The 69,704-nt window shown below is 47.8% G+C and overlaps 4 protein-coding genes and 2 non-coding genes across 8 annotated transcripts in view; 3 read left to right on the top strand and 3 right to left on the bottom strand.

Annotated features, from left to right (window-relative positions):
• Positions 1 to 11,293: 11,293 nt before the first annotated feature.
• Positions 11,294 to 19,045, top strand: LOC127208368 (L-amino-acid oxidase-like). The gene is made up of 6 exons (XM_051167792.1): positions 11,294 to 11,759; positions 12,672 to 12,784; positions 13,531 to 13,732; positions 14,887 to 14,955; positions 16,711 to 16,847; positions 18,161 to 19,045. The coding sequence occupies exons 1-6, from the start codon at positions 11,394 to 11,396 to the stop codon at positions 18,990 to 18,992; spliced, it is 1,719 nt and encodes a 572-aa protein (XP_051023749.1). The 5' UTR covers positions 11,294 to 11,393; the 3' UTR covers positions 18,993 to 19,045.
• A 17,428-nt stretch (positions 19,046 to 36,473) lies between these two features.
• Positions 36,474 to 36,545, bottom strand: Trnae-cuc (transfer RNA glutamic acid (anticodon CUC)). Its single transcript has one exon. It is a non-coding gene; the product is annotated as a tRNA-Glu (tRNA).
• Positions 36,546 to 36,759: 214 nt separating this feature from the next.
• On the bottom strand, positions 36,760 to 36,868 carry Trnal-caa (transfer RNA leucine (anticodon CAA)). The gene is made up of 2 exons: positions 36,831 to 36,868; positions 36,760 to 36,805 (listed from the first exon to the last, which is right to left on the bottom strand). It is a non-coding gene; the product is annotated as a tRNA-Leu (tRNA).
• A 4,461-nt stretch (positions 36,869 to 41,329) lies between these two features.
• Positions 41,330 to 48,877, top strand: Znf692 (zinc finger protein 692). Of its 2 annotated transcripts, none has more exons than XM_051167724.1 (12): positions 41,330 to 41,510; positions 41,841 to 42,032; positions 42,257 to 42,288; positions 42,826 to 43,089; positions 43,609 to 43,657; positions 43,749 to 43,889; positions 44,177 to 44,395; positions 44,482 to 44,559; positions 44,645 to 44,723; positions 45,708 to 45,822; positions 48,157 to 48,256; positions 48,367 to 48,877. In XM_051167724.1, exons 2-12 carry the CDS (start codon positions 41,857 to 41,859, stop codon positions 48,731 to 48,733), a joined length of 1,620 nt encoding a protein of 539 aa, XP_051023681.1. In that variant the 5' UTR covers positions 41,330 to 41,510; positions 41,841 to 41,856; the 3' UTR covers positions 48,734 to 48,877. The 2 variants fall into 2 exon arrangements, with proteins under 2 accessions (XP_051023681.1, XP_051023680.1); XM_051167723.1 differs by having other exon boundaries at positions 41,844 to 42,032.
• Positions 48,878 to 50,326: 1,449 nt separating this feature from the next.
• Positions 50,327 to 57,807, bottom strand: Znf672 (zinc finger protein 672). Of its 2 annotated transcripts, none has more exons than XM_051167516.1 (3): positions 57,484 to 57,807; positions 53,976 to 54,216; positions 50,327 to 51,904 (listed from the first exon to the last, which is right to left on the bottom strand). In XM_051167516.1, the coding sequence occupies exon 3, from the start codon at positions 51,743 to 51,745 to the stop codon at positions 50,339 to 50,341; it is 1,407 nt and encodes a 468-aa protein (XP_051023473.1). In that variant the 5' UTR covers positions 51,746 to 51,904; positions 53,976 to 54,216; positions 57,484 to 57,807; the 3' UTR covers positions 50,327 to 50,338. The 2 variants fall into 2 exon arrangements, with proteins under 2 accessions (XP_051023473.1, XP_051023474.1); XM_051167517.1 differs by lacking the exon at positions 57,484 to 57,807 and adding an exon at positions 55,395 to 55,722.
• A 9,496-nt stretch (positions 57,808 to 67,303) lies between these two features.
• Sh3bp5l (SH3 binding domain protein 5 like) overlaps positions 67,304 to 69,704 on the top strand; it is a 14,654-nt gene continuing 12,253 nt past the window's right edge. The window contains exon 1 of the mRNA XM_051167638.1: positions 67,304 to 67,934. Within this exon, the coding sequence (XP_051023595.1) occupies positions 67,761 to 67,934 (174 nt within the window). The 5' untranslated portion in view covers positions 67,304 to 67,760. The remainder of the gene's footprint in view (positions 67,935 to 69,704) is intronic.

Below are 69,704 nucleotides of genomic sequence, written 5' to 3' on the forward strand. Positions count from 1 at the left end.
GGGCACAGGTGACTCCCACTTGGTCTGTGGAGTGGGTGCAGAGGCAGACACAGGAGGTGCGAAAGGAGAAAGGCATGCTGCAAGGGCAGGGCCAGTGCAGGCCCCCAGCTCTTTGAGGCAGAGCATCTAGCCGCAGTTCCTCACCCTGCTTTTGTGCTTCCTGTACTCTTACGGGTTCTACTTGAAGTGAACAGACTCCAGCCTTGAGAATAATACCACGAGGACAGCCATCCCTCCTCCATACCAGAATTGCAGAGGAATCATTACTCCGGCTGTCAGACTCCCCAATCAAAGAATAAACAGAAGCTGGGCATGGTAGTGCACAGCTGTAATCCCAGCACTTGGGAGGCCAAGACAAGAGGACCACCATAAATTTGAGGCTAGTCTGATTTGCATAGGGAATGCCAGGCCAGGTTACACAGACTAGTTTATGTAGATCCTTTCTCTCTAAAACATGGAGCAGGAGTGTGGCTGGAGAGATGCTCGGAGTTACACATTTGCTGCCCTTTACCAGGATCTGAGCTTGGTTCCCAGCTTCCACAGCAGGCAGCTCACAAATGTCTGTAACTCCAGCTCCAGAGGATCTGACACCCTCCTCTGGCCTCTCTGGGCACCCATACACATGTAGCGTATATGCAAAGAGATGGAAACAGAGACAGATGGGCACCAAGACAGACTGCAGGACAAGCCTCAGAATAGACCACAGGACAGAGCCCAGGATAGAGCCTTAGGACAAATCTCTAGGTTAGACTTTCAGGACATGCCCTCAGGATCGACCCCCTCCCCTCACCACAGGGGCTCACACAGACCCTCCAAGACAGACTCCTGGGAGCACACATGCTGGGACTTTTATGATTAAGATTAAATGCTAAGATAATAAGACAGCATATCTCAGATATTAGATTATATAAGGTTTATTAAATGGACATGGGGGAGAAGGAAAAGGGGAGAGGTACCCCAGAGAGAGAGACAGATAGAGACAGAGATAGAAGAAGAGAGAGAGGCGATAAGGGAGTAAGAAGAGAGAGCCATGAGGAGGGTCTGTCCTTTTATATGGCTCTGGGCGGGGCCACGCTCCGTGGCAGGTAGGCAATGACATCACAGGTAGGCAATGACATCACAGGTGGGCAATGACATCACAGGTAGGCAATGACATCACAGGTAGACAATGACATCACAGGTAGGCAAATTGAAGCAGAATTCTAACATTCCTCCCTTTTCCTATAATTAAAAATGAGAAATGCTGGATTGTTTTTATATAAGGGAAGTTAAAGTATATACATGCAGGTAAGGGGGAAAAGAGAGAAAAAAAGCAATAGCAACAAAATGTCGAGATTATATGGTGAAGAAGAAAGAAAAGCTCTTTCCTGAAAGTTTAGGGTAGAGGGCAGGGTATGTCAGCAGACTGAAGCAGAGTCCTAACAGGGATAACCACCTCCTGCAAGACCAGAGACCCATGCCAATCTTCCAAGCACACACCAGGGCCTTTCAGGCATCTCGTTGTACTGGTGGTCAGAGGCTAGTCTAGGAATTTCCAGGTTCTTGGCATCTTATTCAGAAAACTGAAATAAACATACACACACACACACACACACACACACACACACACACTAGCAAAAGTGGTGCGGACTTTATTCAAAGCAGGCCAGAAGAGTGTGCCTTGAGAGAGCGGTGTGCCACATGAATAAGGGTACTCAAGGGCCCTAGTTGCTCTTTGAGGCGTTTCTTTTAAGAGGTTCAGGAGAAGGGGTATTTCAGTTGCTAGGAGGTGTCATGTGGGTGGTTCTGTTTTGATTGACAGGCTTGGGTTATGTAAACCTTTGCTCACTATGCATGTTCTTTCCCACAATGCATCTGATTTTAATCATATTTGTGCCCAACTGTGCCTAGGTGTACAATAATTAATAGGGCATTCTCTCCGAAGGCTCACTAGGGGAACACAGTTTGCCTTGTTGTACATGTTACCCAAAACTGTTTCTAGTAGGGCTCAGCCCATCTCTCTTGGCTTCAGGATATATTTGAATGGAAATCATCACGGGCTGGGAAAGGAGAGAAATTCTTTTTTATTGCTTAAAACAGGAATACATGCAGCCTGGTGCAGGTGGACTATTCCTTATTTGCGCCAATCTCATGTTGGCCAAACTCTGCATCCTCAGGGCAGCATAGCCCCCTTCTATACATGGAACCTAGGACAAAAGCCCACAGCCGATGTGGTGGTCTCCTTCATGGTATATGTGATGAAAATACCCTCATCCCTGGCCCAAAGATGATCCCTTGCCCTAAAATACATCTTGGTTCACACTAGAAGAAGCATCCCAGCTCACACTAGAAGCATCTTAACCCCTCCTGACATTCTGCTCAATTTTATTTTATTGTCTTGTTGCATGTGCACACACTCAGGTGTGTGCATGTGTTTGTGTGTGTCCATGCACACACTTCCTTTTTAGAGCTAGAATCTCTCTTACTACAATCTGTTCTCGAACTTGCCATGTGGCTGAGGCTGGCCTTGAACTTCTGATCCTCCAGCTTCCACCTCCGTCCTAGTTAAGGTTTCTATGGCTGTGATAAGCACTATAACCATACATAACTGGGGGAAGAAAGGGTTTATTTCAGCCTACCACTTTTAGGACCATCACTAAGGAAAGTGGTAGGCCCCAAAGCAACTCCAATTCCCCAAACCCCCTTTTAGGACCATCACTAAGGAAAGTGGTAGGCCCCAAAGCAACTCCAATTTCCCAACCTCCCCCCCCCCTCCCAAAGGCTGTCCGAATACCCAGAAATGAGCTCAGCCTGGCCTACAGGAGGACCTCTGGCAGTTAGACAAAAGCCAACATTCCTTGGGGAAGTTGTGAAACTGGCTCCCCATACCAAAAGGAGTCTTTTGTCTTACTTTTGGCAGAAGGGGCATAGGGCTACCTGTGGTGCCTATTAGCACATCAAAGCACACTCTGGCCTCCAGGCTCCCTCAGGACAGCAAGTACCTGTTACACGTTTCAAAACCCATGCCAGCATCCTAACACTTTTCACCTCCTCTTCTCTAAATTCCCTCCAGCTCTCGGCTTCCCTCCCCTCGAGGACTCATTCTCCTAAGATCCCTCCTAGTCCTGCTATGTGCCCCTCCCCCACCTCTGTTTGTTTTGCTTCTGTTTTGCGTTATGTTTTCTCTATCACCTGCTACCCTTCCCTCTCTCACAGCCCTGGCCAGCTCCAGTCTGCTGGCCACGTTCAGTGAGCAGAGAGAGTTAACTCTCTCTGGATTCTTCCAGATGCCTCTGGTTGTTCTTTCTCTTATATCTACAATAAACAAACAAACAAACAAACAAACAAACAAACAAAAAAACCAAACCAAACAAAAAAAGCCTTCCCGTTATTTTAATGATTAAAAAATAAGACACCAGGCAACAGATATTATATTGAGAGGCTTTATTATATGAGCACAGGGAGAGCAGGGGAGTGGGAGAGGGGTACCCAGAGGGAGACAGAGAGACAGAGAGATAGGGGAATAGGGACAGCAAGAGAGGAAACAAGTAAGAGGGAGGAAGAGAATAGGAGGCAAGAAAGGTAAGAGAGGGGCGAGATGGCATGTCCTTTTATGTACTGAGCAGGGTCACACCCAGTGGCAGTTAGGCAATGACATCACAGGTAGACAGACTGGGGCAGAATCCTAACGCATTAACCACACCACATAGTAGTCGTGTCATATAGAAAGTCAGCGCGGGAACCTGGAGCTGAGGCAGATCCTATGGGAGAGTGCTGCTTACAGGCTTGCTTCCCATGGCTCGCTCGGTCTGCTTTCTCACAACTTAAGAGCACCTGCACGTGCCTCTTACACAATCATCAATTAAGAAAATGCTCCCCCTCAAGCTTGCCTACAGACCAATCTGATGGACCCCCCCGCCCCGCAAGCTTGCCTACAGACCAATCTGATGGACCATCCACCCCCCCCCCCCCCCCGCAACCTTGCCTACAGATCAATCTGATAGACCATCCCTCCTCCCCCGCCCTCCCGCAAGCTTGGCTACAGACCAATCTGATAGACCATCCCCCCACAAGCTTGCCTACAGACCAACCTGATGGACATCCACCACCACCACCACCACCCCGCAAGCTTGCCTACACACCAATCTGATGGACACCCCCTCTCCCCACAAGCTTGCCTACAGACCAATCTGATGGACCCATGTTCTCAAATGAGGTTCCTTCTTCTATGGTGACCTTAGCATGTCTCAAGTTCACATAAAAACTTGACAATGCACCTCCCAGGTGCTAGGATCCTGCCCTCCCCCAACATTATGAACCTAGGAAAAGTGTGAGTGTGTGTGTGTGTGTGTGTGTGTGTGTGCGCGCGCGTACGTGTGCGCTTAGGTGTAGAGGCCAGAGTAGGCTGTTGATTTTTCTGATCTACCAAGTTCCATTTTATTTCCTTGAAACAGTGTTTCTCACAGAATCTGGACCTAGAATCCAGCCTCAGTGAGTCACTTTCTGAAACCTGGGGTCACAGATGTGTGTAGCCATGTCTAGCTTTTCATGAGTGTGCTCTGGATTTGTACCCAGGTCCTCACGCTTACATGGCAAGTGCTCTTACACTCTGAGTTGTCTCCTCAGTCCCAGAAAAAAGAAACAACACTTTAAGCCAAGCATATGCACTCCTGTCCCAGGAGCCAAGGACAGGAGGTCAGCCTTGGCTACAGAGTGAGTTTGGAGCCAGCCTGAACTACATGAGACACTGTCCCAAACATTTTTAGAAATGCGATTTTAATGTTAGCATGAGGTTCACTTTTCTGATTTAGAACTGGCTTTTGAAATTAAAAAAAATTTTTTTTTTAATTTTTTTACAATTATTTTATTTTTGTACATGTACATTTATATTATTACACATAGATACAATAGATTACCTATGGCAAGAAGAACCATGACACAATCAGGAATTATGTAAATGCTTTTGAACTTTTTACAGAACCTATGCCACCCTGCATAGACGTCTAACTTGGTGATGCACTCATGTGGCCACTGCTCAAGTGACATTGTAGAGAATTTCTAGTAGGCCCAGGAAGGTCGCTTGTGTCTTTCCAGAGATCAACCCTGTGATCACTTCTTCTCTTGTTAGGACATAGTCACTCTTAGCCCAGCTGGCCTGGAACTTGGTGTGAACCTACTGAACACACTGACCTCAAACCCATGGAGAGCCTCCAGCGTCAGCCTCTGGAACTCAGGGGTGACAGGCGTGAGCCTCCAGTGATCACTTTATCTCCACTGCTCAATCCTGTCCCTTTTAAACATTATGCAAATGAGGAGTCACTATAGATGCCTCACCTAACTTTCTGGTCCATGGTCACCCTAAGAAGCCGCCTGCTGCATCCTCATCTATCTGACTGGTACTGTCTGTCTCTGATGATCCCCTCCTGTTGTAGATCCATCTGACTAATGAGTATGAGATATAGTTAAGTTGGGGCACCATGAGATGGGATTCGAGGTGATGTTCTTGCTGGATGGGGTCACACTTAAGGAGCTCCACGCCCCCCCCCTTTGCCCCCGCCACCACCACCACTCTAGATTTCAGAGGGACGGAGTAAGGCTGTGCCTGGCGGCAGATGCCTGCACCTGTTGGACCTGCTCTCTTCGCCCACCCCTGCTTTCCACCAGGTCCAGGCTTGCTTCTTCAGCAGGTGCACCAGCCCTTAGACGGGCTCCCGCCACCACTCGCTACACAGCTCTCCATCCCACAAAGGGAGGCACAGGGGAGGGTGGCAGCTCTCAGAAGGGCTATAGGAAAATTAGGCTCAAGTCCTGGAAACTAAAGGTGTTTCAGAGAGCAGCACGCACCAGGGGCTCACCGAGCAGGAAGCGAGCACACCTCTGGAATTTCTTTCGTTCTGTGCCCTGAGCGCTGGAGGGAGGAGGAAGAGGTGGTGCTTTCAGTAAGAGAAGATCTAAGAAAAGGGGAAAGACGATGGAGAGTCTGGGGACAGTTTGGGATACACAGTGAGTGCCAGGCTAGCCTGGGCTACATGGTATCACTACCATCTCATAAAAGAAAAAGAGAAGAGGAGATAAAGGGGAAAGAGGAATGGGAGGAGGAGAGAGAGACAGAGACAGAGAGACAGAGACAGAGACAGAGAGACAGAGACAAAGACAAGAGACATTAAGCCCCTCAGGGCAGATGTTGGAAGCAGTAGGGAATGGGAGTGAGGAAAGGATAGATGCTGAGGTGAAAGACTCTAAGGAAGCAGCGCTAAGTGTGCACACACACACACACACACACACACACACACACACACACACACACACACGAGAAAGAGAGAGAGAGACAGAGAGAGACAGAGACAGAGACTTAGCTTAGGAGGGTTCAAATCTCTCCTAAGATTTCTGGCCAAGAACCTGTGGAAAGTTCATGAAGCCCTTAGTGAGAGGCAAGGGGAATGGAGCGTGGGTGTGGACAGCGCATGTTTGTGCATGGTCCCCCGGGACCTGAGCTCTCTTCTCCAAGCCCCCCTGCCCTCCTCCAGTTGTCCCCGGCCCCCCACCCACCCACCCCCTGGGCCTCCAACAGCTGAGTTGTGATTGGAGTGTCAAGACAGGGGAAGCTCTGAGGTGGGGGAGAGGCATGTCCTGACTGGCCACCCTTAGGTAGACTCAAGGACCCAGAGCCAGCTGGTCCCTGGAGACCTGAGATCCATGCTGGGCATCTGTGAGAACCCGAGAGAGCCTGCTAGGCCAGGACTCTGTCCTTGTCATCGCCGCAGCCCAGCTCTAGATCTATGGTGACTCTGGTTCCAAACCAATAACAGAAATGAAATCACCTGACAGGTGTACTTTGAAGTAGACAAAGGGAGAGGGTTGGTTTTTTTTGTTTTTTGTTTTTTTTTCCATTTGTTTGTTGTTTTGTTTTCGTTTCTTAGGACGGGGCCTCATGTGTCTGCTGATGGGCTCAAAACTGTAGCCGAGGACGTTGAATCCTTGCTGCTCCTACGTCCACCTTCCAAGTGCTGGGATTACAGGTGTCCACCACCATGCCCAGCTCTCTTTTTTTTTCTTTTTAATTACACATAATGATCACACACATTCGCGGAGCACAGCGTGATAATTTAGGACATAATATAGTGTGTAATCATAGGGCAGAGGCAGTGTTTTCATCCATTTACACAATTATTACTGTTCGATATCTTTTCAAATTCCCCTCTTCTTGCTCTTTGCAAAATATTCAAGGGAGTCAGGCATGGTGGGTGGTACAAGCCTGTGGTCCTATCCCTTGGGAGGCTGAGGCAGGGGGATGGAGAGGTCAAGGCTAGTCCATGATACAGAGTAGGACCCTATCTCAGAGTTAAACAAAGGCTAGGCACAGTGGGCTCAGGCCCCTACATGCAGCATTTGGGAGGCAGAGGTGGGAGGGATAGGATTTCACGGCCAGCTTTGGCTACTCTGAGAGTGAGGCTAGCGTGAGCTATCTGAGCTCCTGTCTCAGTAAACAAACACAGATGTGTTGATTAAGTTGTCTGTTGGTTACCTTATTATAGAACTTTTAGAACATTAGAACCTTGTCTTTCTTTCTTTCTCTTTTATTTGGTATTTCTTTAAAAATCACACACACACAAACACATATACATATAATGTATTTGTTTGCATATATGTCTGTGTACTATATGTGTCTGATACATGCAGTCCAGGAGAGGGTATTGGACCCTCTGGAACATGGATGGTGGTGAGCCCCACGTGGGTGCTGGGAACTGAAGCTAGGTTCTCTGCAAAAGCAGCCTGTGCTCTAACCAATAAGCCACCTCTCCAGCCCCTCCTTGGTAGGTTTTTGTTGTTAGTTTTATGAGACAGGGGTTCTAGTCCTGGCTGTCTTGGAATTCCCTCTGTAGACCAGGCTAGCCTCAAATTCTGAGATCGGCCTGCCTCTGACTCCTGAGTGCTGGGATTAAGTGTGTCTACCAACATGCTTGGTCTTTGATAGATTTTTTTTTTCCAGAGAGGGTTTTTCTGTGTAGCCTTGGCTGTCCTGGAACCTGCTCTGTAAACCAGGCTGGCCTCAAACTAAGAGATCCATCTACTTTTACCTCTAGAGTGCTGGAATTAAACTTGTGCCACCACATACCTTAGTTTTTTTTTTTTAGACAGGGTTTACCGTGTAGCCTTGGCCAGGCTGGCCAGGCTGGCCTCGAACTCACAACGATTCACCTGCCTCTGCCTCCCAAATGCTGGGATTAAAGTGTTTTTTTTTTTTTTTAATGTAGTAAATTCCAGGCCAGCCTGAGCTGCTTTGAGGAAGGCCTTATCTCAAAGAAAGAAACAGATTCAGAATGTGAGATTTCCATGTCCTGTTCCTCACTTGGAGATTGTATTCATTCCTCAAATAAAGTCATTGCCCACAGCTGAGCACGGTGGCATGTGCTTGTAATCGCAGCACTTGAGGAGGCAGAGGCAGAGACAGAGGCAGGCAGAACTCTGTGGGTTTGAACCCAGCCTGGTCTACAGAGTGAGTCTAGGACAGCAAAGGCTATATACAGAGAAACCCTATCTCAAAAAACAAAACAAAACAAACAAACAAAAGCCATCACATACATGCCCACAGTGTTTCTGTGGCCACATGAAGCTTAGAGTCCATGCAGGATGGACAGGCAAACATGGCGCCTGACTCCAGCAGACACCCAGGCTTCTCAGTGGTCACTCCACCCCAGACACAGGCCACAGTCACTCTTTAAAGCAAAGGGTGGGTGGAGGGACGCTAGGAATGTGGACCTGTTGTTAGCTTCACCTTGTATAGTAAATGCCTGTGGCCACCTGGCCTACCACAGGCTTCCTGGCTCTGTTTTTCTGTCTTGTTTTGTTTTTTCCCCCTGCATGTAGCTGGGGACTGTGGGTTTGGATAGCTCCTGAAGCTCAAAGACGCTTTGTTCTCTTCTGCTCTGCTCTGTCGTCACCCTGTTGGCTTGGCTCTCCAGGGCAGAGCAATTGGCAGGAAAAGAAGAACATTCCAGTGCAGACTTCCTCCACTCAGGGAAAAACAGCTTGAGGTGGTTGTGTTTCCTAGAGGGCCCAGGTTTTTAAAAGGGATTGTTGGTCGTTTCAAGCACCATTTTCCAGCAATACAGCAACACAGTTAAGGTGGCGGGTACATACCCTATGCCTGTGTGAAAGTATCATATTGAATCACGCTCATATGCACAATGAATAAATGCAAATAAGTGCATCACAGGGGAGCAACGAGGGAGAACCCAATACTTCTGGTTTCAAAGCCAATTAGAATCCACTTCCTTAGTACTAGTCCCACTCCTCGAGGAAAGAAGAGATGGTGAATGTAAGATATGGAAAAAAAGACTGGATTCTGGTGATGATGGTGGTGATGATGACGACAACGATGATGATGATGATGATGATGATGATGTGTGTGTGTGTGTGTGTATGTGTGTGTGTGTGTGTGTGTGTGTGTGTGTGTGTGTGTGTGTGTTTTCATTCCTCAGAATTAATTAGAAAGCCAGATGCCCAGGTTCACAGTGGGAGTCTGGAGACTAGGGTAGGCCCTGAGGAAAGCAGACAGAAGCAGATTATCAGGGTGGGTCGAAGGATGAGCGAGGACAAGTCTAGACAAAACCCTCACCCTGGCCCCAGGCCTGGTGTCTGTGATGATTGCAGAGGCTGGAGGAAAACCTCTGTCCATGTGTCCTTCCCTCCGTCTACCCACCTTTACCCGTCATCTGTCTGTCCATCCTCCACACTGCGTGAACGCCTAGGAGCCAAGTTCAGTGTAGATGGGACCGATTTCTGATTCCAGCCAGATAAGACAGGTTGAGCGATCACCTAACATACCAAGTATGAATATAGAACAGGAACACAGGGACACGGTGGTGGGCAGAGTGCGAGTGAGAGAGCAACCAGTCATACACGGGTGACAATCCCTCGACTTCCATTTTCTGTAATGCTCCTGTAATGTTTCAGCGGTAAACTATGCTCTCGGAGAAAGGCACCCAATGGATCTTTCCTTCACCAACATGGGGAGAGATGCAGATGAGTAACGCGCATTAGCCAGCTCAAACTGTGTAAGAAAATACCATAGAGTACATGGGTGCATGTCCCAACAAAGGTATTACTTGTGGGTTTGGGCTCTTCAAGGTCTCTCATCACGTCCTCATGGGCACTGCCTTTCTGTGTGGGCATCTCTGATGTTTCTCTCAGTGTTCACATTGCCTCTTCCTTTTTTATTAATATAATATTGTTATTATTTACTTTCTTGAGGATCTCATACAAGGTAGCTTGATTATATACACCCCAGCTGCTCTCCCCATTCTTCTCTCTACCCCTATTTTTCATCTTTCTGTTTTTTGTTTTTTCAGAAGAGACCATCTCAAAGTAGATGTTGCGGTCCTTTGACACTTACAGTCTTTCCACCCCATCCTCCTCAACGCTCCTTGACCCTGAGCTGTAGGGATTTTATTGGAGATGTCTCTGTTGGGGCTGGGTACACAACAGTCTGCTGTTCTCTGCATTTTGATCAGCTGTAGCTTTCTGTCATGGTCCCTGTCCCTCCTTCGTTGGGGGTGAGGGGTGGGGGATGACAACGACTCGTGCGCGAGGGCATTCGGATACAGATCGGAGTTATATCGGGTTAGGGAAGAAGTCGTAGTTCTTTTCTCAGGCCCATGGCCCCACATGCTTCCTCTTCTTATTCAGGCTATGACACTGGAAGAGAAACCTGCTTCACAGCTTCATTTTAACTCAGTCACCCTTTCAAAGGCCACCGTCCCTAAATAGAGTTGCAGTGTAACATCCTGTGGCTTAAAGCCTCAACATCTGAGTTTGGGGTGGGGGAGGGAAGACTCAATTTGTCCCATAACACGTACAATAGCTTTGAAAACGAGAACTCAACTGCCACAAAACACATGCTCTTTGATGGGCTCCTCCGAGGGGGGAAGGTGTGGCCTGCCTTTCCCACAGCTGAGCTAGAACTGATAGAAGCAGCACGTCTGAAGAGAAGTGCAGAGGCACAGGCTCACTGCAGGGCAAACTCTTAACTTCAAGGAGCCACGCCCATCTCTGAGAGGCAACTCTGTGATGTTCCTCTGGAGCTTGGGAACTTGGTGACACACACCTCAGGCGCTATTGCTTTGTTCCATAGGATTCAGGCTCCCAATCTTTTGTCTTCCACAGAGGTGCTTAGGTAAGGAGCTTCTCCCTGCAGATGCTCTGTCCACCTTCAGTGGCCGTGGGAATGCTGAAACCCAATGTGGTGGGTGGGTCTACCTCACCTGTGTACAAGGCAGTCCACTGACTGAGGGGAAGGAAGGCACCTCGGGCAGACATGCAGCCTGTGTCATTCCCTGAGTGAGAGAGGCTTTGGCACCTGGGGGGCATTTGTGGGCCAGCAGGAAGAGTGGCAGGTAAGCTTGGGAGGACCCATGACTAAGGCACTTTTTGGCAGGGGAGTGTCTAGTACATTACGTCATAGGTCCAGTGATAAATATTCTTCAGATCAAGGCTTATGGCCAGTCCTCCTTCATCCCCAGCCATTCTCCCTAACTGCCATGTCCGCAGCTATGTTCTCGGGCTGGCTGGCTCTCATCCTCTTGTCTGTGCTGAGCTTGGACACCCAGGCCTTCAGCAGCAAGCTTGTCAAGTGCTTCGAGGACCCCCAGTATGGAGAGCTGCTACAGCTGGCTCGAAATGGACTGGGACAGACGGCAGAGAGGAAACAGGTGGTGGTGATTGGGGCAGGCATGGCTGGGCTCACCACCGCCAAGATCTTGCAGGATGCTGGCCACCAGGTATGTGATGGGGCTGGGAGACTTCTCTTGTGGGAAGATCAGATTCTCAACAGGGAGGCAGAAAACCAAGCTGTGGACATCCCTGGGGGAAGCTGGAGCCGAAATGAAGCTCTAGGGCTTTAGGGTAGCTGGGGTAGAATATTGTTTTTTGTTTTTTGTTTTAAATTATCTGTATTATCTATAGACCCAGCTAGCAATCAATTAAGACACCGACACTTGTTATATTTTAAAATAGCCTTAGTTAACCTGGGGCAGGGCGGATATCAATCCTTTAAATTACCTCCCATAGTGGGGCAGGCATGGGATCCCTGTTTTAATCCCATGCCATCTGTTTCTAATAACCTCTATCAAGCTACCTCCCGTCCATAATCCCAAATACTTGCTCATGTTCTTCATCTGGGCTGGATTCTCCATCCATGCCGCTGGCCATGTGCTTCTCCTCCATCTAACCCATGGCGGCCTTCCTCTCCTCTCCTCAGGTCTCTCTCCTTTTTTCTCATGGCAGTCTCTCTCTGTCTCTGTGTCTGTCTGTCTGTCTGTCTGTCTGTCTGTCTGTCTCTCTTCTTTCCAGGATTCCTCTCTCTCTTAGCCCCACCTATCTCCTTTGCCTTGCCCAGCTGGGATGGCTTTTTATTAAGCAAAAGGTGGGTCACACAGGCAGCAAGTAGCAATCAGCATCAAAACACATCAGACCACCCCCCAACGGGTAGGAGAGTAGGTAAACCTACTTACTAACCAAGAGCAAATTTCAGAAAGAGGCAGGAAGAAACTAGGGCTGTAGCTCAGTGATAGGGTGAGGGGAGGGAGGGCTGGATGCAGGACTAGGGAGGGTAGTAAACCTGGGTCGGCCACAGAGGAGAAGGAGGCCGTATGGAGGGTATGTGACAAGTCATTAAAGACCTATCTTTCCAGGTGACTGTCCTGGAGGCCTCTGGGCGTGTAGGTGGCAGAATCGAGACCCACCGAGTTCCAGGAGCACAGTGGTACATAGAGCTGGGTGCCATGAGGATCCCTATCAACCACAGGTACTCCTGAGAACAGTCGTGCGTGCGTGCGTGCGTGGCAAAGGAGGAAGGCCAGGATGAGGGCTGTCACACCAAGCAGCCAATGCAGGCAGCACTGGATGGAGCTCTTTCCTGGCAGTCCAGGGGTCAGAATCTGGCTAAACTCATTTCCCATCCCCAGGGCAGCCTGGGATCCTCTCCCAGCCTCAGTGTTTAATCCACGTAAGAAGATAACTGTACTAGGTTTGACTGTGAGGGAGGCTGGGCTGAGGATCCCAGAAGATACGCGGTCCAAGATAAACCGCTTGGAAAGTCAAAAGCAGCCTATTGAGTTTGCAAATGATAGGAGCCCTTCCAATAGGACCTTTCTGCATGGGTGAGAGGTTTGGGGAATGTAGCTAAAAGGTTCAGGAGTAGTGAATATAGTCACCAGACAGTATGGCTCCAAGGAAACACTCCAAGGACAGCCCTCACTGTGCCTGCAGGAACTGGATTGTTCACACTTGAAAATATGAAGGTCAGAGATTCCACACCAAATTGTAGAGATCTCAGTCAGCATAAAAGTTCGCTAGCAGGAAGGGACTCTGGTCCCCTCTTGGCCTCATGGCTTCCAGTCTTGCATTATAACCAGGATGCCTCACATCCCTTTTGTGGAGGAAGGCCAGGGGTGGTCTTGGTCGATCTAAAAGAGGCAGGAAGTAAAAGCTCAGGAAGCAGGAGGGGCTGTTGTCTCTCAGAGCTGGAAAAATTTCTGACTCCCTTCGCAGGCTTTCCCACGAGTTCGTCAGGAAATTTGGGCTGAGGCTAAAGGAATTCTGCCCGTGCAACAACCAGACCTGGGTAGTGGTCAATGGAGTTCGGCAGCGCTCAGGGGAAGTGCAGACTAACCCTGGCCTGCTGGGTTACTCAGTAAGAGCCGATGAGGTGGGGAAGACAGCAGAACAGCTCTTTGACAAGTCGCTGAGGAAGGTAAGAGCAGGAAGCAGGGTCTTTCCTCAGGGACACCTTGCCTGATGCCACTCACCCCCCTCACGTGCCTCCAGATTCCCCAGGGAGGAGCTTTGTGTGAACCTCACAACCATGAGGGAAGGAAGTCGACACCAGGTTGGCCATTACTGGCCTTGCCTCCTTCTTGTCCCGTGTCAGCCACTGGCTCCACAGGCAGTGTACTTCTCAGACCCCTGACATCTGTGCATGGACAGACATGTACAGAGCAGCTGCCAAGAAATCATCAAGGTGGGACCAGGTTCCCTGTGAAGAGAGACTTACAAGCCAGACTCTGGGTTTAGATATGTTGTGTGCCACACACAATCCGCGCCCTCCCACCCCCACCTCCCACACACACACACACACACACACACACACACACACACACGCAAAATACTTGCTGGCTCCCTTCTCTCATCTCCATATTCCCAGAGCCTCTTGCTCCCAGGTAGCTGTGACAGGATGTGTTAAAGTGACAAACTGGTGGTAGGTTCAGGACCAGTGCTCAAACTACAGCTGTGTCATGATTGACAGTTTGTCGAGGAAGAACAGTGAACACTCTGTCTGGGCTGCCTGCCCACCTTTTCTACCTGGCCCAGAAGTGACAATCAATGCCTTTGTCACCTCTGACCCATGGCCTGGAACGACCTCAGTATGACAAATGAGCTCACTGGGAATAGAACAAGAGGGTTTTGCCTAGGTGTCCTTTAGTGCTGTCCTGCTGTGGCTCACTCGGGGTGAGTGTGGCCAGCCCCTCTCAGCAGCTCCCTAGGGCCCTCTGTCACCTCCATGCTGCACAGTTGCTTAGAAGTCCGCAGAAATGTCAAGGAGATAGACTCCCCAATATAGAGGAACCTCAAGACTGACAGGGGAGCCGGGACACTTACCTTTGTATACTTGGGGTCTACTCAAGGAGAAGTGAGATTTACATCATCCCAGACTTAGTACACAGTCCTGGAACCCAGGATTCGTAGAAAGTGTCACACGCACGCGCGCGTGCACACACACACACACACACACACACACACACACACACTGTTGGATAAGCATGAAGCGTGTGGGTGGATGGGGCAGGGTTGACAGTCTATGTGAGCTGACCCTCACCCCATGTCCTCCCTGTCTTCCGCCCTCCGGAGATTGTGGAAGAACTGAAGAATAGCAGCTGCCTTGAGGTCCTGGAGAAGTATGACTCCTTCTCCACCAAGGTCAGTCCTGAGACTTGATGTGCCATTATGGTCTGAAACCCCCTCAGTGGGACTTAGCGTGCTGCCCTGTACTTGGCTGGCTTCACTGTCTGCCTGGATAGAGCGAAAGCTCCAGGAGGGCATGAAGGGAGAGAGGGAGAGGGAGGGAAGGAAGGACGGATGGTAGGAACTCTACAGAGAGTGGGCTTGCTCTCTCAGGGGAGTTGTCCATAATGCGGCAGAATCAAAGGCAGGCGGAGATGTGGGAGGCCTGCTACCAGTGTGTGTTGCTTAACACAGGGGCTAATGTCTCAATGTACCCTTAGATGCAAAAATGGAAATGTTTACTTACCTGAACAGCAATGTCACTTGTCTGCATGCTCGCTGAGGACCACTGTGATACGTAGGTCACCACTGATGAAAACATCTTTCATAACACTTGACTATGGCGAAAAACAGGAAAGGCTGGGGTTGTGGGTATAGCCCACTGGCGTAAGAGAGCTGATCTGTCATGTGGGAGGCCCTGACTTCAATCTCCACCACTGCAGATACACAAAGCACAAGGAAGGTTCTGATGTGGCCCGAGGAGAGGTTGTTGGCTCGTGGGTGTTGGAGCCAACTCACCCGCTGGCCTGGCGAGGGGAGGATAGTCCGTATTCGCTGGCTGATCCTGAGATAGAGGCTGATAGTCACTTTTGTGTCCTGACCATTCTAAGCAGGTTGTGGTTTGCCTCCGTGGCCTGCTTGCTTCAGATGTTGTGTGGCTCAAAGCCTGTTGTCATGTGTGGTCTGACCACCACATACTCAGGGCCTTGGTGTGAAAAAGAGAGAGAAGGAGATTAGGTAATAAAGACAAATCAGAGACCAACAGGATCTGCATCTGCTGTAATATGGCCCTCAGACTCAGGGCAGAGATAACCTCCAGGGACCTTGCTGTTGATGGGCCAGTATGTCTTTGGGCACCCAGTTGTTGCTGTTCCTAGGGTCGTGTGGCCTTGAGGCTTTATCTCTGGTTTAGCCAAGTATATTGAATACAGGTATCCCCCCCTTGCCCCCCCACCCCACAATCCCCCTCCCCAGCCACCTCCGCCCCACAATCCGCTGGTATCTGGACATCCTAGCAGGTTCTTTCCGTGCCTGGCCTCCAGCCCTGCCTGTGCTGGTGACAGGGACCAAGCCAGCCCTGTGCAAACAAGATGATCACTCACTCTAAATGGTGAAGCCATCCAGACAGATTTGTCACGCCCATGCTGGCTTTATCTGAGACAAGCAGAGCACAGCACAGGACACAATCAGGGCAACAGGTGCACAGGAGCCAGCCCTGAGATCACTTGCTGATAACGTGGCTGGGTCAGCAGGTGATGATGGAGCAAGAGTTGGAGATCAGGGCAGGATAAGAAGATTTTGGTCCTCAGATTCTTCCAAGAAGCCAGGATGGGTCCACATGGATGGACATGGAGGCCAGGCCTCAGTTTTCCCATCCACCAAGCGGGGATCCTTGCCATTGTATTAGAGGACTGCATGAATGAAAGGCTGAGAAGAGAGGCTGCAGGCTGAAAACTATACCCATTATTTGATAATTTCCATGTATGGGGGATCATGGGGATCATGTCTGGACACATGTGCAAGGCATCCTTGGGATGCAAGGGGAGTGCACCTGTCCTTCTGCCCTGTCCAGGTCTATCCCTTGCTGTCCTGGGTAGAGAGCAATGGCTCACATGTTAGAGCCCTGTAAGTGCTCATCTGTTTGCCTTCTTTCCTCCGGCATGAGGACAGGAGTACCTGATCAAAGTGGGGAACCTGAGCCGAGGGGCCGTGCAGATGATCGGTGACTTGCTGAACACGGACTCTGGCTACTATGAGGCCTTTACAGAGACCCTGCGTGGCATCATCTCCTTCTTCCAAGATCCCAGGTGAGAAGCAGGGTGACTAGTGACTGATGAGGATGGTAGTGAAAGGAGGGACTAAGGAACCAAGGGAGCTCCCCACAGCCCCCCAAATCGGAAGCCAGGTATGGTGCTGTGAACCTTTAATCTCACTCAGGAGACAGAGGCAGGAGGATCTCTGTGAGTTTAACACTAGTCTCAAAAAAAGAAAGAAAAAGAAAAAAAAGAAAAAAAGAGGAAGAAGGAAAAAGCAGGGGTGGGTGGATGAGGGTGCTAAACGCCTAGAGTAAAACGTGGAGGCGAGCCTTCTGATATGCTGCCTACCTTGGGATCCACTCTGAGAACCTCTGACTAAGAGTCTACCAGAGTGTGTCACTGTGAACCTTGTCTGTTCTGTGGGGGGCTGTGGCCTCAGCCCTGCTTCATAGGACACTAGTCATCTTTCAGCCGAGGAAGACTTATCAGGGATGCAAACCCCAAGACTCCAGTCAGCACTGGTCACTGGCCGTGTGATCTGTAGCTCTAGATAAAGGGCGCCAGGCAAGGTGGTGCACACCCGTAATGCCAGCGCTCAGGAGTTGGAGGCAGGAGGACCTGAAATTCCAGGCCCAGCTTATCTCAAAAACAAAACAAAACAAAAACAACAACAACAAAAACCGCACACACACACACAACAAAAAGATAAAGATAAACTGGTTTTGTAACAAAACAAAACGAAACAAAAACTAGGCTACGGGACAGCTGAATTGAAGCCTGGGGCATCAATTGACTTAGACACTCTTCTTATCAGTTTAAACCTAAGCCTTTCGGAAGCGTGGGAGGGGAGGAAGTTTTAGGACAGACTAAATAGTGTTTAAGCTACTTTTTATGAAGGGGCTGTAAGAAGCCTGGGCCAGGGCTGGGGATCTGGCTTGCTTGCTAGACTGCTTGTGTAGCCTGCTTGAAGGCCCGGCTTCCATCCCCAGCACCACATAAAACTGGAAAAATGCCAATAAACCCAGCACCTGGTGGGTACAGGGAGGAGGATCAGAAGTTCAATTCTGGGTCTTTGCCAGCTTAGCACCAGGCCTCCTGGGTGGCAATAGGAGGTAAATAACCCAGAGGATGGGTATGTGTGCGAGCTCCGAGCAGATGCATTTTTCTGATTGGTCACCCCAAAGCAGTGCCTTTTTCAAGTTCCATGGAGCTAACAGACACTCTGTTTATCCTTGGTTCATTGACAACTGCTCGTCCCTCTAATACAGAGCTGGGGCATGCCTGTGAAGGGACTGAGCCATTGTCCAGTTCCAACAGCCTACCCATCAACCCACTCATCTCTCTCTCTTCTGGTTCACTCTCAGGTTTGATGAGATCATTGGGGGCTTTGACCAGCTCCCCCAGGCCCTGCACAACTCACTCCTCCCAGGGACTGTCTGGTTCCACTCACCAGCAGAGGAAGTAGAGATGTCTGGAGACTGTGTCCATGTCACCTACAGGACCCCTGACCCTCTGCAACCCAGAGCGCGGCTGACTGCAGATTTTGTAGTGGTGGCCATCACCGCTAAGGCTGCCCGGCTCCTCCGATTCCAGCCACCTCTCTCTCTCAACAAGCAGGATGCTCTGCGCTCTGTCCACTACAACAGTGCCACCAAAGTGATCCTGGCCTGCACACAGCGTTTCTGGGAACAAGATGGCATCTTCAGTGGCAAATCTAGCACTGATCGTCCTTCCCGCTTCATCTATTATCCCAACCACATCTTCCCCAATGGCGTGGGGGTGGTCCTAGCATCTTACACCCTGGATGATGACTCCTTGTTCTTCACAGCCCTGGACCACACTCGGGTAATGGACATTGTTCTGGATGACCTAGCCGCTATCCACAATCGCCACACAGAAGAACTCCGTGCCCTCTGTCCCTACTTCACAGTCAAGAACTGGAGCCAGGACCCCTATTCCATGGGTGGCTTCGCTTACTTCACCCCCTACCAATATGTGGACTATGCCCAGGAACTCAGACAGCCAGAAGGGCTGGTCTTCTTCGCAGGTGAGCACACGGATCTGCCCCATGGCTGGATTGACACTGCTGTCAAGTCAGGCCTCAGGGTGGCAAAGGACATTCAGGAGGCTGTGGACTTGGCTTTGACAAGGAACTCCAGAAATGCGAAAGGACACTTCTCCAAAAGTGAGCTGTAGACAACCACATGGACCCCAGGAACCAGGGGAATTCCAAAGAAGCTTGTCCATCCGGAGGCGACGCAAAAGCTACTCTCACCCATCTTCGCCTTTGCTCAGAGCTTTGATGTGGGACCCATGACTGGAGCCCCAAGGCAGCAGAGTGCCCATGACCTTGGGTCTATGACAGTAGCTCAGCAAGAACACGTGGCATGGAGATAAAAAAAAAAAAACAAAAACAAAAACAATAAAGCAGTTGTTGAATTTAACTATTACTGTTTTATTTTTATTTACATACTTTTAAATTAAATTTTATTTATTCAGTGTGTGTGTGTGTGTGCGCGCGTGAGTGCGTGTGCATGTGTGTGTGTGCGTGTGCGCGCGCGCGTGTGTGTGTGTGTGTGTGTGTGAGATGGAGGTCAGAGCATGATGTTGGAGAATCGCGTCTCTCCTTCTACCATGTGGGTCTCTGGGATTGAGCTCAGACTCCTGGGTTGGTCACAGGCATCTTTACCCTCTGAGCCATTTGGCCAGTCCAAGTGTCTCATCACATTCTAGTGTCATCTAAATAATTCTAGAGTCAAAGTCCTAAGGGCAGGTGGACCTCTGCCTTTCTTGGGCTTCTTCTTTTATTCTTTTATCTGAGTCTAGGCCTAGCTCTCTGCCCTACTTTTCTATTGCTATGAAGACAGCCTGACCGAGGCAGTTTACAGAAAAAAAAAATCATTTATTGGTGACTTACAGTTTGAGGGTGAGCCAATGACCATTGTGGTAGAGAGCAGGGCACCAGGAGTGGCACTGGAGCAGTATCTGAGAGCTTACATCCTTATCTGAAAGTAGGAGGGACAGGGAAAGCTAACTGAGGGTGCCTTGGGCTTTTGAAACCTCAGAATCCACCCCCCCCCCAGTGACACCCCTCCTCCAACAAGGCCACACCTCCTAGCCCTTTCCAAACAGTTCCACCAACAGGGGATGGAGAGTTCAAACATATGAGCCTATGAGGGTTGTTCTCATTCAAACCACGCCCCTCCTCTTCTCCAGTTCTCTGCCTTCCATGACTGAATTTTTTTTTTTTTTCAAGACAGGTTTTCTCTGTGTAGCCTTGGCCATCCTGGACTCACTTTGTAGACCAGGCTGGCCTCGAACTCACAGCGATCCGCCTGCCTCTGCCTCCCGAGTGCTGGGATTAAAGGCGTGCGCCACCACGCCCGGCCCATGACTGAATTTTAAGGGAAGTTGAGATGTTGCTTACTTGAAGCAACTGTGGCCAGCAACATGTCCCATGCTTTTCTGTGCTGTTCCAATAGCCTCAGTGGACATATTCTAATAGTGTTGTCTCTGGGATTTTCGTGGTCAAAACTTGGGCCCTGGAAACCCAATAAGACAGGCTTATCCACCCATCCTCAATATACCAGTTAAGGAAACAAATAATAGGGCCAGCAAGATGCCTCAACAGGCAAAGGCACTTAACCATAAAGCCTGAAGGCTTCCGTTCAATCGCCAGGTCCCAAGTGGTGGGAGAAAACTGACTTACAAATTGTCCCCTGACCTCTGCACATGACCTTGGAACATGCATCACACACATACACACATACACCATACACACACATCACACACACTACACATATATTACACACACATAACACACACATCACACACACATCACACACATTATACACACATCTCACACACTGTATACACACACATATACATGCACATGCGCACACACACACAAACACACACACATCACACATACCTGTAACTCCAGGTTTGGAGGATCCAATCCATTCTTGGCCTCCACAGGCATTGCATACAGGTATTGCTTGTATATACATACATGTAGGCAAATACTCGAATACGTAACAAATATCTTTAAAAAGAGAGTAAGCCAAGTATGGTAGTGCATACCATTAACTCCAACACTCAGGAAGGAGAGACAGGAATCTGTGAGTTTGAAGCCAGCCTGGTCTACACAGAGATTCCAGGCCTGCCAGGGCTACAGAGTAAGATCTATCCTGGAGAATAATAATAGTCTAAAGCAGAAAAAGGAGATTAATTCCATGTAGTCACACTGGCAAGAATAGTCAGTCCATCTTCTGACGTAAGCTTAAATAGAAGGCACCAGGTTTTAGTAACTAACCAATCCTGGTCAAGGTGTGGTCCTGCCCACCTTGACCCATCAATGTCTCACCTCCAGTTTCTTCTGCTAGGTGGTCTGAAAGTTGTGGGAACCGAGTGAAGTCTCTCCTTGGGAGACAAGCTTCCTCTCTGCCTGGTGCCAGGCTTTAACTTTTCCCTCTACCAGTAGGAGAGTTTTAGAGCAATTCCAATTCCTTGGGGGTCTGTTGTCTTAATAGGGCAATGGTCAAAGGGAGAGCACAAGGGTCCTTCTCTGCAGAATGCCTCATTCTTAGCAGGACCGTCTAGCTGTCACTCCAGATCGTTCCTTGGCTCTGTCTTGTTCTTTCTACTCATATGATAATGAGTGGTTCGTGACAGAGCCCTGTGACAATGAGCAGGTCAAGTGTTTGATGAGTACAGTGTCTCAGTAGGCATGGGCTGTATTCTGAGTTCTGTGCCTTGCCCTTCCCTGTCCCCAGACTTACGTGTTCTGGCAGAGTTGATGCTGATGCTGCCCTTTAATCAGAGAGATAACAAGATGAAGGGCATAGAGATGCGTCGGATCTAGAGAGACCCATCATTTGCCAGTGACTTGGTCTGAATTTTTTCCCTGAAGGGAACTCTTGGGGTGTATGAGCTAATCACCTTAAGGGTCACAGGAAGAGATGAGGTGGCTACACAGTGAGGTGACAGTTCAAAATCAAAGGCAACGAGGTGAGATAAGGCTGGGTGGTAGTAATGCACTCCTTTAATCCAGGCACTTGAGAGGCAGAGACAGGTGGGTCTCTCTGAGTTTGAGGCCAGGAGAGTGAGTTCTGTAGTATGTTTTTTTCAGAGATTAAGGCATGAGAGAGAGAGAGAGAGAGAGAGAGAGAGAGAGAGAGAGAGAGAGAGAGAGCGCTGTAAGAAACATTACTAGCTCTTCCTGTCTTCATTTTATCCCTTCAGGTTGTTTATCAAACCACCCTGACCAAAAAAACGGTCAGGGCCTTACCTCCATGCACACCCGGGAATCATTCGGAAAGACACTTGAACTGACTCATCCACCTCCTTATATTTTCTCTCTCCTTGCAGAGAGCAGAGCTGCGTCCTCCCACTTCAGAAGTTGGGTCAAAAAATGGCATAGGAAAGAAAGGGTGTACTTAGCTCATGCCTTCGGGCAACAGGACATCACCGTGGGAGAGTCTAAGCAGGAATTTCAGCAGCTAGTCACAGTTAGAAGCAGATCGGCCTGTAGAGATGGCTCAGTGGTTAAGAGCATGTGCTCCTCGGTCATGAGCATCAGGGTGTGCTTCCCAGGAGTCACACAAGGTAGCTCATATATTCATGAAAACACATACACAGATACATATACACTCACACCAAAACAAAACAACATGAGGCTGGAGACGTGGTTGCCCTGGCAAAGGACCCATGTTCTGTTCTCAGCATCCACACGGGAGCTCACAACCATCTGTAACTCCAGCTCCACAGAGCCAATGCCTTCTTCTGCCTCTGAGGGCAGGAGGCACGCACATGGTGGACATACCTACCTACCTATACTATCTACCTACATATATACATATGTAAATGCAAGCAAAACATTCATACAAATAAAATAAACCTAAAAATTAAAAAAAAAAAAAACACGTCACATCAACTCCAGTAATTCTGTGTGACAAGTTCCACAGACTGAGGCATTAACTTCGAAGGAAGGAGGTCTCCATGAACCGGTTGTGGAACTCTTGGCTGGAGAAAAAATACTGAGCCGTAATCTTCATGGCAATTCATCTATTCTACTCCTCTTCTTATCCGCAAGATGTTCCTGAAAGCCTAGGCTGAGATTTTTAGTGAGAAATTGGATGAGAGACCATCCCTTGAGATGGAGTCACTAGCCATAACTCAGCTCCGGGAGAACCAGCACTTCACTTTATAAATCATTTATAAAATTACAAAATAGTATCATGATTGATAAAAACTTTCCCAACAACAAAATGTCATACGGTTATATGTGTGTTGTCAGAAGTGGGCTCTCGTTTATGGTTAAGAGAGCCTTAAATAAAAAATTAAAATAGTTTAAATCACACCTAGACAATTCACAGAAATATAGATTAGATACTACTGACCATAAGAGTTTTTAACCTGCCCTTGGAATTTTGCCATCCACCTTGGATAATTTTGTCCTTTCCTGTACCAAATAACAATGATGTTATCTGTCCTATCCGTGATTGCTTCAGTACACACGTCTTCTGTGTTCTATTCGTGATTGCTTCGCTGAACACAGCTTGTAAGAGTTGTAATACTTGTTTCATTATGTATAAAAATCCTTGCTTGAGAGCTGCAAAATTCACTCAGATTCAAACTACCTCTGCTTTGTTTCTGTTTGTCACTCCTGAATCCTTACCCACCTAGTCTTCAAGGACCCTCATCCCAGAGACCCCATACCTGGCTGGGGTGGTCCATGGCAGGTGCTGCCCAATGTGGGGCCCGAAGCAGGTAAGCTTTCTCTCCTCTTTTCCTAAAAAACACTTTTTCAGATAAGGATAGGACCTTGTTAGGGTGCTGCAGACTCCTCAGTAGAGAAACATCGAGTTAAGACAGCAAGAAGGTAAGAATCGTGGGGCATTCACAGTCCAAGAACAGAGGTAGAAGTGTTAAAACCTCAAAGAAGAGTTTGGCAGAATTTTTTGACTTTGTGTTACAGCTTGCATGGGAAAATGCCAATACTCTCTGCCAGTAACTCATTAGACCAATCAGAAAAACAGGGACTGTGCAAGATTACATCAAATCGTGTGTGGATGCCTCACCAGGAGTGGTCCAGGTGATGGCCTATGCTGCAGCAATGCAAGGGCAACATTTTTGCTCGTATGTTCAGAACTTAAAAGGAGGAAAAAACCAGAAAGTTTCACGTCTTTCTTGAGGTCAACAAGGACACATGAGCTGCGATTATAAAAAGGGAGAACAGGCTTCAAAAAATGAAAGAAAGTAAAACCAACCTCCAGGGCTGTGTTCTCGGTGTAGGAAGAGAAAGCACCGGAGAGATGAATATAAATCAAAATCGCAGAAGGATGGAACCCCTGAGAAAGATGAAGAGATGAAAAACGGGGTGAGGGGCAAGCCCTCTGCCCCAAAATAAAAAGAAGACAAAAAAAAAAAAAAAAAGACAAAAGAAGGCAAAAGTACACTAAATCCTCTGGTCCCTGGGTTTAACATCTTAAATTTACCTAGAACAACCCCAGAAAGTGCAAGATTAGATCTTACAATAGATAAAGATTATTTACTTTCTCTTTATGAAAGGGAAGAATTAGTAAATACAGAATTTAAAGGGCCACTACCATCTGACACCTTTGGTCTTAAAATAGGGAGAAGTTCAAATTATGAAAAAAAAAAAAACACAAAAACTTTGAAGTATTTCCTAGAGTAATTGATTCAGACTTCCAAAGAAAAGTAAGAATTATGATTAGGCTATTACAAAACCAATACAATTATATAAAAAAAATCAATGAGTAACTCAGATATTACTACTCCTTTATAGATAACTCTCCAATCCAATATTAAAACAGACCAGAGGGCATGAAGGGTTTGGTTCCACAGAAGTGGTAACCTGGACAGAGAAAATTACTAGACAAAGACTCTTAAAAACTATTTTAAAAAATTCAAAGATTACTGGATACAGGAGCAGATAGAGCTTACATTTCCGGAAAGGCCTGACCTGGGACAAGGCCTATAACTCATACTGCCCTCTACTCTGGCGAGATTGGGGCTAGTTTCCAACATAACTCAAAGTTCAAAAATTCTGACAAGAAAATGTGAAGACAAAATGGGTACTTTTCAACCTTACATTGTTTCCTCTTTGCCATTCTCCTCATGTGGAAAAGTAAAACTAACAACTGATAAAAATATAGAGTGATCAACATTTTTATAGGGGCTACTATTAAGTTATATGCAGATAAAATTTCATGGATCAATGATGAGCCCGTTTGGGTGAATAAATAACCCCTAACTCAGGAAAAGATACAGGCTTTAGAACAACTAGTTTAAAAAAAAAAACCAATTACAATTAAAACATTAAAAATCCTATAGTCAATGGAATACTCTTATGTTTGTCATTAAAAAAAAATCAGACAAATAGAGACTTTTACAAGATCTTAGAACTGTTAATAAAACAATACATAACATGAAAGTTTTACAGCCAGGACTTCCATCCCTTGTAGCTGTCTTAGAAAATTATTATGTTATAGTTATAGATTTAAAGGATTGTTTTTCTCACCATAAAACTACAACCAAAAGACACACAAAGATTTGCCTTCAACATTCCCTCTGTTAATTTTCAAAGGCCATTTCCAAGGTATCAATGAAAGGTTCTCCTCCAAAGTATAAAAAATAGTTCCACTCTTTGTCAAAAAATTGTAGATCAAGCCTTAAAATCCATCAGGACTAAACATAAAGAGGCTTTCATATTACATTATATAAATGATATTCTTATAACAAAAACCCAAAAGATTTAGCTAAATTAATTTTTTAAAATATGGTTGAAGTATTAACCAAACATAGACTAATTATTGGCCCTGGCAAAATTCAACATAATAAGCCAATAAATTATTTAAGAAAACCAATTCATAATAAATATATCATATCTCAAAAATTACAACTTAAGATTGATAAATTAAAGACAATGATTTTCAAAAACTATTGAAATATATTAATTAGATTAACCCTTATTTAAAAATCACCACAAGATAATTACATCATTTATTTAAAAGTCTTAAAGGAGATCCTGATCCCAAATTCAAAAGACAACTTACGAAAAAAAAAACCTTTAAAACAATTAAAATTGGTAAAACAAAAAACACAAAATACAAAAATAAAACAATTATCAAAAAACATGGTCCCTTATTATACTTAAAACATTTTATACCCCATTACATGTTTATGACAAAAAGAAGTACTAGAATGGTTTTATCTCCCTCATACTCAATTAAAAATAATATCTTCTTATCCTTCTATATATAGTCAATTAATTATTAACGAGAGGTCAAGATCCAAGAAATTATTTGACAAAAAAATACAAAAATTTATCATTCCTATAATAAAAAAACAATTAAAATATTTACTTCAAACTATAGATGATTGGGGAATTACATTAACTTACTATATGAGACAAATACCATGTACCTCAATACCCTGTATTAACGTTTTTTAAAAATATTTTTTATTTAGTATTATGTATACAATGGTCTGTCTGCATGTACACCTACAGGCCAGAAGAGGGCACCATATCTCATTATAGATGCTTGTGAGCCAATTGTGTGGTTGCTGGGGATTGAACTCAGGACCTTTGGAAGAACAGACAGTGCTTTTAACATCTGAGCCATCTCTCCAGCCCCCCCCCCCTTTTTAAAGATTTATTTATTTATTTTGTATATAGTGTTGTGTCTGTATATACACCTGCACACCACAAGAGGGCACCAGGTCTCATTATAGATGGTATGAGCCACCATGTGGTTGCTGGGAATTGAACTCAGGACCATTGGAAGAGCCATCTCTCCAGCCCTTAAAGTTTATACCCTTAAAGTTTATAAAAAACAAAAATAATCTTTTCTTCTAAAGTAGCATCGGAACCCATTTCCGATGCCCTCTTGGTATTTACAGATGGGTCATCCAATAAAACTCCAACTGTCTATATAAAAGATAAACCTGTAATTATTAAAAGGACAAAAAAAATTCTACACAACAGACAAAAATTATTGCAATTATTACTGCCCTTAAACACATACATAAAGAGTTTAACCTCTATACAGACTCAAAATAATGTAGCTAATTTATTTCCTGATATAGAAACAATTCTTGTATCTGGAAATTCCAAAATTATATCATTCTTGCGTCAATTACAAAATATAATTCAATCAAAAAATTTTATAGGACATATCAAAAAACATACTGGCCTGCCAGGTCCATTGGCTTAGAAAATGCTATGACAGATCTAGTAACAAAAAAACCACTTGATTGCTGGTTAAACAAACATTAAAAAGTCAAGCTTTACATCCATCAAAACACATTGGCCTTAAGAAGGATGTTCAATTTGACACAAAAACAGGCCAGACAAATTGTAAAAGACTGTGAACATTGTCCTGATATATAGCATCCATTACAAATAAAAGTTAATCCAGGGGGCCTGAAGGCTCAAGTTTTGTGACAAATGAATATAACGCATATCCCAGAATTTAAAAGATTGGTCTATGCACATGGTACTGTGGATACTTACTTACTGTAATGCGGTCACGGCCACTGCTAGAACTGGAAAGACTGAGAAAGACGTCACACAATACCTTATTATATGCTTCTCGTTAGGTGTGCCAAAAAAAAAAAAAATCTAACACTGATAATGCTCCAACAACAAAAATTCCATATAACCCCCAAGGTCAGACCACCATAGAAAGGACTTATCAAAATCTTAAAGGGCAACTTCAAAGGTTAAAATCTAATGGTCATTACTATTTGCCTCATCAACTAAGCCATGCTTTATTTACTACTAATCACCTTAATACAAATGATAAAGGTTTTACTCCTATACAAAAACATTGGGCCCCCTTACAACAGACTGCTGTGCCTTTAATGATGTAAAAAGATCTTTGAACTGGCACCTAAAAAGGGCCAGATGTCCTAGTCACCTCAGGACGAAGATACGCTTGTGTCTTTCCACAAAATACAAAATGCCCCATCTGGGTTACAAACAGACTTATCCGACCCTTCCACCAAAACCCAAAAAAACAGCCCCTCCCCCCCAAAAAAAAGATTAAAAGAAACCAAAAAACCTTGATTTCTCTCCTTCACAGGCTTCTTCGGCTCTCGCTACGTTGCCATTCACCACAAGGACAGATCCACCCGCTTGAAGACAACTAAAAAAACTCACCCAGAGAACACAAGAAGTGGTCTCTGATACCGAAAAAACCACCATCAACAAAAAACATGTTTCTCACTATGCTTACTGTGGTCGCTATACAAGATTATTTAGAATTTTTACTACAACTAACATGACTCTTCTAAAAAGACCTAAAAAAATCTAAAAACACTCCTTTGACACTTAGATCTCACCTAAACTATCCTTATAGTATACTCACTGGATAGCCTTAAGATTTAAAAATTACTAAAATAGCCACGTGGTGGTGGCGCACGCCTTTAATCCCAGCACTTGGGAGGCAGAAGCAGGAGGATCTCTGTGAGTTCGAGGCCAGCCTGGTCTACAAAGTAAGTCCAGGACAGCCAAGGCTACACAGAGAAACCCTGTCTCGAAAAACAAACAAACAAACAAAAAAACAAAACAAAAACCTAAAATAAAAAGGTCTTATCAGGTCAGTTATTCTAAATGAATTTTAACTATGTTAATCCTATTTTAATTAAAACTTATTCAGTTATTCTGTTATTACAAAGCCCTTCTTATGTTATACTTCCTATAGATTTAAAAGATAATGCTTGATTTAACAATGTAGCTCTACAAACACTTAAAAAAAATTAATAAACTGCTTAAACTGAAACATTTTGTTACAACCTCAATTTTTTATTTCAGTGCTTTAACAGCTAATCTTACTTCATTTTACAATCTCAACAGTTGCCCTAGTTTCAGACATAAAGCTACACATTTTGTTAAAGACTTAAATAAAAATGTCTCTTTAATACTTACAAGACAACAGATTATAAATAAAAAATTAAAAATAAAACTTGATGCTCTAAAAAATGTAATATTAACTCTAGAACAAGACATAAAAAATATTAAAGTTCAACTTTCCACTAAATGCCATACCAACTTTCAGTACATAGGTGTAACGCCATTACCTTATAATAAAAGTTATAATTAAAACTTCACTAAAAATCATTTGTTAAAAAGTAAACAAAACAAAACAAAACAAAACAAAAAAACCAATGCTACTACCCATGATATGGCTCAACTACAAGCCCAAATCTCTACTATGAAAAAAAAAACCACATGTAAAATTTACTCCTAGAAGATTTGGCTCAGTAGATGAGCTTTAATTTATGGTCAATAAACCTTGTTAGTTGGCTACATTGAATTATTATTGCTCCCGTGGCTACAGAAATAATTTTTCTCCTTCTCCTTATTTTTCCAGTCATCTTCCAACTAATCTTTTCCTCCACCTCTACAGCCCCCCCAAAAATTACAAACTTCAATTAAAAAAAAAAAAAGATGCCACATCAACTCCAGTTGATTCTGTGTGACAAGTTCCACAGACTGAGGCATTAACTTCAAAGGAAGGAGGTCTCCAGGAACTGGTTGTGGAACTCTTGGCTGGAGAAAAAATACTGAGCCGTAATTCTCATGGCAATTCATCTATTCTACTCCTCTTCTTATCCGCAAGATGTTCCTGAAAGCCTAGGCTGAGGTTTTTAGTGAGAAATTGGATGAGAGACCATCCCTTGAGATGGAGTCACTAGCCATAACTCAGCTCCGGGAGAACCAGCACTTCACTTTATAAATCATGTATAAAATTACAAAATAGTATCATGATTGATAAAAACTTCCCCAACAACAAAATGTCATACGGTTATATGTGTGTTGTCAGAAGTGGGCTCTGGTTTATGGTTAAGAGAGCCTTAAATAAAAAATTAAAATAGTTTAAATCACACCTAGACGATTCACAGAAATATAGGTTAGATACTACTGACCATAAGAATTTTTAACCTAAAAAAAAAAAAAAGAATTTTTAACCTGCCCTTGGAATTTTGCCTTTCCTGTACCAAATAACAATGATGTTATCTGCCCTATCCGTGATTGCTTCAGTACACACGTCTTCTGTGTTCTATTCGTGATTGCTTCGCTGAACACAGCTTGTAAGAGTTGTAATACTTGTTTCATTGTGTATAAAAATCCTTGCTTGAGAGCTGCAAAACACACTCAGATTCAAACTGCCTCTGCTTTGTTTCTGTTTGTCGCTCCTGAATCCTTACCCACCTAGTCTTCAAGGACCCTCATCCCAGAGATCCCATACCCGGCTGGGGTGGTCCGTGACAAACAAATAAATATTTTTTAAAAGCTTTAAAAAAACTGAGGATAAATGAATGCACGCTTTGTGCATATCAGCTTTCTCTGTTCTTCCACAGTTCAGGGTTCCAAACTTCGGGCCTTTCAGGCTGGGTCTTTCCACATCAATGAAAACAATCAAGATAATCCCCTATAGACACAGGTTGTTATTCACGGAAGCCTCAGGGTCCTCTACAACACAGCCTCTCGCTATTCCTCTTGGGTGCCCCCCAGAACTAGGTGGTGAGACCCTCGTTCTGAAGACATCACATGCTCTCAAGGCAAGTTACAGAGTAGTGAAATCTGCTGGCCAGTTTTCATTGCACAGGAGGGTGCAATGCAGTCTGCTGGGGGAGCCAAAGCATCAGTGGTCTTACCCAGCTGAGAACTAAACTACTAACCATCCAGGTGAGATGTACCAACTGATGCAACAGCGGAAGGGCTATTATGGAGAAAACCAGACACACTCTGATAGGTTTTGAGGCCTGCTCCACAAGATGGAATTCATGCCTGGCGTTGTAGACTTAGTTTAAAACCTATGGCCAAGGAGGTATTGCACCCCGGGGGGTGGGGTGGGGGGACACACTTACCACCACATTTTTAGCTAAGTCAACATAATACCAAGTTGCCTTCTATGCATTTACATTTATACTAACAGACAAGTGCTAATCTCAGTTTTAGAGACTCTTTACAATGAATGGTGTTCAAAGCAGAGACCGTGGCTGCTCATGAGGCTGAGAGTAAGTGATGGTTGAGTACTCAGTTCTAAATGGGGTGTTAACACCACTCCCTCTAAGGCTTGGGGAACAATTCAGAAGAGGGGTCAGAAATAAGCTAAAGAGAAAGGCTATGAAATGCCATCTTCTGGGGATGACATAACTATTGTAACCATGCTCTCAAAGCAGCAGTGCAGACTGCAATGGAAAAGCGTAGGAGTGGGGCCTGTACGGGATGCCAGTCGTAGGCTAGGGAGGGACCATGGAGCTTAACCCTTTCTGCTGAGCTATTTTTGGGCTACTGATTGATTTTGAGGGTGAGACAGAAATCGTCTTCAGTTATGTATCAACTGATAAACCCACGAGGCTCCAGTGAACACTTCAAAACCCGTGATCGCATAGCCCTGGTTAAACTCAGGGGCAACAACAAAAGAGAAAGGCGTGCAGGTGGGAAAGAGACTTCGGGCAGCAATAGAGGTGGGAAGGAGGTAAGAGAGGGTCAGGGGCGTAGTCAGAATGTGTCCTGTGTACTGTGAGATTGTCAGATAACTAAATTTAAGGGGAAAATAAAGAACCTATAGCTAAGCAATGGTGGCACATGCCTTTAATCCCAGCACTCGGGAGGCAGAGGCAGGTGGATCTCTGAGTTCGAGGCCAGCCCAGTCTACAGAGTGAGTTTCAGGACAGCCAGGGCTACACAGAAATACCCTGTCTCCAAAAAAAAAAAAAAAAAAAAAAAAAAAAAAAAAAAAAAAAAAAAAGAAAGAAAGAAAGAGAAAAGAAAAGAAAAAAATCCCAAAGGATTATTTTTTATAACTATAGTGTGTGTGTGTGTGTGTGTGTGTGTGTGTGTGTGTGTGTGTGTGTGTGTGTCCAGAACAGCAATAAATATGTAGGATGTAGGGGCTTTGGGAGTATGTACAAGAGTGGTGGCTGAGTCATGTGGGAGGGTTTTTTAAAAAAATATATCTCCACGTTGATTTCCATAGTCCCCCACCAGCAGCAAGTCACATCTCATCTTTGCCAGCATTGGACGTTTATTTTTCTGATGGCCATTCTGACTGGAGTGAGATGGAATCTCAAAGCAGCTCTAATTCCCGCTTCCCTGATGGCTAAGGATGTTGAACACTTTCAAAAACGTTTATTGGCTGTTTGCATTTCTTCTTTTGAGAACTGTTCAGTTTGCTAGGGGTTGTGTGTTTTCCTGTTGTTTCCTTTTTTAATTCTTTGTATATTGTAGATATTGATCTCCTATCAGATGTGTAGTTGGCAAGGGCTTTCTCACGTTTCGTTAGCTGACTGACTGTAAGGAAGCCTTTTAACTTCATGAGGTTCCTTTTGTCAGTTGCTGGCCTTATTCCCTGAGCGACTGCAGCCCTGTTCAGAAAGTACTTACTTATGTCTACGTTTTGAAAAAATTTCCCTGCCTTTTCCTCTATTATTTTTATTTTATTTTATTTTATTTTTTGAGACAGGGTTTCTCTGTGTTAGCCTTGGCTATCCTGGACTCACTTTGTAGACCAGGCTGGCCTCGAACTCACAATGATCCGCCTGCCTCTGCCTCCTACCTAAGTGCTGGGATTAAAGGCGTGCGCCACTACGCCCGGCTTCTCTATTATTTTCATAAATTCATTATCTTAAATTAAGGCCTTTGACTCATCTGGAGTTTATTTTTGTGTAGGGTGAGAGCTATAACAGGATGCCAGGTCTTAGGCCCTGAGACATTGGTACAACTCCACCACAGGAGTACCATTCAGGCTGTAAAACTCAGCACATAGACAGCACCACCTGCCAAAAATGAAACAAAGACTGAATCCATGAAATCCTTACAGTTCTTGGAAAGTCTCTGAATGTACTAGCCTTGCTTTTCGGCTTCTGGAGTTCTGCTTCTGGCTAACTGTTTTTGTTTACTGAAATATGTCAGCCCAGAACATGGTTTTTGTGCTTAAAAGCTTACCCTGAGAGAAAAGCTCGGGACTGACTGTAAGACTCCTGTCGGGAGAGTCTTTTCCTGGAAGCCCCAGTGAGAGACAGAGTCCCAGATCGATGCAAAGGCAAGAGGCTTTTTACTGATCTGAGAGACAGAGTCCCAGATCGATGCAAAGGCAAGAGGCTTTTTACTGATCCAGTCTATTGGGTCTACTGGTCCCTGTGACTTGTAGCTCTGATTGGTTGGCCCCGGTGCAAGCTCCTAGGGACAGTTGCTAGCTGTGTGTTTGTGGTTCTCCCTGGAAACTCCGGGGCAGTGAGGGTGGGGGTGGGGGGTGTGTGTGGGGGGGGGGGGAGCTGTCAGGTGCTCAGGCCCTGAACACAAAATGGTGTTGATTTGGTCTCTACAGGACTTCACTGGGATCCCAAACACCCAGGATAGTCTCTGACCAGCTATTTGTTTAAACCCATGTCTGAGCAGTCTTTTTTTGGTGAGTACCCCACAAGAGGTAAGGGGCTAGTTTCTTCTACACAGACCATCCAGTTTTCCCTGTACCATTTATTAAAAAGACCGTCTTTCTCCAGTACAAGCATTAGGGAATTATTTTATGTATTTTTTATTTGAGATAGGGTCTCACTAGTGCTGGCTTGCTTGAAACTCGCTGCTTGAAATAAGGTCCAGCAGTCTCTACCCCCTGAGCACCATTGTATCCAGCACATTTTGTTTCCAGTCTTGCTTTTTTCTAAACTAGTCAGGCTGATCTTCTAAAGGCCACACTCCCTAATGGAAATCTTGCAGTATGACTTTACTGATTTTTTTTTTTTAAAAAAGATTTATTTATTAAGTATACAGTGTTTTGCCTGCATGCCAGAAGACGGCACCAGATCTCATAATAGATGGTTGTGAGCAACCATATAGTTGCTGGGAATTGAACTCAGGACCTCTGGGAGAACAGACTGTGCTCTTAACCTCTGAGCCATCTCTCCAGCCCTACTAAGATGCTTTTTTGAAAATGCCTTTAGGATGAACTTTTGCTTGTTCTATGGCCATGATTCTTTGATTTGTCTTTTTTACAGCGTCCCTCATGTAGGAAGCACTGCTTATGCTCTCTAACTCTTCTACCTCACCTTCCAGCTGTCCTGTCCTTCTGTGTTCTCTCATTTATGACTTCTTTCACTTCGTCTATTTTTTTTTAAATAATTTCTTTAATTTTATTTTATGTGTGAGGGTGTCAGATCACCTACAACTGCTGGGAATTGAACCCGGGTTCTTCGGAAGAGCAAGCAGTGCTCTTAACCACTGAACCATCTCTCCAGCCCCCACTTCTTCTATTTTTAAAAAATATTTATTTATTCATTAATGTATATGAGTGCCCTATCTGCATGTATGCCTGCATGCCAGAAGAGGGCGCCAGATCCCAGTATAGATACTATAGATGGTTGTGGGCCACCATGTGTCTTCTGGGAATGGAACTCAGGACCTCAGTAAGACAGAGCTGGGCCATCTCTTCAGCCCCTTCTTTCATGTCTTTAAGCAGTTATAACCATTTTTTTTTCTGGGATTTCATCTACTTCACTCTACCCTGAGATCAGAAACATACGCAGCCCTGTGTAATGCGCAACACCAGGCAGGACTTTGCCCGAGGCACAGGGCACAAGACAGAAGAGGCAAGCTCAGGCCAGCAAGGTGAACTAACTCCCTGACCTGCCTGGATGGAACGCAATAGGCAACTCAGGCTGGCCTCTAACTCACTGAGATCTGTGTGCTTCTGCCTCCCAGATGCTGCCGTTACAGCTGTGTGCCACCACACCTGCTCCCCGGGAAGCCAGGGTGAAGTCCTGTTAGAAATGGGTTTGGAGGGCCAGGCATGGTGGCGCAAGCCTTTAATCCCAGCACTCAGGAGGCAGAGGTAGGCTGATTGCTTTGAGTTCGAGGCCAAGCCTGGTCTACAAAGTGAGTCCAGGACAGTCAAGGCTACACAGAGAGACCCTATCTAAAAAAACAACAATGAAAAAAAAAAGGGGGGGGGCGGTTTGGAGGACTCAAGGAAAGTATCACATAACCCCAGATATTTGGCCAGGGCAGACATTTTACTGTCGCAGAAGAATGCATAGCTGTCTGTGCAAGCAAGCAAAAACACTCAGAGGGTCCCCACCGGGCTTTTACTCCTACCACAAAGGGGTCAGAGGGCAGCCTCACAGCCTCACACAACTGGCTAGCTTAACACTGTGCATCTGATAAGCGAGCCTACAACCTCGAGCACTGAAAACTTTTCACTCAGGCGGGATTTCTGACAAACGCTGTTATTTATTTATTTATTTATCGTTCTTTAAAATGATGTTTCTGGGCCTGGAAAGATGGCTTGGAGATTGCAGAGTTAGTTTGGTAGCACAGCATCCACGTCAGGGGGCTCACGAAAGCTCCAGGGTCTCTCGTGCTCACATGTGCGTGTGCATACACATAATTAAAAATAATTTTTAAAAACTTAATGGCATTTCCCTTGCCTTAGTTAACCCTGGTAGAAAAGACAGCACAACACAGTCCTAGGCACACAGTATCACAACACAGACCTGAGCCAGAAAAGGTGCCTAGGGAGAAATGAATGCTTTGATTGAAAGCAACAGAAATTACTCAGCCAGACTCACAGTCTTGGGGAGATGGTAAAGACGTTCAGGACTTAGCACTAGAAGCACGTGCTTACTATGAGGGAGGCGTTTGGACTGAGCCCCAGCATCGACGGGAGATAAGGGGGCGTGACGTTTTGAACAAAGATGCCGTTTCAAAACTTCCAGTTACTATTCTCCACAGGCAACAGAAATTCCTAGAATGAAAAGCAAAAGCAGGCGCGGAGGGTGCTATAGACACAGCCAGGAGCAGCGGGAATGTGGTCTGGCTTTGACTGAAGTTTTGCACTAAAATGGCAAAGAATGCAGGAGGACACCCCAGCGGCGACGCTCTTCGGTGTCTGTGTGAATTAACAGTGCGCTACTTTCAAACGATAGGATGGGGCGATGGACACCTGTGGATATCTATCTATCATCTGCCTATCTGTCTTTGTGTATTAATCACCTGTCTATCACTCATTTGTTAATTATCTGTCAATCACTTACCATTTGTCTATCATCCACTGGCTAATCATCTATCAATAGATTTGGTCATTCATCTACCATCTATTTTCTGTTTGTCTATCACCTGTCTGTCAATAAGCTGTCTACCTACCACTATTCTGTCTATCGTCTGTTTATCATCAATACTCTATTTTCAGAGACAAAAAGAATGTGACAAAATATTGACCAGCGTTGACTCTGAGTAAAGATAATATCAGTGTTGGCAGAGCTGATTGAATTATTTCTATTTGTTTCTCTCTTTCTTTCTTTCTTTCTTTCTTTCTTTCTTTCTTTCTTTCTTTCTTTCTTTCTTTCTTTCCTTCTTTCTTTTCTAATGAGAAAGGCAGCGCTCCCTTCCTTCGGAGCTGCAGTGAGGGCCCCTGGACAGGTTCTGAGCAGGAGCCAGGGCACAGGGAGTGCTGCTTTGTTTGGGTGCTTCTGAAAATAGTGTACTTCAGCGTCACCGTCTGGCTGGCTGCTGGTGTTCACAACTGTTTCTCCGTTAAAACAGAAAGTACTACCGAATTCGATCTCACTTTTATTTTTTAAGTACTCAGTGTGATCTTCTCTAAATAATGGAACCGAAAAGAAAAAAGAAAGCAAAACAAGTACTTCCCTGACCGGGAATCGAACCCGGGCCGCGGCGGTGAGAGCGCCGAATCCTAACCACTAGACCACCAGGGAAGAGATGTTGAAGGTGCTCTCGAGACACCAGACTAGATGACTATAACGGTGACAGGCAACTGTACTTTGGTTGTAAATTAGCGACTAGGCTACCTGGCGACCCGCCGCCAGGGAGAACGAGACAAAGACGCCAGCTGTGAGGAATCTGGCGGGGGAGGGTTAGGTTCCTGAAAGGAGGGAAAAAAAAAAAAAAAAAAGCACGCAAAATGGAATGTGTCAGAAGTGGGATTCGAACCCACGCCTCCATTCGGAGACCAGAACACCCATAGGGGAAGGCTTAAGCACCTTGAGTCTGGCGCCTTAGACCACTCGGCCATCCTGACACCCGGCAGCTTTTCTCTTCCTGCTGCTCCTGGAGCTTGTACGGCAGCCGCCTCACAAGGTCCCTCCTCTGCTTTGGAGTGGCTGCGGGCTCCACGCCCCACTGGGCGGAGATTCGAGGCTGGTGCCATTCAGTGAGCTTGAACCGCGCTGGCTGGGATAGGCGGGCGACACTGAAGGGACGCGCTGTCAACCTCGTTCCTTTGCGAAGAGCCGGGGGGGGGGGGGGGGGGGGGGGGGGGGGGGGGGGGGGGAGGTTCTGCATTTCCCGCTTCCGAGCGACCTGGGTTGCTCCAGCAGCGGCGACAGGACTCCGAGTGCTTTAGCCTCCAAAGGGAAAGCGCAGGAGCGACCTGCAGAACTGCCCTGGGCCAGCATGATGGTAGCTGAGCGCTTTGCTCCGAGACCACCCGTCTTTCCCTTTCTTCTCCCCCACGCCGCCTCCGCAACTTATTCCTTCTTCCCTTCTTCCCCCTTTACTTCCCTTCTTCCTCCACGTAACCTCAACCTCCCCTTTGCCCTGGTGAGCTGAGGGAGATGATAAATGCGGCTATTCAACCTGCGAGAAAACAACAAACAAACCCAAACAACAAAAATCCCCCAAACTCCCAGGGGTCCCGCTCAAACTAAGGCACCAGCCAAGGACAATACAGGAGGTAAACTTTAAACCCCTTCCCAGATCTAGCCAATGGTCAGAATATTCTCCACAGTTGAGTGGAGAGTGTGATACGACTTTCTCACGTACTCTGGTGCCTCACATTTGACCATGTCCCCTGGAGGGGGAGACCTGGTGGCACTCAGAGGAAGGACAGCAAGTAGCCAAGAAGAGACTTGATACCCTATGAGAATATATAGGGGGACGTAATCCCCCTCAGGAACAGTCATAGGGGAGGGGAATAATGGGAAAATGGGGGGGGGGGGGGGGAGGAGGAATGGGAGGATACAAGGGATGGGATAAACATTGAGATGTAACAAGAATAAATTAATAAAAAAAAAAATTAATAAAAAAAAAAAAAAACCCCAAACTATGGCATCTAGAGGGGTTAGAACTGCTGAGGAGGGCGTCACTAAAGCAAATTTCTTTTGATAAAACGTTTCTCAAAAATTAATATACACAGGCAGTACGTAGTAGCCTACAGTCCCATTACTTTAAGGTGGCAGTGTAATTGGCTCAGTGTTATCCTCAGCTGAACAGTAAGTTCTGGAAACTCGAGACCTTGTCTCAAAAATTAAGTAAAGAAGCAAAACACTAATACATTCAATTAATGAATGATGCTAAGCAAAAATATTCTGCCCTTGTTTAAGTGGCGAGGAAGGTTATTCTATTCAGACTATTGCAGAAGCAGAGAGAGACAGGCTGTTTAGAGCTAGCAAAGACAGCTGGAGGTTTGTAGCCAGGGAAACCAACGGTGGCCAGAGTGGGTGGAAAGTTCTCAGAGCAGATGTCGAGGGCACTAAACAGACCATACAGAATTCTCCAAAAACCAAGCCAAAGACATAGACATCCCTCAAAGGGAAGGAGATGAAGTTGGGGTGCGTCAAAAGACTACTTCTCAGAGCAGGGGTGAGGGAGTTCTCCACGGACTCCCTCAGGAGGGCGGCTCAGGCCAGAGACAGGTGGGGGCCAAAGTCCAGGCCTAGCCGAAAGAGGGCTCAGAGGAGCTTAACTAAAAGTTGGTTAATGATAGATCTATAGGATGGTAAAAACCACACCGAGGTTTAAAGAGATTACAAAAAAACAAAACAAAACAAAAACATGTAAAAACAAGCAAACAAACAAGAAACCATGTAGCCAGAAGAAATAAATAAATAAATGCACACTGTAAAGCGGATGAGTTCATGTCCCCAGTGTAGTAAGCTGTGGTGCTTGACAGTATGGCTTCTTTGAAGCTCCTCCTCTTCCCCACAGAGAATAAATTCTTTTTGAGACAGGGACTCTCTACATAGCCAGGGATATTCTGGAACTCACTATATAGATGAGGCTGGCTTGAACTCACAGAGATCCTCCTGCCTCTGCCTCCTGAGTGTTGGGATTAAAGGTGCGGTGCGCACCACGGTATCTAAGTGACCATGCCTGGCTGCAGCAAATGAAATTCTTAATAAAAAAAATTATATAGGGTATGTCTGTGTGTGGGTTTGTGGACACAAATGCAGGTGCCTTGAGAGGCCAGAAAAGGGTGCTGGATCTCTGGAGCTGGAGTAACAGGTGGGTGTGATGTCTGATTTGAGTGCTGGGAACCAACTCTCTCATCCTCTGCAAGAGCAGTAAGCACTACTAACTTCGAATCCATTTTTTCCCAGCCCCATGAAGACAGTCTCTTTAAGTTTTGGCTTAATTTTTTTTTTTTTTTTTTTTTTTTTTTTTTTTTGAGACAGGGTCTCACTCTATAGGCCCAACTAGCCCAGAACTCGATATATATAGACCATGCTAGCCCAGAGCTCACAGAGATCCATTTACCTCTGCCTCCTAGGTGCTAAAATTAAGGTGTGTGCACCACCACATCTGGTGATCATCTTTAAAAATAAAATTCTTTTGTGTGCACACAACTTGTGTGAGCAGGCGTGCTATGACTCACGTTTCTGGAGGACCATTTTGTGGAGCCCATTCTCTCCATCCGACCCTTCTGGAAGTTCTAGGCATTAACTCAGAAAGCACCTTTCTCTGGGGAGATACCTCAAAGCCTATGATGATGGTCTTGTGGGCTGAGGCATAGTTGCCCACCCCACCCCACCCCGCCCACCCCAAATATCCATGTTCTAATTACTGGAATCTGTGACAGTTGCTTTCTGTTAGCAAACACTCTGTAGATAAAATTGTTTGAGGTGTTGAAATGGGGAGACATCTGGAATACCCAAGTGGGCTCTGTGTTTGAAAGAGACAGAGGAAGGCTTGCCCTAGACTGAGGCCATGTGACCCCAGAGCCAAAAGCTAGTGTGACCTGGCCAGAAGCTGTGGGATGCTAGCCACCCCTGGATGATAGAAAAGGCAAGGAGAAGCTGGGCGTGGTGGCGCATGCCTTTAATCCCAGCACTCGGGAGGCAGAGGCAGGAGGATCGCTGTGAGTACGAGGGCAGCCTGGTCTACAAAGCCGAATCCAGGATGGCCAAGATAACATAGAGAAATCTTGTCTCTAAAAACAAAACCAAAACCAAACCAAAACAAAACAAAAAAGGCAAGAAGAAAATTCTCTCTCCTGTCAGCATGTTAGTGCAAGGTACCTTTTGACTTCCAAAACTGTAAGGGAGTAAATTTCTCCTGGTTTTTAAATTTTTATTTATTTACTTTATGCATATGAGTACACTGTCTCCATGCACATCAGAAAAGAACATTGGATCCCATTATAGATGGTTGTGAGCCACCATGTGGTTGCTGGGAATTCAACTCAGGACCCCTGGCTGAGCAGTCAACACGCTTAACCTCTGAGCCATCTCTTCAGCCTGAACTTCTCCTGTTTGTGGTGATTCTCCGTGGAAAAGCTGTCAATAGTACAGGTGACTTGGAGTGAGGTTTGAGGCTCGTGGCTGTTCATTGTTAATATCCGTGGCCAGATACTATCCTAGAATTCTTTATATGCTTGAAGTGTATTGACTGAGTTAACCATGGAGAGTCGACTAGGCCGTCAAAGGAGTCTGGAATCCAAAGAGGGTAGCCAGAAGCAGAAACCTGGGGGGCATCAATGGGTGAACTAATTAGATCACACACACACCCCCAAATAGCATACCTAAAAGAGAGGCTTGCCAAGGCTGAGCCTTATACACTCCATCTTTTAGAAACATAAAAAGGACCTGAGAGAGAGAGAGGGGGAAAAAAAAAAAAAAAAAAAAAAAAGCTAGCAAGGAGGGCGGAAACCAGAAATAGGTGAACTCAGAGAGTGAAGCTGAAGAGAAAGTGAGATAAACGCTTGGCAGAGGAGGAGAAAGCTAAAGCCTCCTGCATTCTGGGGCAGGGAGGCAGCAGCAGAACTGGCCACTTCATTTGGCAACACAGAGAGGTGCAGACCCGCAATCCCAGCGAACCTGAAACGGAGGCAGGAATTCAAGGTTACCTTCACTACACAGTGTGCTGGAGACCAGCCTGGACTACATGAGACCTTGTCTCAGGCAAAACAGGAAACAGAAAGGTGACATTGGAAAGCGCCCTTTGCAGTGGCTCTGATGGAAATAACTCCATCAGAGCCACTGGTACATAATGTGAAATGAAAGTGTCCCGTACAGAGTCTAGGCAACTTCTCGAAGGACAGATGATGGTAGAGGGTTATGGGCTGCAGCTGGAGTCTAGCAGTTCAGAAAGGGCTCTAGTTGGCTTCAGGATGCGGATGCTGCAGCTCGCCTTTGCTTGGTGGCAACCGAGAGGCCAAGACACTAAGTAGAATGAGCAATGACTGCAGAATCCCCTGACAGGCATACGAGACTACAATTTCCGGCAGGCTTTGCGCGGGGCGCCCAGTGCGCAGGCGTACGTCGCTGGCTCCCGGCAGCAAGTCCTAGCTCCAGCCTCCCGACTCCAAGGGGACAGTTTCTTCTTAAAGGAGAAACGGCGGCGGCGCGCGAGGTGGGCCCCGGTTCTCCCGTGGCTCTCGGAGCGAGCACGCGGGACCGGGAGGCGCAGGCGCAGTGTGGCTTAAGGCGGGTTGGGGCGCGCAGGTAAGACCCCGACGTAGGCTGACCGGGTGCCCTGGCAGTGCTGGGTGGGCCTCCCCTGCCTGGGAGGCACTAAGAAGGCCGAGGCGCGGCTACACGCACACCCCGCCGCCCCCTGGACAAAGAGGGCAAGTTTCCAGTTAAGGTCTTTAACCCCAACCTGTGGACCCCCGCCCCCGGTACCCTAGTGCCCACCCTCCCTCTAAGAAGTAGTGGCTAGATCCGAGAGCCGCGAGTGCTGCAGAGGTAGTGTGGTCTGGTGCCCGTTCAGTGCTGACGGAGCGGGGGTGCTCTGTGTGCCCGGGGCGCCCCGATGGCACCACATTCCCCTAGCAGGCCCGGGGCGCGCATGGCCTCTCCGGTGGCAGATGCATCCCGCCGGCGGAGGGAGAAGCGCAGACAGCTGGACGCGCGCCGCAGCAAGTGCCGCATCCGCCTGGGCGGCCACATGGAGCAGTGGTGCCTCCTCAAGGAGCGACTGGGCTTCTCCCTGCACTCGCAGCTTGCCAAGTTCCTGCTGGACCGGTTAGGGGCCGGGAGGGACTGGGGCGGGCACCGAGGCAGAACCCCCAGCCCATTCCTACAGCTTCGGGTTTCTCCCTTGGGTGGGCTGGGTGGGCCCTGCCCGGCTCCTCCCCTCACCGCTCCAGCGAATGGGAGGTCTGTGGGGTTGGCCCCTTTCAGTGGGGGCTGAGGGAGGTTGGCTTCCTAGTCGCTGAGCTGAGCTGACCCAAGCTCTTCTCTGGCAGGTACACCTCTTCAGGCTGTGTCCTCTGTGCAGGTAGGTAAAAGTAGGCAACAGGTAGCGGCGTCTCCCAGACACTTATGCCTCCAAGAGAATTGGATCAGAAGCCGTTAATGTGTTTGGGAAGAGGATAAACCCGAAATAGGCCTGTCAGGACCTTGGGGTGGGTGGGTGGTCTAGGCTAAAAACAAAAACTCCTCTGGGGGCTGAAGCGGCAGCTGGGTGGTTAAGAGCGTGTTCTCTCGTAAGAGGGGCCAGGTTTATTCCCAAGCACCCATGGCAGGGGGCTCGCAACTGCGTGTTAACTCCAGCTGCAGGGAGATCCAACATCTCTGGCTTCTTGGAGCACCTGCACTCATGTGCACTACTCACCCACCCACCCCACAGATACGTAAAGCCAACTAAACACAAGATATTTTTAAAAGAATGCTTAAAACAAAATAGCAAGACAAAACCCGATAAGCCACATCTGGGCTGAGGTTGCCCATGGGTTTACAGGGACAGGATTGTCTGAGTGGCTTTCTGGGTGAAAGGGCTTTCCAACCTTGCCTGACTGCCTCCTCTTACCTCCAGGTCCAGGGTCTGTGCCCCCAAAGGGTCTGCAGTACCTGGTGCTCCTGTCTCATACGCACAGCCGGGAGTGCAGCCTCGTGCCCGGGCTTCGGGGGCCTGGAGGTGGAGACCGGAAGCTTGTGTGGGAGTGCTCAGCAGGCCACACGTTCTCCTGGGAACCTTCTTTGATTCCTACATCTTCAGAGATGCCTACACAGGCCCCCCTCACACACACTCCTGAGGGGACCTGGTGCTCAGAGGCTCGGAGGAAGCAGGAGCCTGAAGGTAGGGCTATGGAGAAAGCAAAAGCTTTCCAGTCTTCTCTAGCTCAGACGGGTTTATAAAGCTCACCTTTTTATGACTCAGTGGTTAAGAGTGCTGCCTGCTCTTCCAGAGGTCCTGAGTTCAATTCCCAGCAACCACATGGTGGCTCATAACCATCTAATGTAATCTGATACCCTCTTCTGCAGATAAAGCACTCATATGCAATAAATAAAATAAATAAATCTTTAAAAAAAAAAAACTCATCTTTTTAATCTGTGATTTGCTTATTTGGCTGCGATTAGGGTCTCACGTGGCTAAGTAGCCTGGTTCTGCCTCCACCTCCCAAGTGCTGGAGTTACTAATCCTTTTATGCTCGCAAAGAAACATAGCTTCACATGCATTGCTAGGTATAGGAAGCAAAACTGCAGCGTGATAGTATGCTACCTTTGACAGAAGCTAGAAACCAGGTTTGAATCTGTAAAATGTGCAACCAAGCCAACCGGGTTGCCTCCTTCTCTTATGACCTGCTTGTGCCAACAGGATTGGGATGTGAACAGCAGGAGAGCGCTCAAGACACCAGGCTGTCCAGGTGAGGGTGGGAGGTGAGGGGCAAGGCAGGTCTGCAGAGGTAGTGGGGGTGAGGTGGCAGTTTCTCAGGCTTGTCTCTCTTGAGCTTGCAGGGGAATAGAATCCTCGCTGGAGACCTTCCCGCCCCCAGGAGAGGACCAGGATGTGGAAGAGGAGGAGGAGGAGGAGGAAGAAGAGGAAGAGGAGCTGCTCAGTGATGCCAGCCCATGGACCTACAGCTCCTCCCCAGATGAGCCAGTTGGGATTGAGGGAGGATGCTGACCAGCTTGAGAGAGGGAGGAGGCAGCTGGCCTTATAGCTCAGAGATGTGCCATCCGGAGGACTGGATGGTCTTGTTGCAGGGTGGGCAGGACAGGTGCTGGGGAGAGCGGACTGTAGGCTTTAAGTTGGGGATGTCCGATAGCAGAGAGCAGGAGAGCGTGCTGTGGGAGTTGGGGCTTTTCTATTGAGGGGTTAGGACTAGGTCAGGGGTGATGGGTTGCCCAGAGAGATAATGCCCCCTTCCTGCTTCTCTCTCCAGCAGTGAACCAGATGTCCCTAGGCCACCCCCATCCCCTGTTAGCCACACACCTGAGGAGGGAGAGATCCCGCCAGTGCCTGCAACGCTCCCCACTCCATGTGCTGTTCATGCTGCTTCGAGCTCCATAGCTGCTCTGACATCAGATGCTGAGGTGCAGCTGGGACTCAGCAGGACCCCTCAGGCCTCTGCAGAGCTGCAAATGACTGAGTCTCTGGACAGGTAACCTGGTGGCTGAGACACAGAGGGCAGGGGTGTCCTGGGGGTGTCATTCTTGAGGCCTTTGGCTTCTCCTTTGCTACCCATAGCCCTGGGAGTCAGGCCCAGTCTGCACCGCACCCGACCTGGGATGAGGACACTGCCCAAATTGGGCTCAGGAGAATTAGGTAGGCCTGGGGTGTTGGGGCTCTGGGGAGGATCAGGAGTGAGGCCGAGCAGGCAGGAGTCCTGCTCCCATTCTCCCCCCACCAGGAAAGCTGCCAAAAGAGAGCTGATGCCCTGCGACTTCCCTGGCTGCGGAAGGATCTTCTCCAACCGGCAGTATTTGAATGTGAGGGAAACAAGTTGAGGCCCGTGTGGCCACTGGGGCTGGGGAGGAAGCTGAGGTGTAAATAGAGCCCAGCTGTGGCCCAATTGTCTAGCATGTGCAAGGCAGCACATACTGCCTTTGGTGCAGAAGGAAAGGCACGTGCTTCACAGTAAGGGCCTCTGGCCCCACGTGTAGGGAGGCCCAGAGGCATGGGGAAGTGTAGGTGGACAGGATGGGCCTGAGAAGGGCATCAGTGGGTCAGACATGAACCTTGTATATGGGAGAGTGCAGCAGCTGCTATAGTTAACTGTGGAAACACAGGATTAGAATGCAGGCAGCATCCTGTGCCACCCATGATCCAGGATGTGACCAGCTCACCTAAGAAGGCCTTGCTCGTTAGGGAGTTCAGGTGAAGCACGTCTGCAGTGTGTGGGTGTGGTGTGTAGTCGGGGAGCATTTGCCTGTCACATGCCGGGGCCTGGGTGGGAACTCCAAACTGAAAAAAGAAAATAGAAAAACAGAAACAAAAACCAAAATAGCTGAAAGGACCCCTTCCCCTCAGCAGCGCTTTACTTTGAGAGCCTGTGGGCCTGTGTATTTCCAAAGCAGATTTTAGGAGAAACCCATACATTGGTGTGTATAAAAGCAGTAGCAGGAGACTGCAGCACATTACTAATGTGGGCTATTGTGCTCACCTAAGCCACATTCTGCCCCTGGCATACAAGGTGGCATTTTGCACAGGGACATTGCAGTGATGATGTGCAAGGAAGTGAGTGGGTAGGCATCCAGAGGGAACAGATGAAGGCAGTTAACAGTCAGGGTGGTAGGGTAGCTGTGCTCCGTAGTGCATAGGTGAGGGTGAGGCCAGAATGGTGGCCCAGACACTGAGAGAGCTGTGGTGGGGAAGCAAGGGTGGAAGAGGAGCCTGCCTGCTCACCCAGCTCCAGTCAGTCTCCTTGGGAAGGCAGCCATCCGTGTGACGCTTTTCTCTCACCCACCCGCCAGCACCACAAGAAATACCAGCACATCCACCAGAAGTCATTTTGCTGTCCTGAGCCAGCTTGTGGGAAGTCCTTCAACTTTAAAAAGCACTTGAAGGAACACGTGAAACTACACAGCGGTGAGTGGGGGGTGGAGGTGGGGGGACGGAACCCCTTCAGCTGCCCTGGGCAGGACTCGAACCCCCTAGTCTCTGTGTGCATTAGAAGGCCTTACCTGCTTGAGGTTGTTAATAACCCTTGTCAAGTGTCTACTCTTGTCATTGAGGGTCACGAAGAGATGGGAAAGCAGGGGAGTGTGGAGAGCAGGAAGGACAAGTTGCTTCTGTGGTAAAAGAAGCCTTGCAGCAAGACCTGAGTGAAGGGAGGAATGGAGGGCAGGTGGGTGGGGATGGGGAGGAGGCCTCCAAGACCACAGTAAGGATGATGTGGCTTCTGCTTTGAGGTGAGACCATTGTGAGGTCTTCTAAAGCGGAGAGATGGCTGACTTTCAGGGATGGCTGTGGCAGCTCTGAGGAGAGTCGGGGACTATGGATGAGTAGACATGAATGCACACTGATGGTGATGTCTTGGGCCTGCCAGCCATCGTTGGTGGGCAGCGCTTGGGGCTCTTAGGTGAGTGCAAAAGAGCTGTGTGAGAGGGATGGATGAGCCACAGGTGGGACTGGCAGGGAGATAGAGTGACTCAGAAGATTACAGTCTGGGCAGCTGGGTAAAAGCTGTTCCATCCCTAAAAGCAAGGAAGAGGCCAGTGGGTAGGAATCTGGGTTAATATATGATAATTAGATATCAAGATGTGAGCATGGGGTTTATAGAGTAAGCAGGAATCTGTGATTAGCATGAGGGTAGTGCTTGGAGCCATGAGGGAGGGATGGAGGTTTGATGTGGTACATCTGCCCTCACAGAGCAGGCCTCGGGGAGAGGAAGGTAAAGAAAGTGGCACTTGAGGAGACAAGTGCAGACACTGCTCCAGGAAGGAGGGGGGACAGGTTGACAAGAGCTGCAGGCCAAGGAAGGAGGACCAGATGACGAGACAGTGTGACAAGAGCTCTGGTGTGGGAATGGCAGCCAGAGTGGAGTGGGTTCAAGGCGAGCAGAGCTGAGGGTGTGGGAGAGGCTACAGTTCTGCTGGGCAGATAAGTAAGGTCTTAGATGGAATGTGCAGAAAAGCTTGTGGTGAAGAGTAGGAAAGGAGGGCTTGCTGACAACAGGGTGGGAGGAGACTTTGATGAGAAGAAGTGAGTTCTGAGAGACAAGAGGGAGGCATCCACACATTCATATATATGGGCATGGGGTACTGGTTAACTGGTGGATTTGGGGGACAAAAGGTGTGGCACTAGAGTGCTGGAGAGAGCAGATGATCTTCAGGATTCTGGACAGTGGGCATTGCAGAACCCATCAGTGAAAGGAAAGACCATGGCGGGGGCGTTGAGTATGCATGTCCCTCACCAAGCAGGCCAAGGGCTAGGTTTGGCAAGCAAATGCTGCTAAGGGACATGATAGGTTGGTGATGTGCGAGATGGCCATAGAGACAGCTGTGAAAATGGAGCCAAGAGGGGAAGGCTAGGAGAAGGTAATAGGGATGGGCGGCCTGGAATCCTTAGATTGTCACACTAGGACAAGGCAGGAGGTCTTGGTTGGAGCCAGGATGCTTGAAGTGTTTGAGGTAGCACAGTACTTGGTAGTGATGTCTGAGCTGTGTTGGGGGATAAAGCGGTGAGGAGACAGGGGTACAGGGCTGCTGGATGCAGCAGGGGTGGCTGGCAGGTGTAGAGGCCTTGAAGCCAGAGCTTGTGGTGTAAGTGGGAGGGATGGAGGTGAATTATATGATGGCCAGGGCTTCAGAGAGCTGTGACAGTCTGAAGGGCACCATGGGAAGCGAGGAGAATGTTTCTGTTGTAGGCCTTTACGTTTGGTGCCGTAGGAGAGAAACCTCAGCATCCTGAGAGCTGTTGTGATGATGGGTCATAGCAAGTGCCTTTGGAACTAGCAGGGTTCAGTGAAAGGAGAGAAGACTTGGCCACTCGCAGACATGGCACTCGGGTGGCAGGTGGAACGGGCACCTGGATGGAGGGAGTATCCTTGGGGCTGGACTGAAACCCCAATTTCTGACTCCAGGCTTATGTGTGACTGCCACTTGGAACTTCCTATCCACACAAGGCTCCAGCCTTCCATTCATTACTCATTTGACAAAGACCCAGCCCGAGGCCCCAGATAGGAGAGGTGTGCCTGTGACCCAGGGGCTTGGCAGTTGGACCTAGGCACTAAGGGTGACAAGAATGCAGTTTTAGATGCCCCACTGTCTATCTCATTCAGGTTCTGGACCAATCAGGTTCAGGAGGTCAAGATGCCTATTAGGGCCCAAGACTCCTGAGCCCCACTACTGACACCTTCTGTTGGGGGTGGTGGGCTAAAGCCTGAAGACAGATGACCGAGTGTCCCTTGTGTGCCTACAGACACCCGGGACTACATCTGTGAATTCTGTGCTCGTTCTTTCCGCACTAGCAGCAACCTTGTCATCCACAGACGAATCCACACAGGAGAGAAGCCCCTGCAGTGAGTGCCAGGGGCCATGGAGGGAGCTGGTATCTGGCAGCCAGGCAGTGGGCTGCAGAACCCCAGGGAGGTGAAGGTGGATCAAGGCTCCTTCCTGTCTCTGGCTCCAGGTGTGAGATATGTGGGTTTACTTGCCGTCAGAAGGCCTCCCTAAATTGGCACCGACGAAAGCATGCAGAGACTGCAGCTGCCCTACGCTTCCCCTGTGAATTCTGTGGCAAACGCTTTGAGAAGCCAGACAGCGTGGCAGCTCACCGCAGCAAAAGCCACCCAGCCTTGCTCTCAGCACAGGAGTCACCTGGCTCTTTGGGGTCTAGTCCCAATGTCTCTGCCCCTGAGCCCCTGCAGTCCCCTGAGGGGGTTAGCCTCTGCACCTCTCCTGACTCTAATCCTGAACCCTTAACAGCCATCTCTTCACCTGGGGTACCAGACCTCAGGGACACAGAGAAAAGTCAGGTGATGGTCCCCAGGAACTAGGGTATTGGAATGCAGTTGAGGGTAGGGCACGGCTGGGTTCCAGATACCTGTTTTAGCCTTCAAGGAAACAATAAATGGCATTTTACACAAGTGTGAGCAGAGTATATGCTTCTGTGCTACAGATGTTAGGATCTTGGAGTCTTTTGAAAACAGACTGTTACCATGTGCCAGAGTGCAGCAGAATCGGGCCCCACTCACATGCTCAACTTCTTTCTAGACTCACTTGGCAGACTCCCTGCAGAGTATAACATCTGCCTCGGTGTAGGGGAAGGTGACCTAGACAAGGAGGCAGATGACACGGTCCTGTCTAGCATTTGCCTCTGGTTGGGTCCTACAGCCAAACAGCTGAACTAGCAAAGAGTTCACAGTGGGTGGGTTTCTGAGAGGTAACTGGACTGTGGACTGTGACTTGTCAGTGCGTTAACCCTTTGATCATTCATAGCTGAAGGCTATCAAGTGGGGAGGCCGGTCACTGGGGAAGTGTCTTTGAAGGGTATCTTGTCCCTGTATCCTGCCCCAAAGTAGGTGGCCTGTTGTGCCTGTCTAATTTGGTTCAGGATCAAAGAAGTGGGGCCAGTTGACAATGGAATAACATGGAAACCATGAGCCAAAAATAAATCCTTAAGTTGATTTTCTTAGGCATTTTGTCACAGCAGTGAAGAAACCACCACCAAAAGGGATGACATCTTGGAACTGTTCTGACAAAGGGGCTTTTGGTGTCACAAAGCCAAGCAAGTAACAATTTTACCAGCTATAAACAGTCATTGACCAATTCCAGGCTTACATCCTGTCCTTGCCCAGGACCTCAGGGAACTCAGTTTCACAGGCCTTGAAGCTTCATCTGGAAATAATAATTTTTTGTTCACATGGTGCCACTGGGCATTATGGACCCACACAGTCTTGTGCTGTATCCCAAGGCAAACATTTCCTACCTGGCTAGAGAGCTGTCCTAGGAGTCACTTATTGAAAGAAAAATTATACTTCTTTGTGTGTGCACATGTACCACAGTACATGTGTTCAAGGGACCCAATTCAGGTTGTCCGCAGGCACCTTCACTTGCTGAACCATCTTGCTGGGCCCTGAGAGTCATCTTGTCAAAGGACACATGGATGGCCAGGCTGAGGACTCTGCCTACCTTTGTGCAGGCTGATTACCTCTGTAAGGGAGTAACTTGCCAGAGATCCTGGTCCTTTAATGAAGGGAGCCATTCCAGCCTCCTCTGCTGCCTTTGTTACCTCTGCAACTACTTTTCTCAAGCAAGAGAAAGCAGTAGAGATTAACAGGCAGATAAGAAACAAGGGTCCTAACCAACAAATACATTGCCTGAAGAGGCAGCAAAGATAGTGCTAAGGCCTACACCTGCAACAGAGAGCAGGTGGCAGCCCCAGAGTGCAAACACCTGGCCTGTCTTGCACAGGGGTGTGGTGGTGGTTCTCACTCCTAGTACTCAAGAGTTGGGGATACAAGGATGGATATCGGGAGAGCTGGAGAGGGTTACCATTTAGAGACAAGGCAAGGTAGGTGAAGGGCTAGCAACAATACAACAGCAGCAGGGCTGCCTTCCCAAACCATTTGAGCTGCCCTGTTCCACCTCGTGGAATCCTCTTAGCAAGTCTCCTGAAATGGAGACACTAAGAGCCCTGGCTTCTCCTGTTCCCTCGGCCCTGTGAGGGCAAGGGGGGCACCTATTGTCACCTCAGTGACCACAGTGGTAGTAGTAGTGGCTGCTGCTGCAGCTGCCCGAGCACGTCTATGGGACCGCTGGTGCTGGGATAGTGACCGGCCGTGGCTAAAGAACTTGCCACACTCTGTGCACTCTGCTGTCCGCTCACCTAGGTGTGTCTTTCTGTGCAGTGCAAGCTTGGAGGCAACACTGAAGGATTTGCCACACTCTGGGCACTTGTGTGGTTTATGGCCTGCATGGTTGCGCAAATGCACGTTTAGGTTGGAGATGCAGGTAAATCGCTTGCCACACAGCTCACAGTGGTAGGGCTTTTCCCCGGTGTGCGTGCGCAGGTGTTTGGTGAGGTCCGAGCGGTCTGTGAAGCCCCGGCCACACTCCGGGCATGGGAAAGGCCTCTCCCCTGTGTGGCTGCGCTGGTGCACTACGAGGTCATATCGCTGTCCAAAGCCCTTGCCGCAAGTAGCACATATGTGCGGCCGTTCACCCTGGTGGCTGCGCTGATGGCGCAGCAGTGTGGAGCTCTCGCTGAAGCAGCGTCCACAGTCGCTACATGCATATGGCTTCTCCCCAGTGTGAGTACGCTGGTGCCGCACCAGTGTGGCACTCTCCAAGAAGCCCTTGCCACACTCAGGGCACTTGAAAGGCTTCTCCCCAGAGTGCCTCTGGAGATGTCGTGTAAGTGTGGAACTCTTGCTGAAGCTCTTACCACACACGCCACATTGGTGGGCCTCAGCACCAGGGTCGCTGAGGCTGGGGACCACGTGGATACGGGAATGGTTCCGCAGCCCAGCGCTGCTGTGGAAGGCCCGGGGGCACTGTGTACAGTGGTAGAGCGTGCTGGGGGAAGGAGCAGTGGCAGTGGCGGTCTCTGGCGGGTGCGCCCGTGCCAGGTGGAAGGGAAGGGCGCTCTGCCGAAAGGAGCGGGCACACAGTGGGCAGCGGTGGGGCTTCTCAGGTGGGTGCTGGCGAACCCGATGCAGCAGCAGCGCGGGGACATGAGGGAAGCGACGACCACAGAGGCGGCACGGGCAGTTGGGGCTGCGCCTTCGGTGCGTCCCCAGGTGCAGGTCCAGCAGACTGCTGTGACTGAAGCTCTGGCCACACTCACTGCAGATATAGAGGGTCTGGCCAGCATGGGTCTGCCTGTGTGCACGAAGGTCTGCGGCTCGAGCACAGCGTTCACCACACTCTAGACAGCGGAAACGCTTGTCACCACCATGGGCACGTTCGTGCCGCAGCAGCACTGCGCTGTACCGAAAGCTCTTGCTACACTCGCTGCAGGAATAAGGTCTTTCCCTAATGGTGGCCACGCCTGGTGCTGTGAACATGATGTCGCCTTTTCCAGTCAATAATTTGTGGTTTTAAGGCCTGGAAGTACCAAAGGAAACAGGCTAAACTGCTCTGCAGACTCCAGGGCTTCTTCTTTCAAAGGCATGTGTCCCGGCTGTTCCAAAGGCAGGCTACAGCTGGGCTCATCATGGTGATCCCTGCAGAGAGGTCACCCCGGGTCAGCACTGGCAGCAACAAGTTTGGCTGGGGACACAGAAAAGGCACCTTGAACTCTCTAAGTCTGTAACATTAGCTAGTCAAGAGAGGAAAGCCACGAGTCCCAGAAATTCAGAGGGGTCTCTGTAGTGTCTGGGAAGGAAAGAGGGACAGATCACACCTGCCCATGAAACAGGTAGGCGTGGATTCCAAGGTGTTTGTGTGTGTATGTGTGTGTGTGTGTGTGTGTGTGTGTGTGTGTGTGTTTCTTTGCTAGAACTAGGAACCCTCATCATTGCTGGAGAAGCCAAGAAAGAAATGCCTGACCTATTTTCTGGTGAGATTTGGGCCCCTAGGGAACTCTCATTACCTGGCATCCCTCCTTGGCCATTTTAATGCATCCTGGGTGGGAATCCCTTATTTACCAGAAAATAAGTCTGACACATTTGCTGACCCAATGGGTGACACAGCTGCACTGATCTAAGGACCATACCTCATACTGAGTATCCAATGCTGGTGACAGACCCCAGGCCCTCAGGGAGCAGTCACTGGTAAAGTCAACCAGGATAAGATACGCCTTTGTTTTTATAGATACGAGACACCACACAGGGTACCTTCTAGTGAAGTGTGCTCTCAGATCAGCATTTCTTTCTTTTTGGTTTTTCAAGACAGGGTTTCTCTGTGTACCTTTGGCTGTCCTGGACTCGCACTGTAGACCAGGCTGGCCTCAAACTCACAGTGATCGCCTGCCTCAGCCTCCTGAGTGCTGGGATTAAAAGCGTGCGCCACTATGCCCGGCAAATAGTTACTTTCTTGTGGGAAGTGAAAAATCTATCCTAAAAGGCCAGCATGTTGGCTTGGCTGAAGAACACACTGACTGGCCCTCTACCTTCTGCATGTCAGTGGATGAAACCTGTGGCCAACAGCAGCAGGCCTGAGGTGAGAGTTCAGGGTCTGACACCCTCCACGCTGGGTGGAAGGACGCCCAGTGCCTTTTTTCTGGAGGAAGAACAGACTTTCTTTTTTTTTTTAATTTTTATTTTGAGGCAGGGTCTATCTATGTAGCTCTGGCTGTCCTAGAATTTGATACATAGAACAGGCTAGCCGTAAACTCAAGAGATGTAGCAGGCCCTGCCTCCAGAGAGCTGGGATTATACCACCATGTTCAGAGACCCACCTGCCTCTGAGTGCTGGGATTCAAAGGGTGCATCATCACATCCAGAGAAAGGTCTTTACCTCGCTCATGCGTGCGCAAGCGCTCTCTCCCCCCACCCCCACCTTTTTTTGTTTTTTTAGACAGGGTTTCTCTGAGTAGCCTTGGTTGTCCTGGACTTACTTTGTAGACCTGGGTGACCTCTGCCTCCCAGAGTGCTGGGATTACAGGCTACAGGTATGTACTGCCACGCCTGGATGAGGAAGGTGTTTCTTAAATGGTTATTCTTAAATATTAAAACTCAGGGAGAATAGTGCCTCGAGTTATCATTCCCTACTCACCTGATACCACCCCACTTTCCGTATGCCATGTCCCTTACCCACCCCCCCCCCCGCTGCAAACCTGGACTATTTAAAACCCCAGACATCTTATTTAAAGATGATTTTTAAATCTTGCAAAGCAGGGTACCTTTGCAGCCATAGAACAGACTTTAGAGTAGTTAACTCTGAATCCTCCAGGGGGAGCTTTGTTTCTACTTTTAATTTAATTTTAGTATTTATCTCATGTGTATGCATGTGTGTCTATGTAAGGATACATGCATGAGAGTGCAGGTACTCAGAGAGACTAGAAGAGGGCATCAGATCCTCCGGAACTGTAGTTATAGGCAATTCTGAGACACCTGAGGTGGGCAGTGGGAAGTGAACTTGGATTTTATGCAAGAACAGTATATATGCTTAACTGCTGAGCCAACTCTCCAGCCCCTTTATTTTTATTTTTGAGCCAGGGTCTCGTTATATTGCCTTGGCTGGCCTTGAACTCACAAAGAACTTCCTGCCTCTATCTCCCACATGCTGGTCATTTAAAGGAAACAAAAACCCAGTGGCTGGTTTCAAAGGTACAAGAGCAATGCTCTGACTCACCTGAGGTCTCTGGGAGGCTGGCACCTCACCTTCTGGGAGCTCATCCTCTCCAGTGCGTCCTAGGGATCACGCCCAAGGAAAGTAACCCACACACACAACACATATGTACACATGAAAGGCAAAGAAAATAATATTCCATCTCTTTCTATAACAGATATGAGTGTAGGGTGCAAGCTTGCCGTGTGGCTTTTTCACATCTCTTCCTTACTTCATCCCATTATATGAGCAAAGAGGTCCTTGCCTAGGGTAGAGAACATAGAAAAAAATATTGTAATGCTTAGAACAGTTAGAAGTTATCCTAAATATCACTAATCTGAGAGTGAGTCTTTTATTTTATTTTATTAATTTATTCATATTACATCTCAATGGTTATCCCATCCCTTGTATCCTCCCATTCCTCTCTCCCTCCCATTTTCCCCTTACTCCCCTCCCCTATGCCTGTGACTGAGGGGGACCTCCTCCCCCTGTATATGCTCATAGGGTATCAAGTCTCTTCTTGGCTGAGAGTTGAGTCTTCAAGTGTTATATAAGCAGTAAACTTTACTTTGGAAAAAGGTAAGAGCAATTACACGGGATGAGCAACAAGTCCTAACTGTTGAATACTTTACTATTTTAGTGTCTTTCAAGCATAGTTTATCACAACTCCAAGTCACTATCAAAATTAATCACACTTTGGTATAGTTATTAACAGTCTGCTGTGAGAATCCAGTCAATTCTCTCTGGGTGTCTCTTCTGCCATACCAATATTTCTTGGATAGAAGAGAGACCCAAGGCAGGAGTCATAGAGGTTATCCAGCTTGAAGCCAGAGTTGTTTGGCCAAGTTGGCCAAGTAGGAATGAAGCTGAGGGTAACTGCCCAGAGCTGTGCTAAGAGTTGTGTGTACCAACTAAACATTTCAAAGGGTTGTGATGCTCAAATGCACTTATTTACAAGTTTTAACATGAAAATGATAGATATGCAAAATAGCTCATCAACACTGTTTCGGGGTAGAGATGTACCAAGTTTTTTCTAGTATGCACAAGGCCTTGCGTGCAATCCCTAGCATTACATACACACACAAAATATGGTTAACATTTTATTTCCACTGGAGCAATAATATAAATACCTTCTAAATCCCGAGACAACTTAGAGGAAGAACAGTGCCCCTCAGGGTCCCTAAGAGGCTGGTATTAGAACAAAGTTGCTGCTGGGCGAGGTGGTACACGCCTTTATTCCCAGCACTAGGGAGGCAGAGGCAGATAGATCCCTGTGAGTTCGAGGCCAGCCTGGTCTACAATGTGAGTCCAGGACAGCCAAGGCTACACAGAGAAACCCTGTCTCCAATGTGACCATTAGGGCCACACTAGACGTGGAGTGCCATTCCCCTCGTACCCTGAGGCTCTAGTCCCTGGCCATCCCTTCCAAAGGATATCACTCACTTTTCTGGAAACCAGGCCTCTGTGATGCCCATCTAGGAGACCTTGTTGGAACTTGGGCTGCAGGTTGAGCAACACCACCTCCTCCCGCTGCTACTGAAGAGTAAACCACTGCTACTGCCATGGGCACTAATGCCTGACTCCACATATCTGTGTGTATGACCCTTTCATCTGCGCAGCATTACTGAGGTGGTGGCGATCCTTTACCTCCCCACCCCCCATGTAACCTGAGGGCCTGTCTAGTGACAAGAAAGGTGGCTGAACTCTCACATTCCTCAGGTCCCCAAGAGTCAGTGTGTGTGTGCTACATTAATCTTAGGGCCCTGGCCAGAAAATGGAACTCAAATGGGGATAGGAGCTTAGGGTAGGAGTGTGGACTGTGGCTCTCCAGTGAAAGTGACTTTTCTGTTGGAGTCTTCCTACCTCTAGGAAGCTGAGATACTGTTGTCCCTGAGGTTCTGTGACCCCTGAAGTCAGGCAGAGGCAATCACCCATTCCTTTCCGGATGGGATGTGAGTAGAAGGGTTTATGGCCAGAGTGACATATTCAAGAAGCTGGCCGGAAGAGGAGTGATAACAACCTCCACGGCAAAAACCAAGTCTGATCATGGCACAAATACAAATTCAAAGTTTTGCTTTCATGAAGATTGTGAAATCTGGGAAGGCTAGAGGTTAGTATATAGGGAGGGAGAAAATACAGACTGCAAGAGCTTAGCCTCTGTCCCTCTAACAAATGTGCAAAACTGAAGTACAGAGCGGCTAGATATCTTGAATAGGAAGAACGTGGGAGAATAGACTGTCCCCTCTCTGGGCCTACCAGTAAGATGGGCACAAATAACACAGTCTATTCTGTTAGAAATGACATGCAGTCACGTGTCAATTAACAATGGGATGAGTCCTGAAATGTGGGCTTGTCCTTGCGGATATCACAGAATTTGCTTATGCAAACTTAGTTATGACATCATCAAGTGATTGAATCTTAAGGGATCCCCAACACCAACAAACAGAATAAAATGTAGTTCAGGGGCAAGCGGCTATGTTAGTTTTATCCAGCTCTTTCCAATCAGTTCTCTATGGTCCTATCTAATACATACATACATACATACATATATACACATATATAATACACACACACACACACACACACACACACACACATATATACATATACACACATACACTTTGCTTTGGATAACTGGGTTGGAATCACAACCTGTGAAGCTCCCTGTAAAAGTCACACATATGAAGATTCTGCAGAGCGACTAGAACTTGCATGGTGGTGAAGACTTGGAATGCTGCAGATGGAGAATCTCTTCTGTCATCTTTAGTCCTTGTAACAGCCATTTATCAACCAGCTCTGCACCTAAGCTAAGGGCCTTAAGAATGTGTCAGTTTAGGAGACTATTATCTTCTAGTCACTCAGAAGCCAAGTCTGTCACCAGATAGTATCGAAAACCTATAGCATGGACTGATAAGACGGCCCAGTGATTTTAGCAGAGCTCGCTGTTCTTACAAAGGAACAAACCTTGGGCAGTTCTCAGCACCCATGTCCGGTGGCTCACGAGTGCCTGTAGCGGTAGCTCCAGGGGAAGCGATACTTCTGTCCTGCATGAGTGCGTGGACTCGAGCACATTCGCAAACACGTACACACAAATAAACCCCGGGCTAGCCCGCCCACCCTTTTGTTTGCAGGCTTTCCTCCCCTGCTACCTTTACTTGACTTTGGAGACAAGGTCTCATGTAGCTCCAAGCGAGATGGATTACGGTGACTAATAACATGATACAGGAACTTGTTCCTTACATTTTTTGTTTTTAAAACCAAACCAAAAAACTGTTAACTCTCTCCCAAACACCACCTTCCTGCCCACCCAGGCTCATCTCACAGCACCCCCAGCACTCCAAGCTGAGGTGGGAAAGGTGGCAATAAAGTGATCTCTGCTATCTTTAACCAACTTAATTGTCATTTAGTATTCACCTCTGTATCTAACAGCGTTTGTACCGCCAGGTAAAGCCTTTGGAAAACATTAACGTATACCACTAGCCTCCAACTAACCTGAAAGCTAGGACAGCGTCTAAAACTTAACAGCAGGTACCTCCCCAAATGCTGTAGCCGGCCTACATCTCACATTACCGTCTGCGGAGCTTTCGTTTTATGTTGACAAACCTGCTTAGAGGAACCAGAAAGGCAAGCATCCAAATTCTGGTTCTTCCATGACTAACTGTGTGACCTTGAGGAGGGGACTTAGGCTGCCTGTGCCTGCAGCCTGGGATAACTCAGTACAGGAAACCATGACAGTTTTCTATGAAAAGAGAAAGGTCAAAGCCGCCAGAAACCCGAGAACTTAAGTCGCGCGGCACTTGCGATTTGACTCCTCGGGAGCGTCCTTATTTAGGCAGACCCTGAATCGGGGGCTTAACTTACTGGCTGACTCCTATCACATTACAGCCTGCCAGGTCTTTTTGGCTCGGCCCCAAGAATCCTTTCCCACCGCGTTGGCGCACGCGGCCCTTCCTTAGCCACCGGCGGGCGCCAGCCGCCCTGAGTGACGCGGGACTGCGGGGCGCACAGCACCCGCTTCCCCGGGTCTCCTGAAGCGGTCACTACAGGCCGGGGACTGTCACCACCCCGTGATCCACTCCAACAGGAAGGCGACTTCGCGGCCGCCAGGCCTTGTGGACAGCACCGCCGCCGCCGGCCATGGAGCAACCTGCGCAGGCGCACTAGCCCGCCGCGCCTGCGCCGCTCGCCGCCCTCCCTTCTCGGCCACTTGACCCGGGGTTGAGGGGAGACGGCGGCCGCTGAGGGCCGCGGCCCCGCCCGCCATGCCAAGAGGCCCTGAGCCCCCCTCACCAGTCGCCGAAGGTCCGCTCCGAGCCGCATTCACCACAACGCGCTGCCGACAGTGCTGAGTTCAGCGCGCGGAGGAAGAGGCGGGGGCGGGGCGGGGCCAAGAGACCGCATGCTGATTGGCCCGCTCTGCCTGTTGGTCACCGGTTGTCCTTCGGTGTCGCTGGTTGCTGGGGCATCGAGCCCGCGCAAGCGCACTAGTAGCCTGCCCTGGCGGAGGGCGGGGTTAACTGGGCGAGCGGACCTGGCGATGGTGTCACCCGACAGGCCGGCCCTGCTAACCTGCTTTCGCGTGTCCACGCGTGGGCCCCTTTCTGCCACTCAGAGGGAAAGGCGTCGAGCCCGTTACCACGTTGAGTTGGGTCTGGGCTGCAGCAGGTTACTTTAGGGAGACCAGTTGCTGTAATCCGTCACCAAGCAAATGTCTTCCTATAATCGGTGAGGTCAGACCGGATGCTCACTATCTTGATTAATCTTCCCCATAGATTAATGACCCGCACTGGTGCACTGTTAGGGACAACGGTAGTCCTGTTCTGCTGACCAACTGTCTTCCGGGTCGAGACCAGTGTAACTGGAGACGGCTTCCAACCAACCCTTCAGAGCCAGGAAGTCCAACCAGCTGCCGCACGCAGCCTAGGACGCCTAGGAACGCAGCCCAACTCAAAACCGTAAACCAACGTAGCTCAATTGGCCGACTGTTGGATTAGTTGAGGCCCGGAGTTTATTTGCCAGCAAATACCACATAAAACAGGTTGGTGGGACCTGCAGACTTGAAAATGCAAGCACTTCAGAGGTGGACGCCGCCGCAGGATCAGCAATTCAAAGTTAATCATTGCCTCGTTGCCTGGGCAATTCCTGGCCAGTATTGATCCTGACACCCTGTGGTGCTTATTTTTGTCAATTTGATAGGACGTAAAAATCACCTGAGAAGACCGCCTCAACGAGGAATTATATGGGTTGAGTTGATCTGTAAGCACACCCGGGAGACATTTTCATAATTAGGTTAAGTGACGTAGAAGGCCCACCCCCAACGTGGGAGGTGCCATTTCACGGATTAGTTCTGCACTGTTCAAGTACTGAGAAGCTACTGAGAGCAAGCGTAAAGCAGCCGTTTGCTCGCTGCTCGTGACTGGATGTGGGGCAGCCAGCTTTCCTAAGCTCATGCTGCTGTGACTCCTCCGCAGTAACAGACTATAACCTGGAGTTGCGCGCTAAAATAGTCTTTGCCCTTTGTCAGAGTGCTTTCCACAGCAACAGACATGAAACCATCTCTTTAGAAAGAGCCTGCGTTAAAATAATAACAAAATAACAAAAGTGTAACTTAAAGGTTGTGTGTGTGTCTTATTTTGTAACGACTTAACAATTGTTTACTTTTTAGATGACAACAGATTGAAATGTCACACAAGATAAAAATATGGCTTTGTTACTTGTATGTACATATGGGCTCAGTTATGTGGTGTTTTCCAGGGTGTTATCTTCTAGGTGCAGACAGTGAAACCGCTAGATGTTATGTATGCTTGTAGTGACTTGAGTGAAAGGCAGCCACAGCGAGGTTTTAACTTGTCATCTGCAGAACAGGTAGGCTTGGGTTTCACACTCTGTAGCCCTGGTTGGCTTGGAATTCGGGATGTAGACTAGGGTGGCTCCAAACTCACAAAGATCCGCTTGCTTCTGCCTCCCCAGTGTTGGGATCACCATGCCCTAAATGAAGGTACGTATTATTTGATGACTAAAGGCATCTCCACACCTCAGCCCAATTCACACATTGCCTGCTGGGCTTTAGCCCTCCATGCCGCTCTGGCAGCTGAGGTAGGAAGGACCCAAACCTTCCTTTTTATTTTCTTGTCAATTTTCATAATAAAAGTAAATGGCTCCTTTTCTGTTATTACTTTAAGCCTACCATGGCTTCTAGCCTCAAAAGAAAGCACAACCTCAGGGCTGTAAAGCTAGCTCAGTGGGTAGAGGTTCTTGTGTACAGATCCATGTATTGCTGTTAATTTACCAGTATGACCCAATGTTTATTATTAGGCCTATAATTATTATTACAACAGTATTTTCTAACCTGCTAACAATCAATCAAGACACAGACACCTGTTATATTTTAAAATTGCCTCAGTTAACCTGGGGCAGGGCAGATACTAATCCCTTAAACTACTCCCCATAGTGGGGCAGGTATGGGATACCTGTCCCAATCCCATGCCATCTGCTTCTAATGATTTCTATCAAGCTACCTCTCATCCATAATCCCAAATACTTGCTAATTATCATTATCTGGGCCAAGTCTCCATCCACACTGGCCATGTGCTTCTCCTCCACTTAACCCACTTCTTCCCAAGATTATCTCTGTCTGCCCCAGCCCAGGAACCTGAGCCACTTCTATCCCATTTCCCCAGCCCTGGGTGATGGCCTTTTATTGGTCAAACAGGTTAAGCTCTTAGGCAAGCAGTAATTAGCATCAAAATACATCAGACCATCCTCCAACACTCGTGGCCTGCATTTGATCCCCAGATCTCACAAAGCACCAGTGGAGAATCAACTCCTGAGGGAGTTGTCCTCTGCTCATTACACATGCACCCCAGAGGTGAGTTACACATAAAGGACTCTCGGTCAGTGGAAAGTGGACAGACCATGGCATTTTTGTTGAGGCACTCTGCTGAGTTTTCAGGGAATTTGTGCCAGCTCTCTAAGCCTGTGACCGTTACCCACCAATGGTCAAATGGAATGCAGAGCTGCTATCTGACATTCAAGTTAAAGAAAAATGTGATCATGTCTGACCTTTATAGGTCTGATCTGCCCAGAGACCCACATTCCTCACCTTACTCATGGCAGCAGCTATATCTGAGCAACTATTTTCTTTTTTTGGTTTTTCGAGACAGGGTCTCTCTGTGTAGCCTTGGCTATCTTGGACTCACTCTGTAGACCAGGTTGGCCTTGAACTCACATCGATCTACTTGCCTCTGCCCCCACCCCCACCCCGAGTGCTGGGATGCACCACCACGCCCGGCCTCGAGCAACTATTTTCAAGAATGGGCAGTGGTGGCGCACACCTTTCATCCCAGCATTTGGGAGACAGAGACAGGTGGATCGATGTGAGTTCAAGGCCAACCTGGTCTACAGAGTGAGTCCAGGATAGCTAAGAAACCCTGTCTCGGGGGTGGGGGGGAATGAAGCAGTTAAGAGTAAAATTAAGTCCAAAATCTGATGAACACATGAGAACTGAAACTACTTCGTTGAACCAGATATTTATGTATTGAGTCTTCAAATATCCCACCAGTGTTATGTTACCTTTGTTAATTTTTTAAATTAAAAAAATGCTTTAATTGTTAGTTTTTACAACGCCGGGACCTGCCCATTGATTTTAAAAGACATTCTGAACAGGGTGCTGTGCAATTAGAATTATTATGCAAAACTTTTTTGCTTCTATATGCTAGCAGAGATCATCAACATTATACATTAACACGCCCCCACCCTCGTCTAGAGTTTTGTATTACTGGGTGTTCCAAAATGGCACTTCATCGAATGTGGACCAGAGAGGATACAAGGTTCGATGTCGGCTGTAGAGCATCCTGAGTGGAACAGGGCAATAGTTCTAGGAAGTAGAGTGGGAGAGTCAACAAATCATGCGATGCTCTTTTCCAGTAGGCTGAGAAGCGAACCCAGACCCGCACACACGCTAGGCGAACGCTCTAGCACAAGCTCAACTTTCCACAAGCTCTTCCCGGTGCCACTGCGCCTGCACAGGGCTAGGTAATAGACAATAACTAGAACATCACACACCCTGTCCCATACCCAGGAGTGTGAGCATCCTTCAGTGGGAACGGCAGGACTAGAGCCATCGTGTGAGCTCTGTGAATGTGGGAGGCCTGCTGTTACTACTACATAAGTTTTATTCATCAGGTTACTAGATCACTGTTTCCCATTTCAGCTCCACATAAAAACATGTCTGGCCCTCTGCTTCTCGTTCTTTTCCAAATAACTTCATAGTGGTCAACAGACAGTTTTCCAATGGTAGAAAGAACAAAGTGCAACAAAATGAAAGGTAGTAACTTAGAACTGGAACCAAAAGACTGGGCTGAATTGCAGACCTCAGTTTTTGTTTTGTTTTGTTTTGTTTTTTAACAGCATGAAGGTTTTAATTAACCTCAAGTTAATAGAAAAGCACATTAAAATGGGTTCCAGGAAATTAAAGAAGATAAGCAAGAAGCGTCATTACCAATAACATCAACAATACAAGTAAGTCTAATAACTTGACAATTATCTTTTAAGTTAGATAGCAGTGTTTTTTGTTTTTTGTTTTTTTTTTTTAGAAAGATTTTTATCATGTCTGTGGGCATGTGGATTTGTACTGATGCCCTAATGCTGTAGTTCCGGGCAATTCTGAGCTCCCCGACATGGGGTGCTAGGAACAGAGCAGCATGCTAGTCTTAATTGCCAAGCCATCTCTCCAGATCTTTGATAGTAATTTTAATAGCAAATGATTGGGGTTACTGTTGCTTATAGGGTGTGGTCCACTTCCCAGAAGAAAGACTGCTATTTCTCTTTACCCTTTGGTAGGCAAGCTAACTATGAAGGCCTGTCAGTCAATAAGACATAGGTAGGCTACAAAGATAGAACATTGCTAAGGTATTGAAAGATCAACACCTTTGAGGACAAACTTTACTAGTTCATGATGTCTCAGTCTTTAAGGATTAAATTAAGAAAATAATAAGCCAATGCTCAGAAAGCTGAGGCAGAGGGTCATAGCAGTTCAGGCAAGTACAGTAAAATTCCTCAAAAAGCCCCCAGGAACCTGCTAGTGGATCTGCTAGCCCTTCAAACTCCTTTCTGCCTGACATGGCTATGCTCTCCATCTTTAATCTTTTTAAAATTACTTATTAATTTAAAATGTGCATATATGTATATACACTACAGGCATGTAGTGCCCAGGGAGACCAGAAAAGGGTGTAGGGTCCCCTAGAATTGGAGTTACAGATAGTTGTGAGCCACCATGTGGGTTCTCTTTTTTTCTTTTTTGAGACAGGGTTTCTCTGTGTAGTCTTGGCTGTCCTGGACTCACTTTGTAGATCTGGCTGGCCTCGAACTCACAGCAATCTGCTTGCCTCTGCCTCCCAAGTGTTGGGCATTAAAGGCATGTGCCACCATACCTGGCTGAAGTCAGGTCCTCTTAAAGAACAAGTCAAGTTGTTAGGCTAACATAGCAATTCCTTTATCCATTAAGCCTCTCACCAGCCCAGACCTTTGTTTTCATTTTTTTTTTTTTCTTTACAACATACTCTAAACTATCTTCATTAAAAACTGTTTTTCCCCCCTCAGGCCTTCAATCCCAGCACTTGGAAGGTAGGTTTTTCAGGACAGCCAGAGTTACATAGTGAGACCTTGCCTCGGAAACCAAACAACCTCCTCCCCAAACAAAGCCCAACAACAACAAATAAAATAATAACAAGTCATTTTTCTTGGGATAGAGAAATTGCTCAATGGTTAAGAGCATTTGCTTTTGCAGAGGACATGGATTTGGTACCCAGTACCCACATGATGGTTCACAACACCCCTAACTCCAATTCTAGGAGACCCAACACCTCCCTTTAACTTCTGAGAGTACCAGACATGCATGTGGTACAAATACATACATGCCATCAAAACACTTAACACACATAAATTCTAAAAACAACAACTTTAAAACGAAAACTGCCAGCTTTTGCAGTGCTAGGGCCTGAACTCAAAACCTGGGGCCTTGCACATGCAGGCTAGTGCTGTATGCTGAGTTGTATTCCCACAGTCCATTTTTCCTTTGGAGACAGTATCATACTGTTGTCCAGTGTGGCAACCTTCTGCCTTAGTCCCCTTAAGTGATGGGATTACAGGTGTGCACCACTAACCCAGCGTTTTCCTTTTACATTTGTGTGTTTACTCACGTGTGCTGACTCACAACAGTCAGTCCTCTCTTTCCACTATTTGGGTCCCAGGAATCCAACTCAGGTTGTCTGATTTGGCAGAAGGTGCCTTTTAACTGCTGAGCTAACTACCAGTCCATATCTTATTTGTATTTTATTTCTGAAGGGGTGTGTGTGTTATCAAGGGCTTCAGGCATGCTAAGCAAACTTCTATCAGTAGACTGCAGCCTCCAAGCCTGAAGTAGTTTTTCACAGGGTTAGAATGGAAGGAGAGAATTGGGAACCGAAGAACTCTCAGCACCTAATGTTTCCATCCAAACCTCTGTACTAAGAGATGCACACATCCTACCCGGGTTTTTAGCACACAATCACCCTGTCCCTAAGATGACCCAGTCCCGTCCGCTCCATTGAAATACCTGTTTGAGAAAGCTCAATGCTGCCAGGGGAATGTACTGTTTTTGGGCAACACCTGCTAATAACAGATTCCCAACTTCTTTTCCTTAGACTTACTACAAAGAGCCTACAGTTTTTTGAATCCTTACTTTGTTGCTTTAAGGCAGTGTTTGTCTCTATCCCTCTTTAGGGGCGCTCTTCTTAAGGAGCCACACATCTTTGCAATGCAGTCATTAGGAAAGACAGCGTCTTAGAGACGCATGAGAGAGGTTCTTTGCTCTAACTTTAGTCAGGCCTCTGAACCCTTTTCTAAGGCTATCTGTAAACTATCTTGTAGAACCTAGTTTTAATACAGAGGACTTTGTGACGTCAGCTACCAAGACCACCCCTCCACCAATCCTGCACATCAGGCTCCCAGGATTGTCTTAAGCAGGAACCCAGCTAGGTTGGCTTAGCCCCCTTGGTCCTGTGTCTCCTTCTTATCCAATTTTCATCCACTGACCCCAGCACTGATCTTTGGCTATAAATTTCCCCTTGTTCGTGCTCTACTTGGAGTTCAAATCCCCCCTCCACTGTACTGGCCCCTGTACAACCCTTTATACCAGCGGTTCTCAGCCTGTAGGTTGTGACCCCTTTGGTGGGTCACACATCAGATATCCTGCATTTCAGATATTTACAATAGATTGCTTTTTGTTTTTTTGGTTTTTCGAGACAGGGTTTCTCTGTGTAGCCTTGGCTGTCCTGGACTCGCATTGTAGACCAGGCTGGCCTTGAACTCACGGCGATCCACTTGCCTCTGCCTCCTGAGTGCTCGGATTAGAGGCGTGTGCCACCACACCCGGCTACAATAGATTCTTAAGTAGTAAGATTACAGTTATGAAGTAGCAATGAAACAATTTTATGGGTGTGTGTGGGGGGCACCACAACATGAGCAACTGCATTAAAAAAGGTTGCAACATTAGGAAGGTTCAGAACCATGCTTTGTACAGCCTTCCTAACCGTTCCTTTAACAAACCACGGAATACTTTGTTGTTTGTTTTTCGAGACAGGGTTTCTCCGTGGAGCCTTGGCTGTCGTGGCTCACTTTGTAGACCAGGCTGGCCTCAAACTCAGAGAGGTCTGCCTCTGCCTCCCCAAGTGCTGGGATTACAGGAATAGGCCACCACGGAATACTTCTTGACATGGAACAGAATCCTAACAGAACTGCCAACAAGGTCAGGGCATCGCCAGTGACCAGCTCTGTAATTCCTTTCACTTCTGACTAGGGAACCCTGGTCTCCTTCCCCTTTCACATTGCCCGTAAAACACCTCAAGACCCCTACACAAATAGGAATGCAGCTCTCGACTATATATAAAAAAAATCTTTTATTCACCGCTTAACCGAACAGAGAGGTTCGACAGCACCTCAATGGGAGGAGAACTCGGCCCTGATGGGGGCGTCATCATGGAAGAGCCTGATTCAAGGTCGTCAGGTCTTTGTACCCCAACCAAGCACCCCACTCAGCAGCTCTTCCCATGGCCTCGGTCCGTCTTGCACAGCCATCCGTAGCAGTGACGTCCAGACCACCCATTAATGGACCAGGGAGTGATTAAACCGGGCGAAGTTCTTAGTCGTTGTCTTGGAAAGTGCTAACGGTGAGGTCCTTGGCGGGCGCAGCATAGCTGGCGCCCAGTGAGGCTCTCTACTTAGCGGGAGAGACGGCGCCGGCTGCAGGTCTCGTGAGAGGTTCGCTCACGGGTCCTGACACACAGTCCTCCTGCTTACTTGAAGCGGGGAGAAAAAAAATCACCTTCGGAAAACAACTTTTGTTTTTATTAGTAAACTCTAGATCCGAGAGCGAGGAGACCTATGAAAGCGAAGTCCACAGCATCACTTCCGGTTCACGCCTGTCAGCGACTGTCCACAGCGGCAGCCCCTTTGCCGTAAAGCAAGATGGTCGCTCTCTTCTACGACAATATTACTAGCATTTCTCTAGGTGAGAGGGACTATCGGTCTCCACCACGTGCTGAAGTTTTCCTCTGTAGCTCATATTCATCTATCCATTTCAGTTAGCACTGGTTTGAGGGTGAAATGGAAGCTAAGAAAGGTAATGTTAGACATAGAGTGGAGCCATCTTGTACGGACGCTGAAAGCTAACACGCCGGGCGTTGAGTTTACAACGGGAAAGGCTTGGCCGAGAGGAAGGGAGGGGAATAGCGTCGCTACGTGATGGCGTATTTCCGTTTCCCCTCCTCCGGGGCGTTTTTTGGTTGGACCGTCTTGTTGCGGGGAGGGAGGGAGAAGATTGTTTGCTCCCTAGACGCTCCCCGCACTGCAAGGTAAACTGAGGTAAAGCCAGGAAGGCGATTTTTTATTGGTCTTGGTCTTATGGGACGGCTGGGACTCAGACATGGGACCGCGGAAGAGTGTGGTGGTGTTTTCTGGAGGCTCGGATGATCATCAGGGCTGGAAAGGCGAGGTTGGGGGGGGGGGGGAGGAATAGAAGGCGAATTGCAAAGCCGGGGAGGGTGGACGGGGACGTGCTGGAGAGAAAAAGGGTGCGGAGGAGAGGGTGGGGGCTCAGAGAGAAGTTTTGGAAGGTGCTGACTGGGGAGGGGCTGGAGTGAGAGGGACGGGGACAGGAGCAGAGCCGGACCTAAAGTCCTAGAGGGCTTGAGAAAAGAAGTTGAGGATGGGACTGGTCGGCCCGCCGGAGTGGATTTTGGGGACGCAGTAGTGTCTCTCGGAGACCCAGGACTTGGAAGATGCTGCTGGCCAAGGTTCTGATGTTGACATCCTGTGTAACTTGGCCTTTGTGTCTCCCGCAGCTCCCCAGAGGCACATGTCCTAGCCTCTGCTCGGACTTCGCCTTCTCTCCATCTGCCACCACAGCCTGGAGGCGCTTGCCTCCACCCTCCCGAATGGTGCTCCTCTTCGCAGGCCTCGGCCCAGGATTCAGGCCCCCTTGGCTCCCTGATTTGGAGCTGTTGCTGCTGCTGGGGTCTGGTGGTGGACTCCCTGGGGTGGGGTGTGAGGACTCTTTGCACAGACGAGGTTTTAGTTATAGGGACCTCAGCAGCAGTTTGAGTCTCGGCCTCTAACCGAGCGCCAGGCTCTTCTGCACCCCTTCTTTTCTGCCTTCGAGAAGAGAAACCCCTTCTCTTTGACATCCAAAGCCCAGGAAGCCTCAAGCTGGGGCCCTGGTCCCAGCATGTCAGCCCTCTCTTGTGCATAGGGCTCTGCCCTCTTCCAGCCAGCATGGCTGATTTCAAAAAGGCTCCAGGGGGCCGGGAGACTCCACAGGGGGAACTGCGGCCGGAGGTGGTGGAGGATGACGTCCCTAGGAACCCTTTGGCGGAGGAGGCTGGAGGAGGCAGCAGCGAGACCAAACTGTCCCCTAGAGAGGAGGAAGAACTGGACCCTAGGATACAGGTGAGGCGGCTGAGAGGAAGAAGGGGAGGGAAACCCAGAGTCCAGGCTTGTTGAAGAGCTGTCAGATGAACCTAGGCTCTCACAGGGGACTGGAATGGGGAAAGAAAACAAGTATGTCCAGAAAACATTGACGTTTAGTGTGACAGGTGCCAAAAGAGCTTCCTGAACTGCTGATGGGACCCTCCCTGCCTGGGTGCTTGGAGTATGTGTTGGATGAAAGTATACTTTAGGTTGGGCACAGAGCCTTTGTTTTTCTGAATAGGCAGAGGGCTTGCTAGCTCAGGTATCTTACGTGTACTGGAGGCAAGAGGAGGTGACAGACTGGGAGGCAGTTTTGAGGCGAAGTGAGGGGAATCTTTTCCCTTTTCCTACCTTCTCAGCAGCGTCTCTCAGAATGGTTTGAGTTGTGAGACCTTTCAGGTATTTGAAAGGCACTGCGAGGCTTGGGCCTGGTTAGCTGTAGTTTTTTCAGGGTGCTGTCTAAGGAGGACTGGATGGGAAACCTTCTTGGCCATTATGTGCCTGTATGTTCGGAGCCCAAGCTTGCCATTTAGCTAGGTTGCCTCTCTGGGATTCTGTTATTGGGGAACTGACTTAGTCTCCTGGGTAGCCAGGGCATCCCAGAGCTTGAGTTCTTGGTCTTCTCCGGAAGTCAACAAACCTTACTGGGTGACGCTAGTGAACTGCAGAGAAAGCAAAGCTGCTTCTGGGGTGTGTGTGTGTGTGTGTGTGTGTGTGTGTGTGTGTGTGTGTGTCTGTGTCTGTGTGTGTGTGTGTTGTCATCTATAATGGAGCGTTGGTGAGCTACTCCTTTTTGGCATGAGTCAGTAATTTATTTGTGCTGTGCTTCATGATGGTGCATTGAAAACAACTCAGCTTCTCTCGCCCGTTCTAAACACTCGTCTTCCACTGAGAGAATGCATTGATGAATGATGTGTGTTTTTTGAGGAAGACAACTTTGACCTTCAGTTTGTCTGTAAAGTGAGTAACTTGGCTTGTCTGATTTACACAGCTCCTATTTCCTGTGCATACAGGTCTAGAATTCTTTTTTTTTTTTTTCTTTTTCTTTTTAAACAAATGCTTTTCCTTGTTTCTTTGGTAGAAGTTTCTAGATAGTGGGTTAGGAAGGAGCTCTCTCTGTTCCTTGAGGAGAAGGGCATGCACTCCTTACAACTCCCTGAAACATCCCCTGTTCTGCTCTGGAAAAGCCTTCTCCTGGTTTCTTTCTTTCTTTTCTTTTCTTTTTTTTTCTTTTTTGAGACTGGGTCTTGCTGTTAGCCTTGGCTGTCTTGGAGTCGCTTTGTAGACCAGACTGTTCTCAAACTCACAGGGAGGGAGTGATCCACCTGCTTCTGCCTCCCCAGTGCAGGGATTAAAGGCGTGCGCCACCACGCCTGGCTCTCTTCTGGTTTCTTTCATCAACCTCTTGTTCTGTGTATTTTCCCAGTAACTATGTAGGCAAAGGCAGCACACTTGTGGCTATATAGATGCAATCAATTCAAACAAAAGATGCAGTTCTGAACTGTAGTGACGATGCAGATGGGACGTTTCTGCCGTCACAGTTTCTGTCAGATGAGCTCTGGGAGTGTTGGAATGTCCTCAGGATGTGTCAGGTCTGCTCACCTGCAGTGAGCTTGCTGTGTGATGGGTACTAGAGGGGCAAACTGGAGCCTTGTTTGTAGGCTGTGCAGGGAGGGAAGGTCTTGCGTCCAGCCTCATTGGATGGCACAGGTCGACCAGTTCTCCAGCCTCACCAGGTATTAAAGTCTG

The sequence above is a fragment of the Acomys russatus genome, chromosome 25 (genome assembly GCF_903995435.1).
Source record: "Acomys russatus chromosome 25, mAcoRus1.1, whole genome shotgun sequence".
Classification (NCBI taxonomy): Eukaryota; Metazoa; Chordata; class Mammalia; order Rodentia; family Muridae; genus Acomys; species Acomys russatus.

Excerpts from the sequence above, each read along its gene's own strand:
- Znf672 (XM_051167516.1), bottom strand. The coding sequence starts at position 51,745 with ATGTTCACAGCACCAGGCGTGGCCACCATTAGGGAAAGACCTTATTCC.
- Znf692 (XM_051167724.1), top strand. The coding sequence starts at position 41,857 with ATGGCCTCTCCGGTGGCAGATGCATCCCGCCGGCGGAGGGAGAAGCGC. Across the intron at positions 42,033-42,256 it reads GCCAAGTTCCTGCTGGACCG|GTACACCTCTTCAGGCTGTG; the intron begins GTTAGGGGCCGG and ends CTTCTCTGGCAG. Across the intron at positions 43,890-44,176 it reads TACAGCTCCTCCCCAGATGA|CAGTGAACCAGATGTCCCTA; the intron begins GCCAGTTGGGAT and ends TTCTCTCTCCAG.
- LOC127208368 (XM_051167792.1), top strand. The coding sequence starts at position 11,394 with ATGACTAAGGCACTTTTTGGCAGGGGAGTGTCTAGTACATTACGTCAT. Across the intron at positions 11,760-12,671 it reads TGCAGGATGCTGGCCACCAG|GTGACTGTCCTGGAGGCCTC; the intron begins GTATGTGATGGG and ends CTATCTTTCCAG. Across the intron at positions 12,785-13,530 it reads AGGATCCCTATCAACCACAG|GCTTTCCCACGAGTTCGTCA; the intron begins GTACTCCTGAGA and ends CTCCCTTCGCAG.